Source organism: Rhinoderma darwinii, chromosome 1, assembly GCF_050947455.1.
Source record: "Rhinoderma darwinii isolate aRhiDar2 chromosome 1, aRhiDar2.hap1, whole genome shotgun sequence".
Lineage (NCBI taxonomy): Eukaryota > Metazoa > Chordata > Amphibia > Anura > Rhinodermatidae > Rhinoderma > Rhinoderma darwinii.
In genome coordinates this window covers 319,548,260-319,620,348 of record NC_134687.1, presented here as the reverse complement: position 1 = coordinate 319,620,348, position 72,089 = coordinate 319,548,260, and positions in this window count along the sequence as shown.

Sequence of the window (72,089 nt, the reverse complement as noted above, 5' to 3'; positions counted from 1 at the left end):
TCAGTTTGTTTTTCAATGAAATTGTACAGATTATAGGTGACATTAAAGGCGGAAAAAGTTCTGAAATGGTTCATGTTGTACTGATTTTTTGACATGACAAAAACCATGTGTGATCCTGTCTGCTGGGCCCTCTATCTAAGCCTACCAAATGTATCTAAGCCTATCCTGTCTGCTGGGCCCTGTATCTAAGCTTACCACATGGTTGACTTAGATACAGGGCCCATGTGTGATACTGTCTGTTGGAACTGTATCTAAGTGTACCATAAGGGTATGTTCACACGTAGTCAACCAAAACGTCTGAAAATCCAGAGCTGTTTTCAGGGTATGTTCACACGGCCAAATTTCAGACGTATACGAGGCGTATTATGCCTCGTTTTACGTCTGAAAATAGGGCTACAATACGTCGGCAAACATCTGCCCATTCATTTGAATGGGTTTGCCGACGTACTGTGCAGACGACCTGTTATTTACGAGTCGTCGTTTGACAGCTGTCAAACGACGACCCGTAAATTTACTGCCTCGGCAAAGAAGTGCAGGGCACTTCTTTGCCACGTAATTTGAGCCGTTCTTCATTGAAATCAATGAAGCACGGCTCAAGGTTTACGAGCGTCTCAGACGCCTCGTAAATTACGAGGAGGAGCTTTTACGTGTGAAACGAGGCAGCTGTTAACAGTCTGTCTTTTCACAGGTAACTGCCTCTCAGCGTGTGAACATACCCTCAAGGGAAAACAGACCCTGCTTTTCAGACGTTTTTTACCAACTCGCATTTTTACCAACTCATTTTTTTACCAACTCGTTTTTGGAGCTGTTTTCATTGGAGTCTATGAGAAAACAGCTCCAAAAACGTCTGAAAGAAGTGTCCTGCACTTCTTTTGACGAGGCTGTATTTTTACGAGTCGTCGTTTGACAGCTGTCAAACGACGACGTGTAAATAACAGGTCGTCTGCACAGTACGTCGGCAAATCCATTCAAATGAATGGGCAGATGTTTGCCGACGTATTGCAGCCCTATTTTCAGACGTAAAACGAGGCATAATACGCCTCGTATACGTCTGAAATTTGGCCGTGTGAACATACCCTTAGGCGTCTCCTGACGCCAATTAGCGTTAAAACGTTGTGCGCGGCGTACATAGCGTCATGACGCCGAAAGACGTCAGGACCTCCGCTGCGCTCGGGAACGAGGAGGGTAACTATTAATAGATGTGGTGTGGGGGGCCGTGGACATTTGCAAATGCTGCGTCCCCTATAGCTACGCCACTGCTATTAACTTTCAAGCATTGCAAAGAGGGACAACTGTTGCAGTGCAATTTGTGTGGCAATTTTTTTCCCTGTTAACCCCTGCAATTCCCTGCCTATACACACCTGGTTCAGCCCACACAGTATCATGCTCCGATAGTGCCTCTGCACAGTATAATGCCCTCATATAACCCCCTACAAAGTATAATGCCAAATAGGTTCCCCCAAACAGTATAATGCCCCCATAGCTTCCCCGATACAGTATAATGCCCCATAAATGCACCAATACAGTATAAAGCCAACACAGATGCCCCCTTACAGTATCATGCCCCCATAGCTGCCCCATGTAGAATAATGCCCACACAGATGCCCCCATAGAGTATAATGCCCACACACATGCTTCCATACAGTACAATGCCCCCATAACTGCCCCCATATAGTATAATGCCGCATAGCTGCCCCATACAGCATAATGCCCCTATAGCTGCCCCCACACAGTATACATCATAGTGCCTCCCACACAGTATAGTGTCAAATAGCTGCCCACACACAGTATAATGCCCACACAGATGCCCCATACAGTATAATGCACACAAATTCCCCCATACAGCATAATGCCCCATAGCTGCCTCAATACAGCATAATGGCCCCATAGCTGCCCCCATAGCTGCCCTCATACAGTATAATGCCCACACAGATGCCCCCATAGAGTACAATGCCCACACATATTCCCCCATACAGTAAAATGCCCCCATAGCTGCCACCATATAGTATAATGCCCCATAGCTGACCCCATACAGTGTATTGCCCCATAGCATCCCCATATGGTATAATGCCCCATACAGCATAATTCCGCATAGCTGCCCCCATACAATATAATGCCCCTATAGCTGCCCCCATACTGTATAATTTCCCATAGCTGCCGCCATACAGTATAATTACCTATAGCTGCCCGATACAGTATAATGCCGCCTTAGCTGCCCCATCCAGTATAATTCCCCATAGCTGCCCCATACAGTAAAATGCCCCCTTAGCTGCTCCTATAAAGTATAATGTCCCATTAGCTGCCACCATACAGTATAATGCCCCATAGCGCCTAATAAAAATAATAATAAAATACTTACCTAGCCCCATTACCATGTAGAGTGGATGAGATCCCTCTGCCCCTCTGCTCCTCTGCTTTCTACTACGAGTGGCTTGGCGCAGACTGGCGCGATGACGTCACTGCATTACGCCTGTCTGCGCTGAGCGGCTCACGGCCACTTCACACAGCGAATGCTGGAGCAGGGAGCTGACAGTTCCCGGAATCCGGGACTGTCCCGCTGAATCTGGGACGGTTGGGATGTATGTCAAATTCATAATGGGGCAGGCAACCATAGGCAGAAGAGTCCTCAATGTAATTCAGGTCAGTAGCGTCAATTTCAGCATTACAGGAATAAGAAAATAAAGGAGTCATCAATAGACAAGCCTGATATCAATCACCTCTATAATGTCATGCAATAACTAGAGATATCGTTAATGGGAAGAAAGGGGTATTACTACTTTTATACATGTTGAATGAACTGGCCATCAATACTTACCAATGTAAAAAGATACGTACCCCTAATGGAAACCATTTGTGAGTGAGATCTTTCCTGATGTCTAAAACTAGTACTATGTTTACTGTATTTTTTTTCATTGTAAGAAATTAGCTGGAATTGCCTTGGCTGTTGCCAGGGTCGGCCTTAGGATAGATGGCACCCTGTACGAAATGATCTTTCGGCGCCCCATCCCATCATCAAAAAAAAAACCGCCCCATAAAAAAATTATAATGCCCCTTTAGTGCCCCAATAAAGTATAATAATAATATTTAATAATATAATATTTTACAACCCCTTCAAGTACACAGTGTTTTGTCCTCTAATTGTGCGCACAGTATTATGCCACCTGTAGAACCCCTATACAGTATAATGTCCGCTTAGTGGCCCCCACACAGTATAGTGCCCCCTGTAGATTTTGCCATACAGCCTCCCTGTAGACAGTGCCATAATCCCCCACCTCCTCCTTGTAGATTGTGACATACAGCCCCCCCACCTCCCCCTTGTAGACAGTGCCATACAGTCCCCCATCTCCCCCTTGAGGACAGTGCCCCCAAACAAAAACAAAAATTGTAATCACCTAAGCCCGTTCCCATGACGAACTGAGCTGCTCCACGACGGGATCTTGTAGCCTGGTACAGAGTTTCCCAACCTTTTCGGACTCGAGGCAGCACTGGAAAAATAAAATTTCCTCACGGCATCCCTACCAAAAGTTGTTTCAAGAAAGACAGAAAACAGCTACAAATAAAGTACTACACTCGTAGGGTATCTTTACACAGCGTTTTTTGTAAGCCAAAAAAAATTTGCCTCAAAATTCCTTCAGGAAGTGACAGCGTTGTTTGACCTTTTTTTGTGTTTTTTTCTTAAGCCGTTGAAGCTAATGCAAAAGACGGCAGCAAAAAATCACCAAACGAGCGTCGCAGGTATTTTCTGCCTCCTACTAATTTCAATTGGAGGTCAGAACCGGAAACCACTTGAAGACCATCAGCCCCCCACTCACAGTAAAATGACCATCAGCCCGCCACTCACAGTAAAATGAGCATCAGCCCCCAACTCACAGTAAAATGACCATCAGCCCACCACTCACAGATTCCCCCTGTAGGTAGCGCCACACAGCCCCTTGTAGGTAGCACCACACAGCCCCCTTGAAGGTAGCGCCACACAGCACCCTTGTAGAGAGCGCCACATAGCCCCCTGTAGAGAGCGCCACACAGCCCCCTGTAGGGAGCGCCACACAGCCCCCTGGTAGGGAGCGCAACACAGCCCCCATATAGGGAGCACCACACAACCCCCATATAGGGAGCACCACACAGCCCCCTGGTAGGGAGCGCCACACAGCCCCCTGGTAGGGAGCGCCACACAGCCCACAGGCCCCTGATTGGTAGAGCCACACAGCCCCCTGGTTGGTAGTGCCACACAGCCCACTGATTGGTAGTGCTACACAGCCCCCTGGTTGGTAGTGCCACACAGCCCCCTAGTTGGTAGTGCCACACAGCCCACAGTCCCCTGGTTGGTAGTGCCACACAGCCCACAGCCACCTGATTGGTAGTGCCACACAGCCCACAGCCACCTAGTTGGTAGTGCCACACAGCCCACAGCCCCCTGGTAGGTAGTGCCACACAGCCCACAGCCCCTTTGTAGGTAGTGCCACACAGCCCCCTTGTAGGTAGAGCCACAGAGCCCACAGCCCCCTTGTAGATAGCAACCCCCCTTCCTGTAGATAGTGCCACTGTAGCTCCCTGAGAGAAGCTTCTGTCGTCTGTGTCCATTTATGGACAATGACGCCATTGGCTTCTCCTGGAGTGGAATCCCCGCTGCAGCTGCAGGAGTTTCCCCTGATGTCACTATCCATATATGGACAGAGACATCAAGGAGCGCTCCAGGAGCAGAATCCCCGGCCACACGGGGATTCCGCTTCTTGAGGGAGCTACAGTGGCGCTAGTAGATAGCAGAGCAGGGAGATACCTCCCTGCTCCGCTATAGTGCCGTCGCTACCGCTGTAGCAGCCGCAGCGGCTCCTAGCGGTGCCACCGCCCTCATGGCCGATATCGTTGCTAGCAGCCGCTGTGGCTGCTACAGCGGTAGCGACGGCACTTAGGGCCTGTTCACATCAGCATTGGCTTTCCGTTCCGGGGTTCCGTCGGAGGTTTCCGTCGGGTAAACCCCGGGACGGAAAGTCAAACTGAAACCACAGCTTCCGTTTCCGTCACCATTGATATCAATGGTGACGGAAACATTGCTAATGGTTTCCGTTTATCACCATTCCGGCAGGTTGTGTCACCAACGCTAATGTGAGCAGACCCTAAGTGAAGAAGCGCCCGAGCGGAAAGGCGACTGCTGAGTCAATCAGCGCCCTTCCACCTGCTGGAGTGATGTGCCCTGTGCGAAGGCACAGCACGCACACCCATAAGGCCGGCCCTGGTTGTTGCTTACATCCATTGGATGACAAGAGTAAATCTCCATAATCAAGTGTGACCTGCTGTTGTCACAGAGAGATCCTCCAGGCTGCTTCCTGTACCTTGTACATGGTTTATGTAATGTGGGCATAGGTGGTGTTCGACCCTATGTAAGGTTGTTCAAAAACATGCAAAAAACGCACGCAAAACATGTTAAAAGCGCCTGTGTTAAAAAGCGCTTCAAAAGAAACGCTGGTGTATTTGACACGTTTAGGGTATGTTCACATGCAAACTCAAAAACCTCTGAAATTACGGAGCTGTTTTCAAGGGAAAACAGCTCCTGATTTTCAGAAGTTTTTTAAGCCACTTGCGATTTTCGCTGCCTTGTTCCCTACATTTTTTACGGCCGTTTTTGGAGCTGTTTTCTATAGAGTCAATGAAAAACGGCTCCAAAAACGTACAAAGAAGTGACCTGCACTTCTTCTTCACGGCCGTTTTTTTACGCAGCCACTTTGGAAAAAAAATCAATGAAATCAATGGGCACATGTTTGGAGGCGTTCTGCTTCCGATTTTTCGTCCGTTTTTCAGGCGTTTACGGCCAGAAAAATGGCAGAAAATAGGCCGTGTGAACATACCCTTACATGTAGTTTTTTTAGCGCTGTGTGAACATGCCCTAAGGAAATTATTTTTTATTGCCCTCTAGTTTCTATTGCGGCGCAGGAGGAAAACAGAAGACTGCTGTAGGTCAGTATAAGGCCTTATTTACACGAGCGTGTTAAACATCCGTGTGAAGGCTGTTGAAACAACGGCCGTCCCACGGACCTTTGTAATTCAATGTGGCCGTTCACACGGCCGTTGTTTCAACGGACCGTGTGAAGGGTCCAGGAGAAAATAGGACATGTCCTATTTTTTCACGCTTCACACATCCCTCCATAGACTCTAATCTATGGGGAATGCGTGACAATTTCCGGCTGCGGCTTCCGGGAATGCAGAGCAGAAGAGAAGCGGAGGCGGCAGTAACGCAGCAGGTAAAATTATTGTGGTGTCTGGTGTGGTATGTTTTGGGGGATGAGTTGGTTTGTGTAGCGCATGCATGTCTGGGGGGGTTTGTTTGTGGAGAGTTTGTGTGTTGGGGGTTGTGGGTAGCAGATGCATGTCTGGGGGGGTTTGTGTGTGTGTGTGTGGGGGGTCTGCTGAGCGACTGCATGTTTTTTTTTTGTGTGGGGGATTTGTGTAGCGGCTGCATGTTTGGGGTGGTTGTTAGGATCTGCAGCATGTGGGGGGTTTGGTGAGAAGTGGCATCATGTGGGGAGGGGGGTTTGATGACTAGCAGCAGCATTCGTTTTTAATTTTTCAAATTACTAACTTAATTTATTTTGTTTTGCAGGTACCGCTGGACCGTTCAGACTACGTCGTAGATTCATTGGACTACTTTGATGATCTACTATTTTTTATTTTATTTTAAATAAAATGATTAATGAGGGTTGTGTGGGGGAGTTTTTATTTCAATAAAAAAATATTTTCTTCGGGTGTATTCACACTGCGGTTTTGGTGCGTTTTCACCATGCGGCCAAAAAACGCATGCGTTTTTACCACGATTTGCAAAATTGTGGCAAATCGCGTTAAAAACACATGCGTTTTTCAATGCCGTTTTGAGCCACGCGAAAAAAACTCGGCAAAACCGCACTGTGTGAATACACCCTTAGGCTATGTTCACACGGGGTCTTTTGCCGAGTTTTTTGACGCGGAAACCGCGTCGCAAAACTCGGCAGAAACGGCCCGAGAACGCCTCCCATTGATTTCAATGGGAGGCGTCGGCGTCTTTTTCCCGCGAGCAGTAAAACTGCCTCGCGGGAAAAAGAAGCGACATGCCCTATCTTCGGGCGCTTCCGCCTCCGACCTCCCATTGACTTCAATGGGAGGCAGGAGAAAGCGTGTTTTCTGCCCGCGGCGCTCAATGGCGCTCACGGCGCTATCATTGCTATTCACACGGAGTATTTTGGGGGAGGAATATCTGCCTCAAAATTCCGTTTGGAGCTTTGAGGCAGATATTCCTCCCCCAAAATACTCCGTGTGAACATAGCCTTAGGCCTTGTTCACACAGTTTTTTGCAGGCAGAAAAAATCTGCCTCAGAATTCATGCAGGAATTTTGAGGCAGACTTTGAACTGCTTGCAGTTTTTTCCACTGCGTTTTGTGCCCACGGCTATTGAAGCTAATGCAAGGACCGCAATCAAAAAACGTAGCAAAAAAACTCTGGGAAACGAGCGCCACAGGTTTTTCCCCCTCCCATTGATTTCAATTTGAGGTCAGAGGCGGAAACAGAGGAAAGAAAGGCCAAAAGCCGCCCAGAAAATAAAACACCTCTGCCTCCCATTGAAATCAATGGGGGCATTTTCAGTCTTTTTTTTGGTGCTGATTCTGACGTGGTTTCTGCGTCAAAATCAGCGCCAAAAAACTCTGTGTGAACAGGGAGTTATGTCTCTGTTGTTTAATACTTTATTAGCGCCTTAGTAATGGCGGTTGTCTGTTTGACTACGTCCATTACTAAGGCGGGGCTTAGTGTCAGCCAGTAAAAAAGATAATACTAACCCCCATTATTACCCCAGTACCCACCACCACCAGAGGTTTTGGGAAGAGCCAGGTACGATCCAGTACCCGGCCATCTGTAGTGCTGGTCAGGCACTGGAGCGGCTGCAGGCTGGTACTATTAGGCTGGGAAGGGCCAAAAACCCACCCTGGTAATGCTAGGCTGCTGCCGCTATGTTGTATCTGGCTGGTTATGAAAAAGGCGGGGGGGGGGGGGAGACGGACGAGCCCGCGTAGTTTTCTTCAGTTATTTATTGATTTCTTTAAAAGAAAAAAAAAAAACAACATGGGGCCTCCACCATTTTCATAATCAGCTTCATCAGCTCAATCTTCAGCATTCGCCACACCAGGTTCTTAGGCTTTTTGCTTGCACACTGAACACTGACTGTGGGGAACACCGCTTTTTTATACAGTTAGGCTGGGTTCACACACCCTATTTACGGACGTAATTTGGGCGTTTTAGCCCCGAATTACGTCCGAAAATACGGCTCCAAAGCGTCGGCAAACATCTGCCCATTCATTTGAATGGGTTTTACGATGTTCTTGGCCGACGGTCATTTTTTTACGCGCTTCTGTCAAAAGACGGCGCGTAAAAAAGACGCCCGCGTCAAAGAAGTGCATGTCACTTCTTGAGACGTAATTGGAGCCGTTTTCCATTGACTCCATGGAAAAACAGCTCCAATTACGTCCGTAATGGACGCAGCGAAAAGGGCCTGCACTTGCCATTACGTCTGAAATTCCGGAGCTGTTTTCTCCTGAAAACAGCTCCGTAATTTCAGCCGTAACGGAGGATGCCGTGTGAACATACCCTAAGCGCCGCCCCATGTCAGGACACGTTATAGCTACGTTGCTGGGTCCTGGCGCTGTCATGGGTGTTATGGCTTCCGGGCTGTTCATCCGAGCGCCAAGCAATTTTAGATAAAGCAACATGTCTTCTTCCTTGATTAAGCCTCCTGGGGGAAGAAGTCATAACGTAGCACACTGTAAGATACACTGCACAAATGAAATAAACCACTCTCTATCAAAGTATCAATTAACCCCTTTAAGACATGGAGATCCTCCCACACATGTATATGGAAATATGTTTGATACTGGAGAGACTTTATAATTAGATTTAGTGGCACCGATGAACAGGAACAAATTTTTGGATAACAATATTTATTTATTTATTTCTGTTGCTTAACGCCAACGTGCTTTGTAGCACTGTATAGAAGTTGTCATCACTCGCTGTCCCCAGTGGGGATCACAATCTAAATTCAGTTTCCGTATGTTTTTGGAGTGTGGAAGGAAACCAGAGCACCCGGAAGTAACTCAAACACAGAGAAAATGCCTATTTTCTATGCCCTCAGTAATAAAGTCATCAGGGAACTGTGAACTTGTCTGAGCTGGCTTTAGATTACTTTTAGCCCAAGATATAATTACAGTTTCATGCCCCAGTTCTATCAGTTTACTCATTAGTACTTATAGAGCACCTCTATTAAAAATGAAGAAAAAAATGTCCCTATCGATTAGTTGTTTACCTCCAAACATCTACCCATTGATTTCAATGGGAAATAAGGCGTTCTGTTCCGACGGGGCGTTTTTTTACGCCTCGTTTTCCAAAAACGGCACGTAAAAAGACGACCGCGAAAAAGAAGTGCATGTCACTTCTTGGGACGTTTTTGGAGCCGTTTTTCATTGACTCCAAAAACGGTCTTAAAAAACGCAGCGAAAATCGCGAGTGGCTTCAAAAACATCTGAAAATCAGGAGCTATTTTCCCTTGAAAACAGCTCCGTATTTTCAGACTTTTTTGATTTTGTGTGTGCACATACCCTTACTGCACCATGGCTTAACAAAGGCAAAACCGTCTGTAGGTTTTTACTGCAGTTTTAACTCATGCATTTATATGCAGCTTTAGCAGCAGTTTCACTGTAATGCGTTAAAGCACTGTATGAGTATACCCTTAGGATATGTTCACACGCGAAACAAAAAACGGCCGTAAAATACAAAGCTGTTTTCAAGGGAAAACAGCCCCTGATTTTCTGCGTTTCAGCCGTTTTTTAAGCATCAAGAGTTTTTTGATGCGTTTTTTACGGCTGTATTTGGAGCAGTTTTTTTTCTATTGAGACAATGAAAAATGGCTTCAAAAACGGCTCAAGAATTGACATGCACTTCTTTTCTATGCACCATTTTTACAAACAGCTGCGTAAAAAAACGCCCCGTGGGAACAAAACGCCATTTTTCCCATTGAAATCAATCAGCAGATGTTTGGAGGCGTTCAGCCCCCGTATTTTCAGACATTTTTCTGGGCGTTTACAGCCAAAAAAACGGCTGAAAATAAGCCGTGTGAACATACCCTCAGGGTATTAGAAAAAGTATTCGGCACACAAAATTGTAGGTTTTAAATTCTTTGAATTTATTGCATTAGATGCCAGGGGTTTGATGCGTGCAACGTTTCGGTCAAGGGACCTTCGTCAGGCACTTGTTCCCACTGGTCGCTGGTGTATCTAGATGTTAGGCGCTGTCATCAGTATGGCGGATTTCCGCTTATTTTTGGCACCCTTGACCGAAACGTTGCACGCATCAAACCCCTGGCATCTAATGCAATAAATTCAAAGAATTTAAAACCTACAATTTTGTGTGCCGAATACTTTTTGTAATACAATTGGGTTGGGACCCTATTCGTGCACCTCCTCTGGTCTAGTGCACTCTGAACCAATTTATACCCTCAGGGTATGTTCACACGGCCTATTTTCGGCCGTTTTTCCGGCCATAAAAGCCAAAAAAACGGCCGAAAAATCGGAAGCAGAACGCCTCCATACATCTGCCCATTGATTTCAATGGGAAAAACGGCGTTATGTTCCGACGGGCCGTTGTTTTGAAAAATGGCCGCGAAAAAGAAGTGCAGGTCACTTCTTGGGACGTTTTTGGAGCCATTTTTCATAGACTCTATAGAAAACATCTCCAAAAACGGCTGTGAAAAACGCAGCGAAAATCGCGAGTAGCATAAAAAACTTCTGAAAATCAGGAGCTGTTTTCCCTTGAAAACAGCTCCGTATTTTCAGACGTTTTTGAGTTTGTGTGTGAACATACCCTTAGGTTGTAAAATTATGTTCAGCTATTTCTTAAGCTGACCCACAGCCCAAATTCCCCCAATAGCATGCCAGTTTATAGAAAATCTCCCACTGTTAGGCCCAGTTCACGCAGAGTTTTTTTACTCTGAAACTGCGTCGCAATCAGCGCCTTAAAACGTCTGAAACCACCTTCCATTGATTTCAATGGGGGGTGGAGGCGTTTTTTATCCCCCAAAAAAGTGCATTTTAAAAAAAGCGGCATGCTCTTTCTTGCAGCGGTACTGCCTCTGACCATCCATTGAAATCAATGGGAGGCAGAGAAAGCATTTTTCGCTGTGGTTTTTGCCCACGGTGCTTAATGGCTGCAGGCGAAAAATGCAGCGAAAATCATGGCAAGAAATTGCAGTCAGGTCCTGAAGGAATTTTGAGGCAGATCTTTCTGCCTGCAAAAAAACTTTGTGTGAACTGTACCTAAGATTTAAAGTTCATGCACATGCCCATCCAGATTCAGATAATCCCCTGCTCACCAAGAGCCGGACACATCTTCATTCATACATCTACATTTTGAGTAGATACAGTGAGAAATTAGTGTGTAGGGTGTGCCCCGAACCCACTTATGTATATATGTTAAGCACCAAATGTTATGTTATGTAATGCAACCAGGGCCGGTTCTAGCTTTTCTGCTGCCTGAGGCGAAAATTGAAATGGCGCCCCCCAGATTTTGATTGACATCCCCCTGGCTGTTCTACATCACTATCAGCAACATAGATGCCCCTGTAGATAGTGCCCCACATAGATGCCCCTGTAGATAGTTCCCCAAATACAGCGCCCTGTAGATAGTGTCCCACATACAGCCCCCTGTAGATAGTGCCCCACATACAGCCCCCTGTAGACAGTGCCCCACATACAGCCCCCTGTAGACAGTGCCCCACATACAGCCCCCCATAGATAGTGCCCACATATAGCCCACCCCTGTTGATAGTGCCCACATATAGCTCCCCCTGTATATAGTGCTCCACATATAGCCCACCCCTGTATATAGTGCAACAGTCTGCCCTTCCAATCAGCACCTTTCAAATACACAAGCGGCACGATAAAAGTTATTGCGCCGTTTGCGCCGTTGAAAGGCGATGATTGACAGGGCAAGTCATCGCTTATGCAATTATAGTGCAAGAGGGGGTGGCTGTGGCTGGTTTCAGTGGCGCCGCCTCCCCCTTAGAGAGGCAGCAGGCTGCCGCCTGAGGCGAGATGCTCATCTCATCTCATGGACGGCGGCCCTGAATGCAACTGTATTTGTATTACGAGAAAAGGTTATTTTCCATAGAGATAGGGCTGGGCGATTAATTGAATTAATTCGATTAATTTGCCCTCAAGGGCTCTCACGATTCTGGTTTTTAACAGAATCGTTGAATCGATTCTGTAGTGGCGCCGTCGCGCCATGCTGAAGGAGGAAGCTCCGACCCGCTGCCTTGTCACTGCCTGGTCCACCCCGTTCTGTCTCTGCTTCCACACAGGACTGCTGATCTGTAGTGAACAAAATAATACAGGACAGAACAGCAGTTCTGTGGGGAAGCAGAGACTCCTAGTATATAGCGATACTGCCCTGCTGTAGATAGCACCCCCCTTGCATAATAACAAAAACAGTGGAAATCCCTCAAAAGTGACCTCATTGGGGAAACTACACACCGCAAGGAAATTATTCAGGGGTATAGTGAGCATTTTGACCCCACAGGTTTATTGCAGAAATTATTAGAAGTAGGCCGTAAAAATTAAAATCTAAATTTTTTCAAAGAAAATTTAGGTTTAGATATTTTTTTTTTCATTTCCACAAGGACTAAAGGGGAAAAAGCACCACAAAATTTGTAAAGAAATTTCTCCCGAGTAAAACAATACCCTACATGTGGTCATAAACATCTTTTTGGACACACAGCAGGGCTTAGAAGGGATGCTTAGAATGCTATTAGGCTTTTGGAAATCACATTTAGCAGGAATGGTTTGCGGGGGCTATGTCTCATTTGCAAAGCCCCTGAGGGGACAAAACAATGTAAACGCCCAAAAAGTGACTCCATTTACGAAACTACATTCCTTGAGGAATACATCTAGTGTGTAGTGATCATTTTGACCCCACAGGTATTTCATAGAATTTATTACAATTGGGCATTGAAAATAAAAACAATCCCTTTTCTTCAATAAGACGTAGCTTTAGCTCAAAATTTGTCATTTTCTCAACAAATAAAGGAAAAAAAAGAACACCAACATTTGTAAAGCAATTTCTCCAGAGTACAGCAATACCCCATATGTGGTCATAAACTGCTGTTTGGGCAAACGGCAGGGCTCAGAAGGGAAGAAGCGGCATTTGGCTTTTGGAGTGGAGATTTTGCTGCATTGGTTTCTGGGCGCTATGTCGCATTTGCAAAGCCCCTGTGGGACCAAAACAGTGGAAACGCCTCAGAAGTGACCACATTTTGGTGCACTCGATGTTGCAGAGTGAAAATGTTTTTTTTTTCCCATAGATATGCCAATAAGTGGTGCCCGGCTTGTGCCACCAGAACAAGACAGATCTCTAATTATTATGCTGTGTTTCCCGGTTTTAGAATCACCCTACATGTGGCACTAATCTTTTGCCTGGACATTTGACAAAGCTCAGGAGTGAAAGAGTACCATGTAAAATTGAGGCCTAATTTGGTGATTTACAAAGTATTGGTTCACAATTGCAGAGGCTCTAAAGTAAAATAATAAAAGAAACCCCTGAGAAGTGACCAAATTTTGGAAACTGCACCCCTCAAGTCATTTATTAAGGGTTGTAGTGAGCATTTTCACAGGATTTTTCCATAAATGATTGCGCTGCGGATGGTGCAAAGTAAAAATTAAAATTTTTCCCTAGATATGCTATTTCAGCGGTAAATATGTCGTGCCCAGCTTGTGCCACTGGAGACACACACCCCAAAAATTGTTAAATGGGTTCTCCCGGACATGGCGATGCCATATACGTGGAAGTAAACTGCTGTTTGGGCACGCTGTAAGGTTCAGAGGGGAGGGATCACTATTTGGCTCTTGGAGCGTGGATTTGCTTGGTAGTAGTTTTGTTTGAGTATTGCTGGTATTTCAGTTTATAATGTGTGACATATGTAAGCTGGGCAGAGTACATCAGGGGCATAGTCAGGTGGTATAATAATTGGGTTATTAAAAAACAGTAAAATAATCCATAGATGTGTTTTACGCTGTGAAGCAATCCTTTCTGCACAGGCCAGTGTCGCACTGATAAATGTCCTTCCCTATCCCCCTTTTGGTCCACACTGGGGAATTTTGCTCGGAAGTGATGTCCTGGTATAATACGGGCGCCCTCGCTTCCAGCAGATATGTTTGGGCCATCCCCTTCCTGGTTCCCTAATTTTAGGGCCTTGATCATTCGCCTCTTGAAACAGAAGAAATGTTCCCCTCTGATCTGCACAACTGCATATTTTTTATTTCCTGACTTATGGAAGACTTAACTAATTTTATTTTTTGCTAGACGTAGCGGTATGAGGGCTGTTTTTTTTCTGTGGGGCAAGCTATCGTTTTTATTGGTAACATTTTGGGGTACATGCGACTTTTTGATCACTTTTTATCCTATTTTTTGGGAGTCAAGGTGACCAAAAAACAGCAATTCTGGCATAGTTTCTTAGTTTTTTTTATACAGCGTTATAAACTACATGTTAACTTTATTCTGCGGGTGAGTCCGATTCCGGTGATACCAAATTGATAGCACTTTTTTATGTTTTACAACTTTTGCACAATAAAATTACTTTTGTAAAAAGAATGTTTTTTTCTGTCGCCAAGTTGTGAGAACCATAACGTTTTAACTTTTTCATCGATGGAGCTGTATGAGGGCTTGTTTTTTGCGAGACGAGCTAAAATTTATATAGGTACCATTTTTGGATACATGTGGCTTGTTGTTCACTTTTTATTCCAATATTTGTAGGACAGAGTGACCAAAACACAGAAATTCTGGTATCGTTTTTTACGTGTTTTTTTTTTACACTGTTCACCGCGGGGAATAGATAACATATTTTTTTTTTCAGGCCGTTATGGTTGCGGCAATACCAAATATGCATGGTTTATTATTTTTTTTCAATAATAAAGGACTTGATAAGGGAAAAAGGGCGATTGAGTTTGATTTTATTACTTGAAACTTTTATTATATGTTTTAAAACTTTTTGTTTCACTTTTTTATACTTTTTTTGACACTTTTTTTCAAGTCCCAGTAGGGGATCCGATGGTCCAACTGTCTTTTTTTTTTTTTTTCTAATAAATTGCACTACCTATGTAGTGCAATGTATTAGATCAGTCAGTTATTCACTGACAGCAAGCTGATTAGGCTTCACCTCCCAGCGGAGCTTAATTGGCTTCCGTAATGGCAGAGCAGGAGGCCATTGTTAGGCCTCCTGTTGCCATAGCAGCAGTCGCCAGCCCTGAGTGCATGGCAGGGCTGCCGATCTGCTAGTAAACTCTAGGATGCAGCAATCGCTTCCGATCACTGCATCTAAGGGGTTAATTGCAGGAATCGGAGCTAGCTTGCCATCTTGCCGTCAATGGGCCCTGGAAGGTTTCCGTGCTAGGCAGAACGGGAGGCCAGTATTAGGACTCCGGTTGCCATTGCAGCCACCGGAACCCCTGTAATTTCATTGCTGGGGTGCCGATGAGCTGCAAACAACTTAAATGAAGCGATCACTTTTGACCGCTGCATTTAAGAAGTTAATGGCGGGGATCAAAGCTAATTTCGGTTCCCGCCATTACAGTTGGATGTCAGCTGTAATACACCGCTGACATCTGGCGATGATGGCACCGACTCAGCTTCTGAGCCAGTGCCATGCATTTGTCATATGGATACGGCAAAATGCGGGACGCACTAGCTTTCCATGACGTATCCATACGGCAAATGTCGGGAAGGGGTTAAATAAAAATAAAAAAATCGAGATTCAAATGGAAAAATCGCCCAAAGTGTTGAAAATAATCTAGATTTTTTTTTGTCGCAAAATCGCCCAGCCCTACATAGGGCGCTATATATTTTGTACACCCAGACTCCCATTCAGAGCCAGGTGCTCCTTCAATTATCTAGACACCCAGTGCCAGTCCCTCATTCACTTATCCAGATACCCAGGGCCAGGTATCAAACACCCTGGCACTCTTTCACTTGTAAAGTTATCAAGCACCAGAGACTCAAACCAGGTTGACTTATCAAGCCAGACAACTTCCCATGCACTCACTCATCTTGTAGACACACATCTGGATGCTCACTTACCCATTCAAATATGGAGTCGGATACCTGTGATGTCTGAAGTTCTTGCTGGGCAATTTCCTCTGCGGAACAGTAACCATCCTAAACCCACTCCCACCTGTTACATTTTAAATTCTTCCTCCCTTTCCTACTTATCCCACACGCATCACTCTTTCTGTCTCTCCTCCATCACTCAACAACTGTCACTGTGTCAAAATCGTTATTATTTCTTTTTAAGACTAGGCTCCTCCCATTTATTTTCTCAAAGGGGCCACATGCCACAACTGACCTCTGACGCTAATGTGCCTTCACAGAGTCCCATCTGTACAAAATCTATAGTGCTCTATGGAAAATAACCTTTTCTCCTAATACAAATACAGTTGCATTACATAACATAACATTAGGTGCTTAACATATATACATAAGTGGGTTTGGGGCACACCCTACAATTCCCCCTGATTTTAACAGATTTTAACAGATGTCCTCGGCACCTCCTCAGAAGCATTGCACCACAGCATAGGAAATTGACTTAGGTAATTTGGAGGCAGTCAATTTTTTTCTTCGGTTGCAATATAGAACCTGTGGATGCCTCACTCCTTCTGAAGCAGCAGTGGTGCCCTGCATGGGCAGAATCTCAGCTCTAGCCGCTGGTGACTCTATATAGTCTTGTTCCCAAGTTGGACTCGGTAGTGGAGAAGGCTTCCATTTAGTCCAGTAGCCTGTCTGATCAGAGGGGTTTTCCATCTCATTTAGTCTGGTTACATCAGCCGCCTATTTGCCTCAGCGTATCCTGTCGACTACGCCAAAATGTAACAGGTGGGAGGGGTTTAAGATGTTACTCCAACAGAGGCACAATCTTCATGGTTACAATATTTGGTACATATGCTTGACGGTTTCACTAATAAATAGGCTTATACTTGGCAGTTTCTGATTTAACTGGTGAGAACAGGACATCGTGTTGGCTGTGGTTCAGTCTCAAGTTAAACTTGTGGTGCAGGGGATCTCTGATTCTCACTAATGTGTAATCAGCCCATGAGTGCCCTGGACTATAAGAGGGGACCAGCCCCTTGCTTCGATGCCTGAGCATTGTTTTTCATATCCTAGTTTGTCTAAGCAAATGGTCTCCCAGTGTTTCTCCAGTTCCCAGTGTTTCCTGTTCCTGTATCCTGTATCCCGTGCTATCCTGGTCAAGTGCCGTGTTGTGCTGTAGTCGTGCTGTGCTATATTCCACGCCTGTCCTGCTACTCCACGCCTGACGTCTACCCGCTGCCTAGTCCCTGTCAAGCCTGCCTTGCTACTGTCCGAGCTGCCACAGATACCCTATACGAACTATAGTAGTAAGGTACTTTAAGTAGCTCATTTCGTAGTAGTGGTCATTGAATTAAATTAGTAATTGGTGTATGGGAGATTTGAACTGTCAATGGCAGATATTTCTGTTTGTCTTTATATACATTTTAAATGTCATTTTATTTTTATAAACATGACTGTATTATTCTTTCCCATTCATCTACTGATAACTAAATGAAATCTTAGAAAATAACATGTGGTAAATTTAGATATAATCTGTACCAGGGTCTAAAAGCAAATAAGAAGACAGCTGCAGTGATAGCAGCTGCGGAACATACAGTATGTTTATCTGTATTCATCCAGATCTCTAATTATAGTAATTCATTTGACAGGATGTAACATTACATCAGTGACTTAATAAAGAGGTACTTTGAACAGTAGATTCTTACAGTTTACAGTATCACTACTTAGAGTCTACAGATGGAAAGTGTTCTCATTTAATGTGAAAATTACCAAAGTCATTAAGTAAAATTTTGTATGTTGTGAAAGCTATGCCCTAAAGCATAGTTTTAAAAACTGCTCAGGCAATGTCTCACTGCTGAATATATATTTTAAAAGCCAATGTCTTATCTTTCTTGTTATACAGTTATTTCCCAGGAAGCCAGCCATATTGATTTCTATTAAACAAAGGAGAAGTTAGTTACATACTGTTTCACCAATGTCACCAGGTAAAAAACCAAAACTGTTGTATCTAATACACGATGAATTAAAGAAGCACTTCATCGTTTTATTTATTTAGTCTATATAGTGCAGCCTAGGTCAGTCATCTTTCACACTTTACAGGTATAGATTCTATCAAGTGTTTCTCTGAACAGTGAGAGGGATGATAGGGTTTTTTCTCAGTGATTGACAAACAGAAATACCCGAAAGACACAGGAGGATCTTCTGGATGGCCAGTTGAATGAAAATTTAGCCACATGAGCGCTAATATAGCTACAGAGCTAGTTTTCGGATATTGATCACTTCTCGCACAGTCTGATGGCTAAAACGGAACCTTTCACCAGCATTTCACCTATTGAACTCTACTCACCTCTCGGTGGCCGCTGCTGTCAAAAGTTCATTGGCGTTATCCCCTCTCCTAAACTCCTCCTCTGACTGTAAATAATTGTTTGTAAACATTTTGCGCATTTCACGATAATAATCCGGCAGTCTCGTTCGTTCCTCTTCCAAAAACGGGCCCACCCTGAATGCGGTCAATCAAAATTAAGCTGTCACTCAAAAGTAAGGAGACAGGGTTAACTCGGAAATGCTTGATGAATGAAGATATGACTCTTTTATGCTCATTAGCATACGGTGTGGGAACACTAAAAAGCTGAATACTAAAAGTACAGAGCTACTTAGAAAATAATTATAGGTTACATAAACATGATTTTTCACCCACTTCCACCAGGTTCTGCTGGTTTAATAGGTGAAATGCTGGTGACAGGTTCCCTTTAAGAATCTGATATAATTGAATTGATTACAAACTAATTGTCGACTTACAAAAAAAAACAAATATAGGCCCATATACAGCAAAATAGACAATGAGCTAACTGCTAACTACACAGAGAAAGAAAAGCAAGTTGCTAAATGAGTTGCATTTGCATGATATGATGTGTCTATAGTTTTTACTTCCTGTGTTTTCTTAAATTAGTGAATTATCATGGTGATCAAAAGAAAAAGTTACATGAAAAATTCACCTTTTCCCTCTTTATACAGTAGCAGCATCATGTCCAAGATGTAATACCGGGAGTTACATGAGCCAAGGCTGAAACTAGGAGCAGGTTGCAAACTGCATATTAGGGGTCTGAAAATGAATGAAGGAATGTAGATTGCAGCCCAAAACTTAGTGCAACTCTTTAAACAATTTTTTTCCCATGTCAAAAGCATCCATAGCTTTTAAATAAGTGATATCTGCAGTTTTCCTGTGATGACTGTGAAGTAGCAGACATTCTCTTGACTTCTCTGTGTACAATAAAAATTGAATCTTTAGCATGTTTAGCAATCTTTTCCTAAACTAAAGTTTGTTTTCCGTATAAGCTTCTATAAGATGAGAACCTTTTTAGTTTCTCACTTCTCCATGTTTGATTCCCAGAAGGTAGAAAAATGTCACCAACACCAGATAACATAATTTGGTATAAAAAAGATATATTGCACAAAAATTCTGTTTATTATCTTTGTGGAAGGCTGAGCAGAGAAGTCAGTACACCAATGGTTATTCAGTAAGGTTTTAGTCAGAAACTAATATGCCTTATGCCCACTTCAGTTATTTTCTTCAGGGTGCTATCCATTTTTTTCATAGATAACACCGTGACACATTAATTTCAATGGAGCCATGCACACTTCTGTTGTTTTGACGGTTCCGTACGTCCGTTCCATCAAAAGTAGATCATGTACTACTTTTGTCCGTCGTTCAGTGACCGTGGGTCTATGGGTCCGTCAAAATAACGGACGGCACATGGAAGGCATCCGTGTACCGTCCGTTTTTGACGGATCCGTTGCCAAGCAACGGCAGTGCGTGCCAAAGTTTACAGAATTCAACGCACACGATGGATGTGAAGAGACTGATCACAATGGTGCATGACCACCCAGAACTGTGGGATACGCGGTCAGAATCCTACCACGACTGCTACAAAAAGGGAGGAACTTTCAAAGGAGCTGTTGCAGCGTTGTTGGGAGCAGGGAACTCGTGCACAGCGTCAGAAAATAAGTAAGTAAATACACCCATTGCACTTTGCTGTAATTGATTATTTATGACCTATTTTGAAATTATGCCATTAATATATGCTTGTTTGTGGTGAAACTCTACGCATCCACGCAAATGTTTTTTTCAAATGAGTCGCTGTGCATGTGCGAGCGCTGCGGCCATTTCAATGATTACCGACTCATTACTGTGCTTTGCCAACACAAGTGCGTCAGAGGGTAAACGGAATACTCGCACAATCGCCACGGCCCCTTCAGCTGATCCGCATGGGTGCATCTAGTTTGACCACTATCGATCATATATGGCCTGTAAATTTTTCCTAATATTTCTTTATTTTTATTTTTTATGTTTCAATAATTTTTTATTGAAGTTTTACAAGGAAAGGTAAACGGTACACCAAACAATACAAAAGAAAAACCTAGTCGGGGGCAGTCCCCGTTGATCAAATCGTAACATACAGTTATAATTCAAGACTTGCCATATATCACATAAAAGGGTAAGAATGGAATTAAAGGGGATGGAGGGAAGTAGGGAAAAGAGGGGGGAAAGACAGGAAAATGAGGGTCAAGTGTCTTTTAGGCAAAATGAACCTAAGAGATCGTCCCAAGGTTTACGAGGCAAGGCTGCCTAACTTGAAGAAAGAGTTCTTCTTTATCCGAGACCATACAATGCAACCGATCATTAATCATAATCCAATTAAATTTAGTCTTAACTAGATGAATAGGAATCACTGGGCTTTTCCAGGATGTAGCTATAGTAATTTTGGCTGCCAGGAAAAGAAAGGATACAAATTTATGAGCGGCTTTAGACGGTCTCATTAAGTAATGCCTGTGACGGGGACAGTTTCAAGTTAATCTGAGTTATAGAAAATAACATATTAAGGATTCGTCGCCAGAATTGGCGTACCCTCGGGCAACTCCACCATATACACAGAGGGTCTCCCACACATCCACAGTTTCTAAAGCAAGAGATGAGGCACAAAGGAACATTTTGGCCATTTAAGAGGGAACTAAGTACCATTGTAAAAATACTTTATAATTGGCTTTGACCAGCGAAGCATTAACAGAAATTTCCGCAGTACGTTCCGCCATATCTTACCTTTCTCTAACAGTAAAGGATGTGTGTAAATCCCTCTCTCACATAGACATATATGACAAGTTGTCAGACAGAGCAACCAAAAAGGAATGTGGCTAATGGGAAACCTTCGCGTCAGAGGTTCTGCAGAGGACGCACAATAATCTTCCTCCTCAAACATGTCAGAGGCAGGGCTGGGGCTCTGAAAACAAGGGGTACCTCCATCCATGTTGAGTATCGGTTCCAGAGAGGGTGCCTGCAGCTGAGGAGAGTGAGGTGGGTCCTGCGGCCATTTCAATGATTACCGGCTCATTACTGCTCATTACTCTGCAGCCGTTGATCTGGTCATGATCCCGGACTTCTTGGCGTTCCCTTTTGCCATCAGAAGACCCCTAAGAGGAAGCAGGAGGGATTCCGATGGAAGGCAGTCGGGATGAGTGGCTAAAAATAGCTAATAAAAGCTGTAGTCTCCCGTTGAGGTGCTGAGCTCTAGTGAAACACGTCCACCATCAGTCCCACGCGCATGCGCCTCCATCTTATTTTTAGTTCTTAAAGTACACATAGTTAAAACATGGTGGAACTCTTGTCGGGACCAATTTTGCCGTGAGCAGAACCAAGTTAGGAAAAGCAGAGAGGCTCCATCTAAAAAAGGAGCCTATATTTTCACCCAGCAGCTGATGTTCCTGAAGGATGTCATAGAACTTCGACTGTAAGTTTTCTTTTTCTGATTTTGGCGCATTTTTTTAACTTTACTGTAATTTGTTAAAAAAAAAAATAAGGCAATGCTCGTCATGCCGTATTACAGGCGTAGTAGTTTTGTGAAAAAATATTGCATGCATATTTCCTATTTTTTGTGGCAGTGGCACTTGTACAAGGCCTGCTTCCCCTTCATTCTTTTTACCTGCTTGTAATGTCAATCACACACACTCCAACTACAAGTGTGTCAGGAATTGACAGTAGTAACTGGTTAAAAGCTATGTCGCTATGCCACGTTCAATACAGCTGATAGTCCTGGGTGCATGTAGTCGCGCCCCCAACAATATACAGTAGATGGCCTATTATGAGGAAAGGACATCCCTTATTAATTATGCAAAAATTATTATGTTCAACAAATTTTACTTGTAATTAAATAGGATTTTATTAACATTTTTATTTTCTTAAACAGAACAAGTGACAATCTGTAAGATGCGCACCAAATGGACTCTGATGCGACTTGAGGAGCCAGTACCACAGTCTACTCCAAGTAGCATATCTCCTCATGTCACAACAGAGAACACGTTCCAGCCATCCCCAACAACCAGGGTTGCTTCGAACACAGCTCTGAGGAGCGCTTCTCGTCGCGTGTCTGCTGCAAGTGCTGCGGTACAGGACAACAGGGCTCTTATTGATTCAAGGGTCCTGGAGTACCTGAACAGAAGCAGCACAGAAAATCCAGAGGAGACATTCCTTCGGAGCCTTACCCCTCATCTTAGTCGGCTACTTCCGGAACGTTGGCTTAGAGTCCAGGGAGCAATGATTGTGATGCTCTAGGCAGCAATGCCACTCAACGATCCCAGAGCCATCTTCTGGGCAATCGACTTGTGGCGTCTCCACAAGAAGAGCCCATCGATAGTGGAGCGCCATTACCAAACCCGGTCACTCCTGGACCGCCGCCTACACTGACTCTGCAATATAGGCCTACATACAAGTCCTCATCTAGCCTGTTCAGCCAGAATAGAGGCCTGAATGTGTGTCCCGATTACTATGGCCTCTCATCAAGTGGGTCAAGTTACACGGGGAACGTGGCATACCCCTACCAAGGCCATCATCATGGCCACGATATGTCTGACAGACATTCCAAAGGTCGCCCTTGTTTGTTGTCACCATGTTGGTACATATGCTACCCCTGTTGGTTATTTTTTATTTTCTGCTAAATTCTTGGTTGAGTTTTAAAAAAAATACTGAAAAAAGAACAACTTGTGTCTTTATTGATTGTGTAGCGTACTTGGGTGTAACTTTACAGGTCAGATGTTACTGTTCACAAACTATGACCTATTGAGCATGGTGCGATTACCGTCATAATCAGGCCGATCATCCGTTTTTTAGCCCCGTTATCCACTGAACAGTGGACGTAAGTATCAGAAAACACAGCTATTAAAACAAGACCAGCATATTCTTGACGATACTCAGGTCCCCCAACAGTGTGTGATTGAGAAATAAATATATTTTTCATTTTTCATCAAAGCTTGGAGCGTTGGTCATGCCCAATGATGCAGGGTGGTCATTCAACACATAATGAGGTACTACCGTGTACTACAATTTTTTTTTGTAATAGGATTTTTTTATGATTAAATAAAACAATTTGGTTGCAAAAATATATAAGCTCCCAAGCCCACTTCAGGGGTCCTCATTCTCTTGCGAGTCCCTATACTAACTAAACAAACAGGTATAACTAATTCAACTGAATCAAATAACAACTAGAACCATTCTTGAAAAATAAATATTTAACGAGCAGCACATATAAAGTCCTGCTGCCAGTTGACTGCTCCCTCAGGGGTCAGGAAATAGTCTGCAAAAATTTCACGGATAGCCAGCCCAGACGATACAGGTTTTCTATGTGTTGTCTGATCTAGAGGGACCTCGGCAGAAACAGCATATTGTTCGACATCTGTGTCCAAACAAGTATCGTGAATCCTGGTGAAGTGTAATATCACGGACACTTGTGTCACCAGGGTCACATTGTCCGGATCCATCTGTATGGCAGACATCAGCACTCTCCATTTATGGATTAAAATCCCAAAGGCGTACTCCACATACCGACGTGCACGTGTCAGCCGATTAAAAGTGCGCCTCCTGTTGTCCAAACATCGGCGACGGAATGGACGCATGACGTGGAGAGACAGTGCAAAGCCTTCATCAGGCACAATTACAAATGGGGCTGGCGGTCCAGATGGTCCTGGTAGTGGTCTGGATTTCTGGATTCAGGGAGGGAGAGCTGATTTGATTGAAGCCGTTCACCCATTCTGGAAGCCCTGAAGATGCGAGCATCCGCAGTGCTCCCATAGGCCCCAATATCCACAATTATAAACCTGTGGTTGCTGTCAGCCAAGGCCAACAGCACTACAGAGAAAAACGGCTTATAATTTCAGTATTGGGACCTTGAGTGAGGAGGCTTCCGCACACGAATGTGCTTTCTATGAAGCGCCCCAATGCAGTTTGGAAATTGGGTGGATTCCAGATAGCCATCTGCAATTCTTATCCAGTCTTCTGCCGTTGGCTGTGGCATCAACGTCTCTCTGAGTAGATGCCAGATTGCCTCGCACATCACCCGGATAATCCAAGAGATGGTGGTTTTCCACAGCAGAAACTCAAAGTGTAGAGAGGCATAGGAGTTCCGTGTTGCCAGAAATCTCAAAAGTAAAAAAACAAAACAAAAAAAACCATGGGTATTTTTAAAAAGAGGTCATTTACGTTAATGCTAGCTGTATCAGGGTGAAATGGTGGGTTTTTGGAAAAGGGGCATTTACGTTAATGCTAGCTGTATCAGGGTGACATGGGTTTTTTTTTGGAAAGGGGGCATTTAAGTTACCTTAAGGTGACGATCAGTCATACTTAAAGAGGCTCTGTCACCAGATTTTGCAACCCCTATCTGCTATTGCAGCAGATAGGCGCTGCAATGTTGATTACAGTAACGTTTTTATTTTTAAAAAACGAGCATTTTTGGCCAAGTTATGACCATTTTTGTAGTTATGCAAATGAGGCTTGCAAAAGTCCAAGTGGGTGTGTTGAAAAGTAAAAGTCCAAGTGGGCGTGTATTAGGTGCGTACATCGGGGCGTTTTTAATACTTTTACTAGCTGGGCGCTCTGATGAGAAGTATCATCCACTTCTCTTCAGAACGCCCAGCTTCTGGCAGTGCAGACACAGCGTGTTCTCGAGAGATCACGCTGTGACGTCACTCACAGGTCCTGCATCGTGTCAGACGAGCGAGGACACCGGCACCAGAGGCTACAGTTGATTCTGCAGCAGCATCAGCGTTTGCAGGTAAGTAGCTACATCGACTTACCTGCTAACGCCGATGCTGCTGCAGAATCAACTGTAGCCTCTGGTGCCGGTGTCCTCGCTCGTCTGACACGATGCAGGACCTGTGAGTGACGTCACAGCGCGATCTGGCAGAAGCTGGGCGTTCTGAAGAGAAGTGGATGATACTTCTCATCAGAGCGCCCAGCTAGTAAAAGTATTAAAAACGCCCCGATGTACGCACATAATACACGCCCAGTTGGACTTTTACTTTTCAACACACCCACTTGGACTTTTGCAAGCCTCATTTGCATAACTACAAAAATGGTCATAACTTGGCCAAAAATGCTCGTTTTTTAAAAATAAAAACGTTACTGTAATCTACATTGCAGCGCCTATCTGCTGCAATAGCAGATAGGGGCTGCAAAATCTGGTGACAGAGCCTCTTTAAAGAGGCTCTGTCACCAGATTATAACTGTCCTATCTCCTACATAATCTGATCGGTGCTGTAATGTAGATAACAACAGTGTTTTTTATTTTGAAAAAAACACTGTTGTTATCTACATTACAGCGCCGATCAGATTATGTAGGAGGTAGGGAATTTATAATCTGGTGACAGAGCCCCTTTAAGGAGAAATGCAGCGCCTCATATATGTGTCCTGGAGAGCGATTCCAGGACACACGGCCTCCAGCAGACAATCAAAGGTGCTGATTGACATACGGCAGAAATGTTGGCATTTTTCTGGGTGCTGCCGCAGGTCACGGTAGAGGGTATGGAAGTGCCCTTTAGAAGCCCGTTGGCAGACTATAGGATGAACCCAATACCTCCTACTCCTCCTCAGTTCTTCAAGCATAGCAGATTGCTGTCCAAAGCACTGAGAAACAAGCCAGGCTAAAAGAACACGATCAACTGGTTTGGAGCACATCTTTTCTGTCAAAAAATCGCAAGAAACCAAAGCAAGACAAGCAGAGTAATCTCAAACTGTTCTCTATGCTACGAAAGCTACAGAAAACAGTGCCAAATTGATCATGTGATGTTCCTATGGGTGTTCCCTGTGTCATGTGACAAGTTCAAGTTAATTTTAATACGGACCGTTTAAAACGGAAGACAAATGGAAGCACAGCTGAGTGACAACGGAAAGCATACGGAAGTCATAACGGACACACGGATCCGTTTTAAATGGATGTAAAAACGATGAAGGATGTGTGCATGAGGCCATAGTCTTTAGAATTTGAGACAGCAGGGTAATAACTTGCATTCACTCAGGCCCCTGGTTTGGAGATGCACCATGTGATTTTATCCAATTCCATTACATCAATATTTGTATCTAAAATAGATATTTAGGTTTCATGTCAGGTGAAAATATCTTGCATATGTAAAAGTACATCCTGTGGCTGCGACTGATGCTGAATTTTCATCCATTCTGCACTCAGGAAAAACTTAGGACAGGGGCGTAACTAGGATTCATAGGGCCCTATAGAAGGACATTCTGATAAAGGCTAATTACTGGTGCTTGGAACATTATATATATTTTTCAGTGCCTTGCAAAAGAGTTTTTCCTATTTTGTTGCATTACAATCTGGAATTAAAATAGATTTTACATTTGATTTTATGTAATAGACTTAACAACATAATCCTAATAGTTGTTTTGGAATGAAAAAAAAAAATGTAAGAAAATTTCAAATGCCTATTTTTTTAGGGACCAGTTCAGTTCTGAAGTGGGTTTGAGGGCCTTATATATTAGGAACCCCCACAAATCACCCCATTTTAAAAACTGCACACCTTAAAGTATTCAAAATAGCATTTAGAAAGTTTCTTAACCCTTTATGCGTTTCACCGGAATTAAAGCAAAGTGGAAGGGAAATGTGCAAATTTCATTTTTTTTTTTCAGAAATTCCATTTTAATCCATTTTTCCTGTAATAATGAAGTTTTTTTTTACCAGAGACACACAACTGAATATTTATTGCCCTAATTCTGACGTTTTTACAAATATCCCACATGTGGCCCTACTGCGCTACTGGACTGAAACAAAAGCCCCAGAAGCAAAGGAGCACCTAGAGGATTTTTGGGCCTTCCTTTTCTTAAATTATATTTCAGGCACCATGTCAGGTTAGAAGAGGTCTTGTGGTGCAAAAATAAAGGAAACATCCCAAAAAAGACCCCATTTTGGAAACTACACCGCTTGAGGAATTCATTGAGCATTTTGACCACACAGGTGTTTCATAGATTTCATTAGAATTGGAATTGGGAAGTGAAAATGAATTTTTCCAATAAGATGTAGCTTTACTTCAAAATTTTTATTTTTTTCAACAAATAAATGATGAAAAGCACCCCAACATTTGTAAAGCAACTTCTCCAGAGTACGGAAATACCCAACATGTGGTCATAAACTGCTGTTTGGGGAAGCGGCAGGACTCAGAAGGGAAGGCACGCCATTTAGCTTTTGGAGTACAGATTTTGCTGGTTTGATTTCTCGGCACCATGTTGCATTTGTAAAGCTCCTAAGGTACCAGTACAGTGGAAAAAAAGTGACTCCATTTGGCAAACTACACCCATTGAGGAATTCATCTAGGGGTGTAGTGAGCATTTTGACCCCACAGGTGTCTCATATATTTTATTAGAAATGGGCAGTGAAAATAAGACGTAGCATTAGTTCAAAATTGTTCATTTTCTCAACAAATAAAGGAGAAAAAGCACCGTAACATTTGTAAAGCAACTTCTTCAGAGTAGGGAAATACCCCACACGTGGTCATAAACTGCTATTTGGACACACAGCAAGGCTCTAAAGGGAAGGAGCGCCATTTAGTATTTGGAGTGGAGATTTTATAAGATTCGTTTTTTGACACCATGTTGCATTGAGCTATAGTATCAGTACAGTGGTACCCCCAATAAATTACCCCGTTTTGGAAACTAGATCCCTCAAAGAATTGATCTAGGGGTGTAGTGAGCATTTTGACCGCACAAGTGTTTTGCAAAAATGAGTAAACCTTAGGGTATGTTCACATGGCCTATTTACGGACGTAATTCGGGCGTTTTTGCCCCGAATTACGTCCAAAAATAGCGCCTCAATAGCGCTGACAAACATCTGCCCATTGAAAGCAATGGGCAGACGTTTGTCTGTTCACACGAGGCGTAATTTACGCGCCGCTGTCAAAAGACGGCGCGTAAATTGACGCCCGCGTCAAAGAAGTGACCTGTCACTTCTTTGGCCGTAATTAGAGCCGTTATTCATTGACTCCAATGAATAGCAGCTCTAATTACGCCCGTAATTGACGCGGCGTTCAAGCGCCTGCACATACCGTTACGGCTGAAATTACGGGGATGTTTTCAGGCTGAAACTTCCCTGTAATTTCAGCCGTTACGGACGCCCTCGTGTGAACATACCCTTAGATGTTGCAGATTGAAAATTGCTGTTTTCCACAGATATGCCAATTCAGTGCCCAATGTGTTGTGCCCAGCTTGTACCACCGTAGACACACATCCCATAAATTGTTAAGCGGGTTCTCCAAAATAAAGTAATACCCCATATGTGGTTAGAAATTGCCGTTTGGGCACACTGCCAGGCTTAGTTGGACCACCATTTGGCTTTTGAAGCGCAGATTTTGCTTGGTGTTTTAGTGGTATTTTATCTTATAATGTGGAGGCATATGTAAACTGGGCGGAGTACATCAAAGTATATGTAAGCTAGGCAGAGTACATCAGGATATATGTAAGCTGTGCAGAGTACATCAGGATATATGTAATATGCGCGCAGTACATCAGGATATATGTAAACTGTGAGGAGTACATCAGGGTATATGTAATATGTGCGGGCAGGGCCGCCATCAGGGGGGTATTAGGGGTACTGGTGTGAGGGGCCCGGCCAAACCTGATTGAAAGGGGGGCCCGGCAACTGCCGCAACATTCTTTTGGTAGGAAAAAACGGGCTCCTGCAATGGGGCCCGTTTTTTTCACCAAAAGAATGTCGTGAGCTGCTGCGGGCCCCCTCCCCTCGTCATGGGGGGCCGTCAAACCGTCCGCGCGACCGACCAATCGCGCGCACAAGGAAACTCCCGCGCGTGCGCACTCGCGAGCGCGCACCCACGAACGCCCGCACTCGAGACCGCCCGCGCACCCGCGAAAGACTGGAAGCGCGCACCCGCGATCGCCCGTACGCGCACCCGCGATTGCCTGCGCGCTCACCCGCGGACACACATGGACAAAACTTACCTGGAGTCTGGCTGGAGGTGAAGGACTGGACGTCTGGACCGAAGACCTCGTCTGGAAGACATCGCCGGAAGAGGACTGGAGTGGGAGCCAGCAGCTCTTCTGACACAGTGAGTAAATTATCTCAAAGTGCTGTTTAAGTATGGCCCTGTTCACACAGTATTTTGCAGGCAAAAAAAAATCTGCCTCAAAATTCCTTAAAGAATTTTGAGGCAGATTTTGACCTGCCCACACTATCTTGCCGCGTTTTTTTGCCGCGTTTTTTGCCCGCGGCGATTGAGGACAGCAGACAAAAAACGCAGCGAAAAATGCATTTTCTGCCTCCCATTGATTTCGATGGGAGGTCAGAGGCGGAACCGCGGCAAGAAAGGACGTGCTGCTTTTTCTTTTTTCCGCGACTGGCTCTCATTGATTTCAGATTAAATCAATGGGAGGCGGTTTTGGAAGTTGTTTGGTGCTGATTCTGACGCAGTGTCCAAGTCAATATCAAGGCCCAAAAACTCTGTGAACTGGGCCTTATTGTTAGGGCTTAGTCAGACAAACGTGTAATACGTCCGTGCAACGCGCGTGATTTTCACACGCCTCGCACGGACCTATGTTACTCTATGGGGCCGTGCAGACTGTCAGTGATTTTCACGCAGCGTGTGTCCGCTGCGTAAAACTCACGACATGTCCTATATTTGTGCGTGGTTGGCGCATCACGCACCCATTGAAGTCAATGGGTGGGTGAAAGTCACGCCCAGCACTTCCGCAGCAGTATAAACTATGAATGAAAACAGAAAAGCACCATGTGCTACAAACATACAAACAGAGCGTCATAATGATGGCGGCTGCGCGAAAATCACGCAGCCACGCATCATACGCTGCTGCCACACGGAGCTGTTATGGACCTTTCGCATGCGCAAAATGCCACGTTTTTTGCGCGTGCAAAAAGCACACGCTTGTGTGAATCCGGCCTTAGGGTAGGAACACACTAGACATGAACACTGCAACACATTTTAGGGTATGTTCACACGCACTAATTACGGACGTAATTCGGGCGTTTTTGCCCTGAATTACGTCCGAAAATAGCGCCTCAATAGCGCTGACAAACATCTGCCCATTGAAAGCAATGGACTGACGTTTGTCTGTGCACACGAGGCGTATATTTACGCGCCGCTGTCAAATGACGGCACGTAAATAGACGCCCGCGTCAAAGAAGTGACCTGTCACTCCTTTGGCCGTAATTGGAGCCATTATTAATTTACTCCAATGAATAGCAGCGCCAATTACGTCCGTAATGGACGCGGCGTTCAAGCGCCTGCACATGCCGTTACGGCTGAAATTACGGGGATGTTTTCAGGCTGAAACATCCCCGTAATTTCAGCCGTTACGGACGCCCTCGTGTGAACATACCCTCATTGTGGAAAATCCGCAGCGTATTACAGTCGCAGCAGAAGGGATGAGATTTGAACAAATCTCATCCACACGCTGCAAAAATAATGGACCTGCAGTGTGGCTTTTTAAGCCGCAGCATGTCAATGTATTCTGTGGAATCGCTGCTCCTCTGTTGCGGAAATGCTGCGGTTCTACCGCAAAAATCACAAAATGAGAAAAAAAAAAAAGGTACTTTTTTAAATTTATAAAAAAGTTTAGACTTGCCCCGGCCGTAGTCCTGGTGACGCGATCCTCTATTCTTAGTGCAGCCCGGCCTCCTGTCATGACGTTTCATCCCATGTGACTGCTGCAGCAGTCACATGGTCTACAGCGTCATCCCAGGAGGCGGGGCTACGTTCAGAAGAGAGAGATGCATCACAAGGACTACGTCCGGGGCAAGTCTAAACTTTGTTTTCCCTGCAGGATTCCCGCAGCGGACATGCCTCACGAAATCTGCGCCACTATTTGGAGCGGTTTTGCGGGCAGAATTCCCTGCGGCTACCGGGCGGATAAGCTGTGTAGTTTTACTCAGCATATCCGCCTAGTGTGTCCCTTATGATGTCGCTCCTGGAGCTGCTGCCGGTCTCTAAATAGGCAGTTGGTCCAGTAGAATTTGGATTTTTTTTTTTTTGTGAACCAGCTTAAAAAAATACAAAACTTTTGTGTTAGGGCCTGTTCACATCACCATTCGCTTCCGCTCCGGGGTTCCGTCTGAGGTTTCTGTCGGGTGAACCCCGCAACGGAAAGTGAAAGTGACAGCACAGCTTCGGTTTCCGTCACCATTAGCGCAGTCGACTACGCTATTGATTCCGTCCGAAAACCAGCCGGAATGGTGACGAACGGAAACCATTAGCGATGTTTCCGTCACCATTGAGATGAATGGTGACTGAAACGGAAGCTGTGCTGTCACTTTCACTTTCCGTTGCGGGGTTCACCCGACAGAAACCTCAGACGGAACCCTGGAGCGGAAGCGAACGGTGATGTGAACAGGCCCTAACACAAAAGTTTTGTATTTTTTTAAGCTGGTTCACAAAAAAAAATAATTCCAAATTCTACTGGACCAACTGCCTATTTAAAGACCGGCAGCAGCTCCAGGAGCGACATCATAAGGGACACACTAGGCGGATACGCTGAGTAAAACTACACAGCTTATCCGCCCCGGTAGCCACAGGGAATTCCGACAGCAAAACCGCACCAAATAGTGGCGCAGGTTTCGTAAGGCATGTCCGCTGCGGGAATTCTGCAGGGAAAAAAAAGTTTAGACTTGCCCCGGCCGTATTTTAGGTGACGCGTCTCTCTCTTCTGAACGTAGCCCCGCCTCCTGGGATGACGCTGTAAAACATGTGACCGCTGCAGCAGTCACATGGGATGAAACGTCATGACAGGAGGCGGGGCTGTGCTAAGAATAGAGGATCGCGTCACCTAAACTACGGCCGGGGTAAGTCTAAACTTTATCAATTTTAAAAAGTACCTTTTTTTTTTTCTCATTTATGATTTTTGCGGCAGAACCGCAGCATTTCCGCAACAGAGGAGCAGCGATTCCACAGAATAAATGGACATGCTGCGGCTTAAAAAGCCACACTGCAGGTCCATTTTTTTTGCAGCGTGCGGATGACATTTGTTCAAATCTCATCCACTCGGCTGCGACTGTAATACGCTGCGGATTTTCCACAATAAAATGTGTTGCATAAAATCTGCAGTGTTCATGCCTAGTGTGTTCCTACCCTAAGGCCGGATTTACACGAGCGTGTGCTTTTTGCTCGCGCAAAAACGTGGCGTTTAGCGCATGCAAAAGGTCCATAACAGCTCCGTGTGTCAGCAGCGTATGATGCGCGGCTGCGTGATTTTCGCGCAGCCGCCATCATTATGACACTCTGTTTGTATGTTTGTAGCACGTGGTGCTTTTCTGTTTTCATTCATAGTTTATACTGCTGCGGAAGTGCTGGGCGTGATTTTCACCCACCCATTGACTTCAATGGGTGCGTGATGTGCCAATCACGCACAAATATAGGACATGTCGTGAGTTTTACACAGCGGACACACGGACTCACGCTGCGTGAAAATCACTGACAGTGTGCACGGCCCCATAGAGTAACATAGGTCCGTGCGAGGCGCGTGAAAATCACGCACGTTGCACGGACGTATTACACGTTCGTCTGAATAAACCCTAACAATAAGGCCCAGTTCACAGAGTTTTTGGGCCTTGATATTGACTCGGACACTGCGTCAGAATCAGCACCAAACAACTTCCAAAACCGCCTCCCATTGATTTAATCTGAAATCAATGGGAGCCAGTCGCGGAAAAAAGAAAAAGCAGCACGTCCTTTCTTGCCGCGGTTCTGCCTCTGACCTCCCATCGAAATCAATGGGAGGCAGAAAATGCATTTTTCGCTGCATTTTTTTGTCTGCTGTCCTCAATCGCCGCGGGCAAAAAACGCGGCAAGATAGTGTGGGCAGGTCAAAATCTGCCTCAAAATTCGGTGCGCGGTTCCAGGCGGTCGCGGGTGCGCGGGCGGCCGGTCACGGGTACGTGCGGTCGCTGGTGCGCGCTGGTGGACGCATGCGTGGGCGGTCGCGGGTGCGCGCTTGCGGACGCGCGGGAGTTTGCGGATGCGCTCGATAGGTCACGCGGGCGGTGTTTGACGGCCCCCATGACAAGAGGGGGGGCCCCGCAGCTCACGACATTCCTTTGGTGAAAAAAACGAGCCCCATTGCAGGGGCCTGTTTTTTTTCTACCAAAGGCAAGTCGCGGCAGTTGCCGGGCCCCTCACATCAGTACCCCTAATACCCCCTGATGGCGGCCCTGGGTAGCATGATATAGTGCTGGACGGAGTACCGTTAACAGGCGGCACCACGGTAGGGGGGCCCAGAAAATGTAGTTGTATGAGGCCCTGAAATTCCTGATGGCGGCCCTGTGTGCGGGTACATCAGGCTATATGTAAGCTGTGAGGAGTACATCAGGGTATATGTAAGCTGTGCGGAGTACATCAGGGTATATGCAAGCTGGGCGGGGTACATCAGGGTATATGTAAGCTGGGCGGAGTACATCAGGGTATATGTAAGCTGGGCGGAGTACATCAGGGTATATGTAAGCCGTGCGGAGTACATCAGGGTATATGTAAGCTGTGCGGAGTACATCAGGGTATATGTAAGCTGGGCGGAGTACATCAGGGTATATGTAAGCTGGGCGGAGTACATCAGGGTATATGTAAGCTGGGCGGAGTACATCAGGGCATAATAGGATGATGTAATAATGGGGAGAATGAATAATCCATGGATTGGTGTGGTACGCTTTGAACTAATCCTTCATGAACAGGCCGGGTTTTTGGGGTATTATATAATATATCTGCGCATCCGTTATTGCCTAATCTTTGACTTCTTCACTAGCCCTATAAGCCGCACAAGGCCCTAAAGTTTCCTCATCTCCACTGCATCTACAAGGTCCACCTGTGGGGTCCAGCAAATGACGATGTGGGGTATTTCGTGACATTCTAATGGACCTAAAAAATTAGTCTGGGCCGTCATTTTGCATCATTGCGTTTTGAGAGTCATAACGTGTTATTTTTCCGTTGACGGAGCTGTGTGAGGGTGCATTTTTTGTGGAACGAGCTGTAATTTTTATTGGTTCCATTTTGGGGTACATGCGATTTTTTTTTTTTATCACTATTTATTCCATTTTTTGGGAGATGAGGAAACCAAAAAACAGCCATTCTAGCACGTTTTTTTTTTTTACAGTGTTCACCGTGTAGTATAAACAACATGTTCACTTTATTCTGCGGGGCGATACGATTACAGCGACACCAAATTTATATCGTTTTTTTACGTTTCACTACGTTCCCACAATAAAAATACTCTTTTCTAAAGAAATCATGTTTTAGTGTCGCCATTTTCTGACAGCCATAACTTTTTTATTTTTTCGTTGATATCGCTGCGGGGGGGGGGGCTTGTTTTATGCGTGACGAACTGTAGTTTCTATTGGTACCATTTTGTGTTACTTGCAACTTTTTGATCACATTTTATTAAAAAAAATTTGAGACAAGATGACCAACAAAAAAAAATGCTGTCATTGTTTTTTATTTAAAATTTTTACGGTGTTCACCGTGCGGTAAAAATAATGTGACATTTTTATAGATCAGGCCGTTCCGAATGCGGCGATACCTATTATGTATAGTTTTTTTTCATGTTTTAATTTTTTTTCTAATAATAAAGGAGTTGATCAGAGAAACAGGGCAAGTGTTGTTTTTATTATTTATTTATTATTTCTTTATTTATTTATTTATTTTTCTTTCACATTTTTCTTTCAATTTTTTACTTTTTCTTTTACACTGACCTGGGGAGTTGAAGATCTGGTCTTCTGACCCCCGGTACAATACACTGCACTACTTATGTAGTGCAGTGTATTGTAACTGTCATTCATCAACTGATAGTTAGCGTATTAGGTCCTGCCTCGGGCAGGACCTAATAGGCTTCCGTACCTGGGCAACCAGGAAGCCTAGCAACGGCTTCCTGGTTGCCACAGCAACCATCGCCACCCGCGATGCATCGTGGGGGGGGCCCGGGGGTACAGAGGGAGCTCCCTCCCTCTGTAAACCACTTCAATGCGGCGGACGTCATTGACAGCCGCATTGAAGGGGTTAAATGGCTGCGATCGGCGGTAACAGCCATCGCAGCCATTGCAGCGGCATGTCAGCTGTGTATAGCAGCTGACAGCCGCTGAAGATAAAGCGCGCACAGCTCCTGTGCACACTTTATCTACAGGGCGTAACTGTACGCCCGTCTGCGGGAACTCACTTGGTTTCCGGACGTACAGTCACGCCCAATAGCGGGAAGGGGTTAAAGTCCTGTATTTTTTCTTAATTATAGTTTATGTAACAGTAAAAAACTATTTTGCACCTTCAGGGTATGTTCACACGGCGGGGGTCCGTAACGGCTGAAATTACGGGGATGTTTCAGCCTGAAAACATCCCCGTAATTTCAGCCGTACCGGCATGTGCAGGCGCTTGAACGCCGCGTCAATTACGGCCGTAATTAGCGCTGCTATTCATTGGAGTCAATGAATAGCGGCTCCAATTATGGCCAAAGAAGTGACAGGTCACTTCTTCTACGCGGGCGTCTATTTACGCGCCGTCATTTGACAGCGGCGCGTAAATATACGCCTCGTATGAACAGACAAACGTCTGCCCATTGCTTTCAATGGGCAGATGTTTGTCAGCGCTATTGAGGCGCTATTTTCGAGCGTAATTCGGGGCAAAAACGCCCGATTTACGTCCGTAAATAGGCCGTGTGAACATACCCTCAAAGTGATAGGCATGTTGTGTAAATCAAATGGTACAAACCCCACAAAAATCCTTTTTAATTCAAAGTTATAATGCAATAAAAACACGAAAAACACCAAAGGGAGTTTATACTTTGCAAAGCACTGTATATATATATATATATATATATATATATATATATATATATATATATACACACACACACACACACACACACACACACACACACACACCGATCAGCCATAACATTAAAACCACTGATAGGTGAAGTGAAAGACATTAATTATCTCATTACGATGACAGGGTGGGATATAATGGGCCCTCACCACGTAGATAATAGTAAATTGTACTGCAGACAACAGCACAGGGCATAGATAGTAATGTCATATATCAGAGAAGAAGAACACACATGAAAGAGAAAACAGAAGGGCACTTGTTTTTCCCCACGAAAATTAATTATTTTCTTGCACTTGACTGAGCCCCCTCAGCCTCTGGGCTCCATAATAGCTGCTATGGCTGCTACGGCTATAGTTACACCCATGACTTAGGAAGTGTTTTGGCAGTCCGAGAAGGGGCAATTGTGCCACATTTGCCCAGCCCAATCACTCCATTCATAGCTCGAATAGTTATCCTCTTGACACAGATGTATTTTGCATGAAGCACTCCTGCTACAGTGGAGCACATTTCTAAATATTGTAATTATTGTTGACAGTTATTTGTTTTACGCACCTCACTGGCTCCTGTGGCGAGTCCAGACGGATGGTCGATTTAGACACCACCTCCTTTCCAGTGATGGCCTCTGTCTTCTGCCTTAGCACTGCTGGATTAGGCCCAGGCTCTCCTTCTCTGCTCGGACACTGGCATCAGGTTGACAAGGTGACTGGTACTCGAAGCTCATGTCAGACCCGGCAGCGTCTTAAAAAGGAACTTCAACTTCTCCACCTTGCCTACATCTTTGCTTTAGTTACAACTAGTGGGTTTGCGGACCCATTGTGCTACTGTACCAGTGTGAGTAGTGGCTGGCCAGGAGACCAGCATGGAATGGTGTAGCAGACCGATTGTACAGTCACTGGCAAATGATACATTGGCAGATGGGTGTAAATCAGAAGACACGGTTTGTAACAGGTAGGAAACCTCAGGCTCATCCCAGGTAGTTGGATACAGACTGGCAGTAGACAGCAGGATTCAAACTGATAGCGGGTAGCAAGATGCAGACTGGCAGCGGGTAGCTGGATATAGGCCAATAGCAGATAGCTGGATAAAAGGCTGGTAGCGGATAGCTGGATACAGGCTGATAACAGATAACAGGTGTGGACTGGAATCAGGATGCAAACAGGAACCTTGGCAGGACATAACTAGGTTGCACCAAAGTTGCTCGGCTCAGTGTGCAGTGAAGCAGACTAATATACTTGCTGATTGACAGGGATTGGCTGGGGAAGAATTTGGGTGCGAGCTGGCCCTTTAGGATACAGGCCCACTAAGACAGGTAGACTCAGCAACATCAGCAGCACAAGGAAGTGCACATGCATGGCAGCGTGTAGCAAAGGTAACCTGGCAGCTGTGCCTGCTGGGAGAGGTAGTATGCCGGCGAACGCAGAGCACCGGACTTACGGCTTGGCTGCTGTTACTGCCAATTGGTAACTATGATGGTGACTGCGACATATGAATCCGACCGGGGAAGTCCAAACCTCCTTGCGACAGGAGATTCCTTAGACTCCGCACCCCAGTCTAGCCAGCGCCAAACCAATTGCAGAAGCGTAACACTTTTTTGTCAAAAATAGTTCACAATGTAGCAAATCAGTGCCAAATGCAAATAATCAATGCAACGATGTATGAGAATTTGAGTTCTTTATGTAGAGCATACTTTTGAAACCTGAAATATTGTACCATGTAGATGTGGTCAGACTAGGCATAGACTGACCAACAGAAAAAGTTGCACAAGAATACACTTTGGTGCCCTATTGGGATGATTAAAACCACCTCTATAAACTGAAAATTGTTGAACATAAGGGAAAATTGCAAAAAACGGTGAACGGTTACTTTATGAATGTGGCGTACGAAAAGCTGTATTGTTCTGTAGAACTTATGGCTCGGCTGCATTGCAGCTCCGGACTCACCCAGCATAAAATCGCCCGACAGGGCTTACTTACCGGTCCTCAGCGCAGGATGACGAAGGGGAGAAGCCGCAAGAACCTCCCGGCCACTTCTGGCACCTCATCCATCAGCAGGTACCTTCGGTCCAGGCTGGACAGAACCTCGCCGAGGTGCTCTTCCACTCCTCCTGCAGGCCGCACCCAGACTCCGCCGCCTTGGTGGATACTTGCCGCCTCATTCCTCCTCTGGTCAGGCACAGACCGGCAGCGGCTCTCGGGTTCCTGGAGCCGTCATGGCATCATCAGAGAGAGGTCAGTGCTCTGCAGACTTCCCAGGGCCGGCTCCTCCGGTCCTGGTAGAGGACTTTCCCTCTATACAGCCCCAGTCTGTACCCGGGCAGGGGGTGGATCATATGGCATCGCCAGGCAGGGCGGTTGAGGCACCATCTTTTCTTGCCGTACAGCGGCAGTCTCCCCCACAGGACTGGCTGCAGAGTCGGGGAACACCGGCCATTTTTAGGGGGTCACTCGCCTCGTCAGTGGGACCAGGGGAACACCAGACAGACCCGTCTCCGGGCCCCCCGCTATCTATGGAACGGACCCTGGCGGAACTCTGGGAAATGGTGAAGGTGTTGCCCACCAAATTCGATTTGGATCTACGCCTCTGCCGGCTGGAGGAGAAACATGACGGGGCCATTGGCGCTGTTTCACAGGAGGTGCGTGCTCTGACCGTGAGGGTGGAAACATTGGAGCGCCAGAACTCCATATCCTCTTTGGACATCTCGGTCCTTTCACAGTCCTTGGTCACTCAAGCTTCGCAACTGCGGGACTTTTCTCTACATTTGGATGATGTCGAAAACAGGGGGAGACGTAACAACCTGAAGCTGAGAGGTTTGTCGGAAGCTGTACCCCCGGATGGCCTTTATGATGCAGTGATGCATATATTTAATAAACTCCTGGATCGACCACGTGATATGGCCATTGAGATGGATAGAGTTCATAGGCTGGCAGGTCCCCGGGCTAGAGATGGCAACCGTCCGCGGGACGTTATATGTAGAGTACATTTCTACAAACAGAAAGAGGAGATTGCCCGGAGAGCCTGGGAGAAGGGGGCCGTTCCCTTCAATGGATCCAAGATTACAGTCCTACCGGATGTCTCAAGACTGACACTTTCCATGCACAGAATTGTCCGCCCATTACTGGAGGTGACCAAGGCGGCGGGAGCTACTTACAGATGGGGCCACCCCTTCCACATCATCCTTCGCAGACAGGGGCAATCGTTTGCGGTTCGGTCTCCGGATGACCTAGAGGAAGCCTTCCGGTTTTTGGAGATCTCACCGGTGCAGTTACCGGATTGGACTGAACCCCCGGCACCGTTCGTTATTAGAGGAGGACCATATCATCATATCCCGCCTCATCCCGGAGTTGAGATGCCCGAGCCCCGGCCTCAGGGCGGCGATCCCCACACAGAGACTGTGGAGTCGGGCCAGTCGAGCTTCGGCCCCCAGGGCGGCGATCCCCACAAAGAGATTCTTCCTTCTTGTGTAACCTAGTGCCCTTCACTGGGACACGGGTTATAGTTGAACGTTATTTGCACTTACCCCCTTTTTTCGCAGGGTTCTTCGAGTGCAGTGGAAGACGGCGTTGATTGTGTTGTTATAGGGGTCGTTTGTACAAGATGCGGGTCAGGGGATTTTTCTCCAGTGGGGGATGTTTCAACTGTTTAGTCACGCGGGGGAGGGTAGGTTCATGTGGTAGTTAACCAGGTGAGTCCGGGGGTTTCAATGCAATCAATTTGTGATTTCTAGTTAATTACTGTATTCCTGAGACATTGTTTTTCGCATCGCTGCCTTTCTTCGTTCCCCATTAGGGTTCCGTGTCGTGGTCGGAGGTATTTCCTTCTGAGGACGACATAGCTCACGTCGAGTAGTGGAGGGACTCTGTACTCCGATATTAGAGGGATTGTGTGTTCTTGTAGCTCCGGTACTTCTTTTTCGGTGTCGGGGCTTTTCTTTTTCTTTCTTTCTCCCCCTTCCCACCTCCACCTACTCTTCCGTTCACTATCATGACTGACGTTACCATTGTCTCCCTGAATGCACAGGGTCTGAATATCCCGGAAAAGAGGTCCTCCATTCTCCGTCTTCTGTGGAAGAGAAAAGCGCACGTGGCATTCCTGCAGGAGACCCACTTTCGGGCTGACTACATACCGAAGCTCACAGATTCTCATTATACGGAGGGGTATCATAGTGTGTCCCCTGATTCCAAGACTAAGAGGGTCTCCATCCTGATTTCACGCTCTCTCCATTGGGAGCATGTGGAGACTCGCATAGATGGAGCGGGACGGTGCCTCTTCGTGAACGGTAAGTTGGATAATACTCTGTACACACTGGCATCATACTATTTCCCAAACACTGGTCAAGTTGCCTTCTTGGAAAGGGTACTTGTGGCGTTGGATGACTTTCTGGAAGGCACTCTAATACTGGGGGGGGATTTGAATGCCACCTTAGATCCCGCATTAGATTCCTCCTGAGGGCATTCCTCTTTATCCAGGTCAGCTCACCGTCGTATACGTCGGCTGTTGCACGAGCATCAACTCATTGATACGTGGCGGCTTCTGCATCCCTCGACCAAAGACTACACGTTTTTTTCGGCTCCCCACAACTCATACTCTTGACTAGAGTATTTTTTTCTACGTCATTCACACCTCTCCAGCCTCACATCTGCCTCCATTGACGACATTACATTTTCTGACCATGTTCTTATTACTCTTACTCTGTCTCTCCCAACGTCCAGCCCTCGTTCCTGGCAGTGGCGCTTGAATGACTCGCTCTTACAGGATCCGACGGTGGTATCGGACATTCGCAGGGATCTAGTGGAGTACTTTGACACAAATGCTTCGCCGGGGGTTGACCATTTTTGCATTTGGGAGGCACATAAATGTGTAGTGCGCGGTTCCTTTATACATATTGGTTCCAAACTTAAGAAGGAGCAGACGGCACACCTCCTGGACTTATTGACCCGGATACACCGATTGGAACAGTCCCATAAGGTTTCTCAGGACCGGGTTGTGGGGGCGGAGTTGGGGCAGTTGACGTTGCAGATACGTTCACTCTCTCAGTCTTTCTAAGGCGAGGGCCTCCTTAGTTAAATGCAGGCGGCACTTTTACGAATTTAGTAACAAGCCTGGTAGGACTCTGGAGCGGGCACTTAGGAAAACATGTTCTCGCACCTATGTCCCCCATGCTTTAGGCTCACACAATAGGCGACTGCAGCTCCCACAAGACATTTCAGAGGCCTTCCATGCCTATTACCACTCTCTGTATAATCTCCCTCAGGCACCTTCTTCTCCGGTTGGCAGTAGTCAATTGGACAAAATTGAGCAGTATCTCCAGTCCTCAGGGATGAAATGTATCCCTCCAGAGGCTATTGCTGCCCTTGAGGCCCCTATTTCCTTGGAAGAGTTGTCATGGGCACTGAAGGACTCACCTGCGGGGAAGGCACCGGGTCCGGATGGACTACCCTTACAATATTATAAGGCCTGCTCAGATTTGCTCTTGCCCCACTTCCTACATGCCTTCAATTCACTTACAGAGGGGGGTTCCATTCCTCGAGACACGTTGAGGGCCCATATCACGGTGATACCCAAAGAAGGGAAGGACCCATCCATGTATCAGAATTATCGACCCATTTCTCTGTTAAACGTTGATCTAAAACTTTTTGCTAAGATCCTGGCCCATAGGATGTCCCCACTACTACATACTGTGATACATAAATGACCAGGTGGGCTTTATGCCCTTACGGGAAGCACGAGATAATACCACTCGGGCAATTAACCTAATGTATCAAGCGGCTGTCTCGGCCCTTCCCACTTGTTTTCTGTCGACGGATGCAGAGAAGGCGTTCGACAGAGTCAATTGGGATTTTATGCTGGCTACCTTGCGTTATGTGGGATTGGGTGCACATATGATGAATTGGATTTTGGGTCTCTACTCCTCCCCATCGGCCCAGGTTAAGGTTAATGGGCACTTTTCCTCCTCACTCGCAATCACTAATTGTACGAGGCAAGGCTGTCCTTTGTCCCCATTAATTTTCATTTGATGCTTGGAGCCCTTTTTGTACCATATTCGCTCCAATCCAGATATTGCGGGTGTAGTTTTGGGAGGTAGGTCCCATAAGGTCGCTGCCTATGTGGATGACCTGCTCTTTTTTATCACTGCTCCCAGGATTTCCTTGCCCAACCTGATGGTGGAGTTGAGTGGGTACTCGAAATTGTCCAACTTCAAGATCAACTACCAGAAGTCTGAGGCTCTTAATATCTCGTTGCCGCAGACCCTGGTGGCTGACCTGTCTGAGTCCTTCTCCTTTAAGTGGGCTAGAGATTTGCTTAAATATCTGGGGGTCCGGCTTCCCGGTGATCTGTCTCGCCTTTACGCGGTGAACTACCCTTCGCTTCTTCAACGTGTGAAGAGCGATTTGGATTCTTGGACGTCGGGCACCTTTACCTGGTTTGGTAGGTGTGCCATATTTAAAATTAATATTTTACCACGGATCCTGTATCTCTTTCAGGCGCTACCGATACATATCCCACGCCCGTTCTTTCAATTTCTGTTGTCCTTACTCCACAAGTTCATATGCTGTAGCGTCCATGGCCGCGGGCCGTCGGGTTCACTCACCTCCCGACGCCCGCAGCCATGGTTCTGTGAGCGCTGGTCCCCGTCTCCCTGCCACGTCCAGAGGAATCTGCCACGTCCTGTGTCATCTGCCACGTCCAGAGGAATCTGCCACGTCCAGAGGAATCTGCCACGTCCTGTGTCATCTGCCACGACCGGAGGAATCCGCCACGTCTGGCGCAACTTGCGACTCCTGTGTCATCCGCCACGTTTGGCGCCATCCGCTGCACCCATTTCATCTGTACCAGAGCTGCGGCCACCATCTGGACTATTCAGGTACCCTTGTGCGGGACATTGTAATTCTGGGGTTTCCTGCGGTTTTTCCAGCAGCCTTCCCGCTACGGCGGTACAGCCTAGTGGGTCCACTAACCCGCTTCGTGACAGTGCGCTCAGGCCATGGACCCTGCTGGCCAACCTGAGACTTTGATGACACAAGCCATGCTGGCTGAGATGGAGGATCTCCAGTCACGACAAGACCAGCTCCTCCTGTCGGTGAACGCCACAGCCCATCAGTTGCTCGCTCCAACCACAGTCGTCACCGCACCCGTTCCTGCGGTTCTGCCTGCTACCCTTCCTGTCTGTACCGGTACCAACCCCCTGTGTTTTTTGCCGCTACCTCCACGCTATAACGGAGATCCGAGGTCCTGCAGGGGATTTTTGAATCAGTGCCTGATCCATTTCAGACTTCATGCCAGGTCCTTCTGTTCGGATGACATCAGGATCGCCTTCATCATCTCTCTCCTTACTGGCAAAGCCCTGGCATGGGCCAATCCTCTGTAGGAACATCAGGGACCAGAGACCCGGGACTTGCAGTGCTTCTTACGGACCTTCCGCTCGATCTTTGAGGAACCTGGAAGAGTTTCTTCAGCTGCTTCATCCCTGCTAACCCTACACCAGGGAGACCTCTCCGTAGGCGAGTATGCCATCCAGTTCCGTATCCTGGCTGCTGAATTGTCCTGGAACAACGAGGCTTTGGTGGCTACATTCTGGCAGGGACTGTCTTCAGGGATCAAGGACGAGCTGGCTGCTCGTGATCTGCCATCCACCCTGGACGATCTCATCCTACTCGCCTCCCGTGTCGACATGAGGATCCAGGAACATTCCCAAGAGGTTCTCCGGGGAAGAGAACTCCCCAGGCTGGATTCTGCTGTCCCACAATTCCCCTCAGTCATCCCACCAGTGGATGCGATGCAGGGCAATTATGTCAAATTGTCCACCCAGGAGAAACAACGCAGACGCACTTCTGGACTTTGTCTCTATTGCGGCCATGGAGGCCATATTGTGCGTCTGTGTCCCCAGAAGCCAGAGAGACCCCCTTGCCTAGGATTGGTTGGAGAGACGACCCTAGGTGGAACGGAGCCTAACAGAGCATTCGCTTCCAAATTGACTATTCCTGTGACCCTGGTATCCGGCGAGAGGACGCATCAAGTTTCTGCCTATCTTGACTCTGGCTCTGCTGCTAACTTCATCCAGAAAGAGCTGGTGGATCATCTTCAGTTGCCAACAGTTCCCCTGGAGAAATCTCTGGCTGTTGCCTCAGTTAATGGACTGCCTCTGCCTGATCCCATTATCTCTAAAACCAAGCCGTTGAAGCTCCAGGTTGGAGTACTTCATTCTGAATATATTTATTTCCTTGTTTTGCCCAAGGCCATCAATCCTGTTCTGCTGGGCCTGCCTTGGCTTCAACTACATGCCCCAGTCCTGGACTGGAATTCTGGAGAGGTTCTCCAATGGGGCCCCAAGTGCCATGGTCGTTGTCTGTTGCAAATCCATCCTGTCAAGCCTCCTCTGCATCAGTCGTTGGCGGGATTGCCTTCCCAATTTGCTCAGTATGCAGATGTTTTCAGCAAAAGGGAGGCTGAGACGCTGCCTCCACATCGGACCTATGACTGCCCCATTGAACTGGTTCCTAATGCCTCTCTCCCCCGTGGATGGGTATATCCTCTCTCCTTGCCTGAGTCTCTATCCATGTCGGCCTATATCAAGGAGAATCTGGAGAGGGGTTTTATACGAAAATATTCCTCCCCGGCCGGGGCTGGATTCTTCTTCGTTAAAAATAAGGATGGATCCCTTCGTCCCTGCATTGACTACAGGGGCCTCAACCTGATCACAGTCAAAAACAAATACCCACTGCCTCTCATCTCTGAGCTGTTTGATCGCATACGAGGGGCCAAAATTTTTTCTATGCTAGACCTGCGTGGGGCTTACAATCTAGTCCGGATTCGCCGGGGTGATCAATGGAAGACGGCATTTAACACCCGGGACGGGCACTACGAATACTTGGTGATGCTCTTCGGACTGTGTAACGCTCCCGCAGTGTTTCAGGAGTTCGTTAACGATATCTTCCGGGATCTACTCTATGTCTGTGTTGTTGTTTATCTCGATTAAATTTTGATTTTCTCCTCAGATCCGACAACTCATCGGAGGCATGTCCGTCAGGTTCTACTATGATTGAGGGAGAATCATTTATACGCCAAGCTGGAGAAGTGCGTCTTTGAGAAGAGTTCTCTGCCCTTCCTGGGCTACATCATCTCGGATCAAGGCCTCAAAATGGATCCTGAGAAAGTGAAGGCTGTCCTGGAGTGGCCACGTCCCCAAGGCTTAAGGGCCATACAGCGGTTCCTGGGATTCGCCAATTTCTACCGGCAGTTTATTCCTAACTTCTCTTCTCTGACGGCTCCCATCTCAACCCTTACCAAGAAGGGTGTGGACGCCAAGGTGTGGACTCCAGAGGCAGAGTCCGCATTTATTAGCCTCAAGAAATCCTTCACTTCAGCCTCGATCCTCCATCATCCTGACGTATCTCGGCAGTTCTCACTGGAAGTGGACGCTTCCTCTGTTGGTGCAGGTGCAGTTCTGTTCCAGAGGAGCTCCAAAGGAAAGGCAGTAGTGGCTACTACTCAAGACTGTTTTCCTCTGCTGAGCGCAATTACTCCATTGGAGATCGGGAGCTGCTGGCCGTCAAGTTGGCTCTGGAGGAGTGGAGACATCTTCTGGAAGGCGCTGCTCACCCCATCCTGATCTTCACCGACCACAAGAATCTTACTTACCTTCAGTCCGCTCAAAGACTGAATGCTCGTCAAGCCAGGTGGTCGCTGTTCTTCACCCGTTTTCAGTTTCTGCTCCACTACCGTCCCATGGACAAGAATGTGAGGGCCGATGCCCTGTCCAGATCGTTTGAGACGGAAGACTCGGTGGAGTCCCTTCAGACCATCATAGACCCGTCCTGCATTGTCACTGCTAATCCTCTGCAGGTTAGAGACATCCCTCCTGGGAGGACTTTTGTTCGGTTGGCAGACAGAAAAAGAATTCTCCGCTGGGGACACAGTTCTAAACTGGCTGGGCACGCCGGTGTCCGTAAAACCCAAGACCTGATTGCTCATCACTTCTGGTGGCCTACCCTACCTAAGGATGTTCTGGACTTTGTCTCTGCTTGCACGGTGTGTGCCTCTAACAAAGTGACTCACAGCAAGCCTGCCGGCCTGCTTCAACCTCTGCCTGTACCCAGTGCCCCCTGGCAGCACATTGCGATGGACTTCGTCACAGACCTTCCCCCCTCAGCAGGATGTAACACTGTCTGGGTGGTGGTGGACCGGATCTCTAAGATGGCTCATTTTATCCCGCTGACCGGCCTACCTTCTGCTCCTCGTCTGGCGAGTCTCTTCATTCAGCACATCTTCCGCTTGCATGGCTTACCTCTTCACATCGTGTCTGATCGGGGTGTTCAGTTTACCTCTAAGTTCTGGAGAGCCCTCTGTAAACTCCTGGATGTGAGTTTGGACTTTTCCTCTGCCTATCACCCCCAGTCCAATGGGCAAGTGGAGAGGATCAACCAGATCATGGAAAATTATCTCCGCCACTTCATCTCTTCACAGCACGATAACTGGGTACAGCTTCTTGCATGGGCCGAGTTTTCTTACAACAACCACACAAGCGAGTCCACCACTTCCACTCCGTTTCACATCGTGTACAGTCAACATCCCAGAGTCCCTCTCCCTGTATCAACTTCATCTCAGGTACCCGCTGCTGACTCTGCATATGGGGACTTCCTGCAAATCTGGCAACAGACCCGGTCCTCTATTTTGCTGGCGGTAGATCGCATGAAGCGTAAGTCGGATACTAGGAGAAGAGTGCCGCCTCAGTATCTTCCTGGGACTAAAGTCTGGCTGTCTTCTCGGAACATTCGCTTAAGGGTGCCTTCATACAAGTTCGCTCCCAGGTTCCTTGGTCCTTTCGAGATCCTGCAACAAATCAACCCTGTCTCCTATAAGCTGCGGCTGCCTCCTACCCTCAGAATCCCTAACTCCTTCCATGTGTCCCTCCTGAAACCAGTGGTCCTGAACCGCTACAGCAAGACTCCTAGTTCCACAGTTGCTTCCTGCGGTCCCTCTGATATATTCGAGGTAAAGGAGATCCTGGACTGCAAAAGAGTAGGAGGAAGGACTTTCTATTTGGTGGACTGGAGAGGGTTTGGTCCTGAGGAGAGGTCCTGGGAGACAGAAGAGAACCTCAGCGCCCCTGCTCTTATTAAAAAGTTCCTCTCTCACTCTGGCCCCAAGAAGAGGGCGCGTAAGAGGGGGGATACTGTAGCATCCATGGCCGCGGGCCGTCAGGTTCACTCACCTCCCGACGCCCGCAGCCATGGATCTGTGAGCGCTAGTCCCCGTCTCCCTCCTAGGAGATGCCAGCCCTCACTTCCGCTCCGTTCAGCTGTATCCCGTAGGGTGCGCGCGCACGCTCGCGCCCGGCCTTAAAGGGCCAGTACGCGCAATAAGGAAATCGTCATCACCATCAACTGCCACGATTTCCTGGTCTATAAGAAGGCCCCTGGCCTTCTAATCCTTGCCTGAGCGTTCTTAGTTTTCCCAGTCTGTCTTGCAAATGGTCCATTAGTGTTTCCCGTTCCTGTTGTTACCCGTGCCTTGTTCCCCGTTCCTGTTTCCGTGATTTGCCTTAGTATCAAGTTGTGCCACGTCCTGTGTCATCTGCCACGTCCAGAGGAATCTGCCACGTCCTGTATCATCTGCCACGTCCAGAGGAATCTGCCACGTCCTGAGGAATCTGCCACGTCCTGTGTCATCTGCCACGTCCGGAGGAATCCGCCACGTCTGGCGCAACTTGCGGCTCCTGTGTCATCCGCCACGTTTGGCGCCATCCGCTGCACCCATCTCATCTGTGCCAGAGCTGCGGCCACCATCTGGACTATTCAGGTACCCTTGTGTGGGACATTGTATTTCTGGGGTTTCCTGCGGTTTGTCCAGCAGCCTTCCCGCTATGGCGGTACGGCCTAGTGGGTCCACTAACCCGCTTCGTGACACCTGCGCGTATTGCCCGATCCATTCTTTTTCGTGCAAAGTGTGAGGGGGGCGTTGGTCTCCCGGATTTTGTTTCCTACCATCAGGACTCCCACTTGACACGAATTTTGGACTGGTTTAGGCACACCAAGATTAAAGAGTGGGTGTCCATGGAACAGGTTTTTCTGGAAGTCCCTTTGCAGGCCTTACCTTGGTTGGGCAACCACGTTCCCGCACCCGATGATCGGGCCCACCCTGGTGGTTGCGTCACAGACCTTTCCTCGGAAAGAGATTTCTCCGTCTCCTTCCCCTCTGTTTCCGATTTTGGGGAATCCTGCATTCCCACCGGGGCGGGAAGGGGGCCCCTTCCAGCTCTGGTTGAGGGCTGGTAAGGGACGTGCTGCATACTTTTTGCAGGATGAGATGTGGATGACTAGTGCTCAGTTGGAGTCTTTGTCTGACCCTGTCTCATTTTCTACATGGCAGGCCACCCAGTTGAGACACTTCCTTGCGTCCTTACCTAATCCATCGGCGTACTCACGAGATAGCTCCCCTTTCGAACTCCTATGCACGGGCACGGTGCGTCACTCGTTGTCCAGACTTTATACTCTCCTGATCTCTCCCTCCAATCTGTCCACGCCTTATTACCTGCTTAGTTGGGAGAGGGACTTGGGTCTAACATTCCCTTTGCAACATAAGGATCGCTTGTTCACTATGACGCATAAATCCTCTAGGGCTAACATATTCCAGGTGGCGGAGTTTAAGATTCTGTCACGATGGTATAGGGTGCCTTCCAGATTGCATGCGATGATACCGGTGGTCTCGCCGTTGTGTTGGAGATGTGACCATGTGGGTACAATCTTGCACATTTTTTGGGACTGCCTGCTGTTGACTGATTTCTGGTCTAAGGTGTGGTGCATTTCCTCGAAATTTACGGATTTCCCCCTTCCGCGATCTCCGGGCCTCTACCTCCTCCATCTGTGTGATGTGCCTCTATCTACGTATAGACGCTCGGTTGTTCGCCATCTGGTGAATGCAGCTAGAGCGTGTGTCCCCGTGCTGTCGAGACAATCTTGTCCTCCGTCGGTGGGCATGTGGTTCGGTAAGATTCAGGGGATCATGAGAATGGAGGACCTCACAGCATCAATGAGAGGATCCCACGCCACCTTCCTCAAAACATGGCGTGAATGGATTTCAATCCTCTGTGGAATACAGGACCATCATGGCTTCTTGAGCTTACTCACTAGGCCCAGTGTGTCAGGTCAGTTCTTTCTCCTTCCTCTCTCCTTTCTGTCCCTTCTTCTCTTTCATTTCTCTTTACTGCTTTCCTGTTCTCTTAGACTGGATTCACACGAGCACATTACGTCCGTAATGGACGGAACGTATTTCGGCCGCAAGTCCCGGACTGAACACAGTGCAGGGAGCCGGGCTCCTAGCATCATAGTTATGTACCATGCTAGGAGTCCCTGCCTCACTGCAGGACAACTGTCCTGTACTGTAAACATGATTACAGTACGGAACAGTTGTCCGGCAGCGAGGCAGGGACTCCTAGCATCGTACATAACTATGATGCTAGGAGCCCGGCTGCCTGCAGTGTGTTCGGTCCAGGACTTGCGGCCGAAATACGTTCCGTCCATTACGGACGCAACATGGTCGTGTGAACCCAGCCTCACGGGTTATTATACATGGCTGGCAGGGTGCATACCAGAGTTTCTTTATCCTTATTGATTTAAGCGGTATGTTGTTTTTTCTTTGTGTTTTTTGCACTCTTGTAATTCCAGTTGCTGGCCTGTGGGCCGATGTCAGTGCTGCATTGGTCTGCACCATTACACCGTGTTCCAAATTATTATGCACATTGGATTTAAGTGTCATAAACATTGAATTATTAGTTTTTCAATTAAACTTATGGATGGTATTGTGTCTTAGGGCTCTTTGGATCATTGTAATCAATCTCAGACACCTGTGATAATTAGTTTGCCAGGTGTGCCCAATCAAAGGAAAACTACTTAAGAAGGACGTTCCACATTATTAGGCAGGCCACAGGTTTCAAGCAATATGGGAAAGAAAAAGGATCTCTCTGCTGCCGAAAAGCGTGAAATAGTGCAATACCTTGGACAAGGTATGAAAACATTGGATATTTCAAGAAAACTTAAGCGTGATCATCGTACTTTGAAAAGATTTGTGGCTGATTCAGAGCACAGCCGGGTTCGTTCAGATAAAGGCATAATGAGGAAGGTTTCTGCCAGACAAATGAATAGGATTAGGAGAGCAGCTGCTAAAATGCCATTGCAATGCAGCAAACAGGTATTTGAAGCCGCTGGTGCCTCTGGAGTCCCGCGAACAACAAGGTGTAGGATCCTCCAGAGGTTTGAAAGTTAGCATAAAGCTATTATTCAGCCACCCCTAACCAATGCTCACAAGCAGAAACGGTTGCAGTGGACTCAGAAATACATTAAGACTAATTTTCAAGCCGTGTTGTTTACTGATGAGTGCCGTGCAACCCTGGATGGTCCAGATGGATGGAGTAGTGGATGGTTGGTGAATGGCCACCATGTCCCAACAAGGCTGCGACGTCAGCAAGGAGGTGGCGGAGTCATGTTTTGGGCTGGAATCATGGGGAAAGAGCTGGTAGGCCCCTTTAGGGTCACTGATGGTGTGAAAATGACCTCTGCAAAGTACGTAGAGTTTATAACTACCACTTTCTTCCGTGGTACAAAAAGAAGAACCGTGCCTTCCGTAGCAAAATTATCCTCATGCATGACAATGCACCATCTCATGCTGCAAAGAATACCTCTGTATCATTGGCTGCTATGGGCATAAAAGGAGAGAAACTCATGGTGTGGCCTCCATGTTCCCCTGACCTCAACCCTATTGAGAACCTTTGGAGCACCCTCAAGCAAAATATCTATGAGGGTGGGAGGCAGTTCACATCAAAACAGAAGCTCTGGGAGGCTATTCTGACATCCTGCAAAGATATTCAAGCAGAAACTGTCCAAATACTCACAAATTCAATGGATGCAAGAATTGTGAAGGTGATATCAAAGAAGGGGTCCTATGTAACTTGGCCTGTTAAGTTTTTTTTGATTGAAAGAGCTTTTGATTTCTGTAAATATGACCTCCTGATGCTGCAAATTCAACAAATTACCATTTTAGTTCTCTTTACAACCTTTAAAATGTTTTGATCTCTGTTGTGCATAATAATTTGAAACAGTGCATTTTGAGTTTTTTACTTCTAAAAAAAAATCTGTTATCATTAGGAGATTTGTTCAATAAAATTTGCATTATACTCCAACGGTTGATGGCTTGAAGATTATACTGACTGTCATTTGCATCGACTATTTAGGAAAATCAGCAAAAAATAACATTTGCATAATAATTTGGAATGCGGTGTATATTTTGTGTTTTGAAAACGGAAAATAAAAGAATTTATAAAAAAAGAACCTACGGCTCGGCTGAGAGCGGGTTTTTCACGTCTCACACACAGGATCCAGCAAATAACGATCACATCTATGTTATGAACTCAGGTGTGATCGTTATCAGCTGTATTCTGTATGTCAGAGAAACGCAGGACATCAGCCGAGACATCAGTTCAGCTGAACTGACGAACTCGGCTAAGACATAATGATACAATTTCTTTATATACAGGATACATAGAAGCTGTATCTTAAAAAGTAAAAATAAAAGTTATTGCTTAAAAACACTAAATACGGTTATTTAATAAAAAAAAAAAAAGACTTACAAAAGTGTATATAGCCTTTAACCCCTTAAGGACATGGCATGTACATGTACATGGCAGGCGTTAAGGGGAAGTATGGAGCTCGCTCCATACTTAGAAGGTGTCGGCTTAGAAGGTAATACAGCCGACACCTCACTGCAAGGGCAGATTTAAAGGTCACTTTGATTTTGCCCGTTTAACCCCTGTAGATGCCGCGGTCAATCGCAACCTCGGCATCTAAAGCATTAGAATAAGGAAGTGGCCCCCTCTAATGTGTCATCGACCAGCCTGAGATGCGATCGCGGGTTGCCGATGGTCGTCATGGCAGCCTAGGGGCCTAATGAAGGCCCTCAGGTCTGCCGTCTTTTTACATCTATTAAGCCCTGCCTCTAGCAGGGCTTAAAGAGGCTCTGTCACCAGATTTTGCAACCCCTATCTGCTATTGCAGCAGATAGGCGCTGCAATGTAGATTACAGTAACGTTTTTATTTAAAAAAAACGAGTATTTTTGGCCAAGTTATGACCATTTTTGTAGTTATGCAAATGAGGCTTGCAAAAGTACAACTGGGCGTGTTTAAAAGTAAAAGTCCAACTGGGTGTGTATTATGTGCGTACATCGGGGCGTTTTTAATACTTTTACTAGCTGGGCGCTGTGAAGAGAAGTAACATCCTCTTCTCTTCAGAACGCCCAGCTTGTGACAGTGCAGATCTGTGACGTCACTCACAGGTCCTGCATCGTGACGGCCACATCGGCAGCAGAGGCTACAGTTGATTCTGCAGCAGCATCAGCGTTTGCAGGTAAGATCGATGTGGCCGTCACGATGCAGGACCTGTGAGTGACGTCACAGATCTGCACTGTCACAAGCTGGGCGTTCTGAAGAGAAGAGGATGTTACTTCTCATCAGAGCGCCCAGCTAGTAAAAGTAGTAAACACGCCCCGATGTACGCACCTAATACACACCCACTTGGACTTTTACTTTTAAACACACCCACTTGGACTTTTGCAAGCCTCATTTGCATAACTACAAAAATGGTCATAACTTGGCCAAAAATGCTCGTTTTTTTAAAATAAAAACGTTACTGTAATCTACATTGCAGCGCCTATCTGCTGCAATAGCAGATAGGGGTTGCAAAATCTGGTGACAGAGCCTCTTTAATAGGAGCCTGTCAAAATCGCTCCTATATAGCGATTTTGACAGGCTGCTATTAAGTACAAGTTATCCAATGATCACTGGTTCAAGTCCCCTAGGGGGACTTCTAAAAAAAATTGAACATTTAGGCCTTATTCACATGAACGTGTTATACGTCCGTGATATGCGCGTGATTTTCACGCGCGTCGCACGGACCCATGTTAGTGAATGGGGCCGTTCAGACTGTCAGTGATTTTCACGCAGCGTATGTGCGCGGCGTAAAACTCACGACATGTCCAAAAAATTCCCGTGTTTCGCGCAGCACGCACCCATTGAAGTCAATGGGTGCGTGCAAATCGCGCACGGCACATGGAAGCACTTCCGGATGACGCGTGTGATTCACGCTACAGCTGGTAAAGAAGTGAAGGGAAACATAAAATCCCCTCCTTCTTTACCTTGTCGTCACATAAAAAGGGAGTGTCATAATGATGCCGGCTGCGTGAAAATCACGCAGCCACGCTCCATATACACATCACACTGAACTTTTGCGCGCGCAAAACGCAGCATTTTTTGCGTGCGCAAAACTGACACGTTCATGTGAATAAGGCCTTAAAGGAACAGTGTCATCACAAATTATTTTTTTATATGTTAAAGATGTTAGTGCTTTATTAAAAACGTTTATATTCATTTGTGTGTTTGTGTTTTACTTTTTCTTATTTTTACACTTTTTCTTCCCTATGGGGGCTGCCATTTTTTGTTCCATTTCTGTCTGTGTCGATTAACGACACATACAGACATGGAATACGGCAGCCACAGTCCCATAGGGACTGCGAACGGCTCCCGTCCCATTGACTTCAGTGTACGGCGTCTGTGTGGGAACTGCGCATGCGCCGCTCCCACACAGTCCAATTCGAAATTGGCGCCGTCCGGCGCCATTTTCCTGTGGACCGGAAGTCGCGGCCGGACAGTAATATTACTACTTCCGGTCGCGGCTTCCGGATTTGTGCACTTGGACCAGCGGCAGCAAACGGAGCGGACGGGCCGGAGGGAGCCGCGGCGGCAGGAGCAGGTAAGAGATTTCAATGTATGTTCGTGTTTGTGTGTGTTTACTACTGTATGTAAACCTACTACACTGTGTGTTAGCTCAAAAAATGGCGACACACAGTGTAGGAGGTTACACCGTTCAAACCCCTCGTTTATCCCGGCACTAGCCAGGATAAAGGAGGGGGGGGATGCTGAGAGCTCACTAGAGCGAGGGCTTTTAACCCAATGTTGCAATGCTGCAATTTTGGGAATAGCTCCATCTAGTGACCAAAAATGGGTAGTATTATAAATTAGAATTAATTTATAATATTTGAACAATGTTTAATCACCCACACACTAAATGTTTAATTTTTTTTAAAAAAAACATGTTTTTCTGGCAACACATTCCCTTTAAATAAAGTTTTTTTTTAATGTACCCAAAAAAATATATTAAAAGTAAAAAAAAAAAACCTTTTCCCCTTTTTTTCCCTAAAGTATTGTTAAAGAATATAAAAGTTAACAAAACTGGTATCGCCGCATCCGTAAAAGTCGCTGTTTTTTTCCCATTTCACCCAACAAATAATTTTTTTCAGTTTCCCAGTACATTATATGGTATATCAAATGGTACCATGATAAACTACAACTTGTCCCACAAAAAACAAGCTCCCATACGGCTATGTCGAACAAGAAAAAAAAAGGTATGGCTTTTGGAAGGTGGGGAAGATCAAACAAAAATGAAAAAACTTAAATTGTCTGTGTCATTAAGGGGTTAAGCTCACCATGCGCAATGCCAAGTGTTGGCTGGAGTGGTATAATGCACGGCACCACTCTCCAACATCAGTGTCTGACCTCATAAATGCTTTTTTGGCTGAATCGCACAAATTCTCACAGACACTCCAAAATCTTGTGGAAAACCTTCTCAGAAGAACGGAGACTGTTATAGCTGCAAAAGGAGGTGCATCAACTGCATATTAACACCCATGGTTTTGGAATGGGATATCAAACAAGTTTATATAAACTACCATTCAAAAGTTTGGGGTCACCCAGACAATTTTGTGTTTTCCATGAAAACTCACACTTATATTTATCAAATGAGTTGCAAAATGACTAGAAAATATAGTCAAGACATTGACAAGGTTAGAAATAATGTTTTTTATTTCAAATAAAAATTTTCTCCTTCAAACTTTGCTTTCGTCAAAGAATGCTCCATTTGCAGCAATTACAGCATTGATGTGGAAGGAATGTTTCTCACAGTTGCCCACTAAAGAGGACTTTAAGAGTATGATACAAGAAGTGAAGGCAGCTTTTCGCTCAGAATTGGCGGGGGTTTCCCAGCATATACAGCAAATAGCTACTAGGGTAGAGGCGCTGGAAGAAGACCACGATGCCACTAGGCGTCATGTTTCGGTGTTACAATCCACGGTGTCCTCCCAATTGGCGTCCATTAGAGATATGCAACTGCACCTGGAAGATTTGGATAACAGGGGTCGCCGGCACAATATACGGATTAGGGGTATACCGGAGCCATCGGGGTCTGAAGACCTTCCCATCGTGTTAGAGACTATCTTTAACGACCTTTTGGGTGCACCCCCGTCTAATCGGATACCACTTGACAGAGCGCATTGAGCACTGAAGCCAAAGTCTATTACATCTCAACCCAGAGATATCATCTGCTGTGTCCAGGATTTCCGCACTAAGGAGGACATTATGCTTAAGGCCCGACAGCGTAAATATCTGGAGTATGACGGTGCTCCGATTCAGCTATTCCCGGATCTCTCCTGGATTACGCTACAGAAAAGGCGTCTGCTTCGTCCGCTACTCGCTACCTTGCGGGATCACAATATTATTTACAGATGGGGGTTCCCGTTCTCCCTCACAGCCCAAAGAGATGGCGTCTCTGCAACCCTGAGGTATCCGGGGGATTTGCCTCATTTCTCCCTTGGTATACCACCGCCCAAGATGCAGAATTGGGAGACTACTTTGCAGCCTTCGTCTCCACCTCCAGTCTGGCAATCGGTCCGAAACAAGCGGAGGACCTCCCCAAGACGACAGTCAAGCCGAAGTTCACCGAGACCTGATTTGAATTGATGGACGCTGCGCTGTTATACGGCACCTCTGTAATATATGTGAAGGAGTCTGGTCACCTATACCAGATGCTCTCTTCACCAGTTGCACTATCCTAGGCTAAAAATGCATATAGGAGTATATTTCTTGTTTTATATTGCTCCTCTTTAATTCATTAACGAAAATTGTGGCAGGGTGCGATTGGCCTGGTTACATTTGGCTAATTCACCCCCTTTTTGTTTTTTGGCCTTTACGTATTTATATGTAATTTTGTACTAGGTTCCTCGACTGTTGAGACCCGACCTCTTCTTTTGATAGGGGTAACTTTTTTGCAGTTCTCCCTCTGTTTTTAGAGAGAGTTGCAAAGGGTAATATTGTATTACCAGTTTTCATTTGCTTTAAATATCACCCGCCCCAGGGTATAGTATTCTCCCTGGTAATAATTTCTGAGTTTGTTTGAAGTACACTGTTCTCATGCATTTCTCTTTGTTCTTACTGCAGATATGTGTATTGTCTCCCTGGTACGTCTTTACCCCAGTGTCTTTCCCTTCCCTCCTACTTTCACACGAGATAACAACCGAGACGACAATGAATTCTCCAAGATCCTTCAAGGTAGAAGGACGCCATAGAACACTGCTTGCTTTGAAACAGGCCTGGGACTGGCCCCGACATAACTGTGAGCTGTACACATCCGCACTTTCCACATCCTTCTTTGCTCTTTCCTACATCTTTGACCATGGTTAAATTTGTCACACTTAATGTCAAGGGCCTCAACTCCAATGTGAAGAGACGCTTACTTCTCAGGGAGCTGAAATCGCTTGGAGCGGAGGTCGCTTTTCTGCAAGAAACACATTTAGATTCCTCCGGAACTTTCCATTTTGCTCGAGGGGCGTATCCTGCTGTGTACTCTGCCTCGTCAGGGCGTAAGAGAGAGGGGGTGGCCATTTTGATAGCGGCAACCTGCCCCATACAAGTTCACACCTCACATTTAGATCCGAAAGGCAGGTATGTTATCGTGGAGGGGACTCTGTTTGGACAGCCTGTGGTTTTATCAGTGGCGGACACAGACTGCAAAAGGCCCCTGTGCAGATAATGTGCCAGGGCCCCCCCGCCCCCCCCCCCCCAATACCGACAAAGTTACCTAAACATATATATGCATATAAAAATAAACCTTACTAATAAAAATTATGAAGGAAGATTTATATTGTACATTTTATTACCAGTTTAGAACACAAGTAACACATTTTTTTCCGGGTTAAATTCTTATCTAAACTAAGTCCCTAAATGTGGGCAAAGAAAATGAAAAACCTATACTCACCTCCTCCGGCGCCTCCGTTCCCCCTCCGCAGCCCCTATCCCTTTCTGTGTTTACAAAGCTGCTGTGGTGACGCGCGGTCGATGGCACATGACCGCTGCAGCCAATCAATGCCCTCAACAGCGATTTGCTGTGGAACTACTGTCCTCAGCAGCACACCAATGAGGAGTTATTGGCAGCAGCGGTCACGTGCCATCGGCAGCGCGTCACCAGTGCAGCCTTGTACACTTGTAACACAGACCGAGACAGGAGGATGGGGGCTGCGGCGGGTGAACGGAGGCGAGGGAGGAGGTGAGTATAGTTTTTTTATTTTCTTTGCCCACATTTAGAGACTTAGGTTAAATTGAATCATTGAATATAACACAAAGCACTCATGCAACTGAGATGCAATAATTTAGATGATCTTATCATGCTTAGCTTACTGCACTGTTACCTATCAAGCAGGACTGAATCTCAAGATATCTACAGAGGGGGCTGTATGGCGTTATCTACAGGGGGGACTGTATGGCGCTATCAACAGAGGGGGCTGTATGGCGTTATCTACAGGGGGGACTGTATGGCGCTATCTACAGAGGGGTCTGTATGGCGCTATCTACAGGGGGGTCTGTATGGCGCTATCTACAGGGGGGACTGTATGGCGCTATCTACAGGGGGGACTGTATGGCGCTATCTACAGGGGGGACTGTATGGCGCTATCTACAGGGGGGACTGTATGGCGCTATCTACAGGGGGGACTGTATGGCGCTATCTACAGAGGGGGCTGTATGGCGTTATCTACAGGGGGGCTGTATGGCGTTATCTACAGGGGGCTGTATGGTGTTATCTACAGGGGGGACTTTATGGCGTTATCTACAGTGGGGTCTGTATGGCGTTATCTACAGGGGTTCTGTATGGCGTTCCCTACAGGGGGGGTCTGTAGGGAAAGTCATACAGCCCCCCCCTGTAGGGAACGCCATACAGACCCCCCTTTAGGGAACGCCATACAGACCCCCCTGTAGGGAACGCTATACAGCCCCCCCTGTAGGGAACGCTATACAGCCCCCCCTGTAGGGAACGCCTTACAGCCCCCCCCTGTAGGGAACGCTATACAGCCCCCCCCCTGTAGGGAACGCCATACACCCCCAATCACTCAAAAAAATGCGACCTACAGTGTGAAAAGACAAAAGACATGTATCCCCTATCCACAGGATAGGGGATACATGTGTGATCGCTGGCATTGATAGGGAGAGCGGGGGACCGAAAGTCCCCCGAAGTTCTCCATCACTCACCTCTGACTTCCGGTGTCTGCGCAGCTCAAGTGTGACCGGCGCTCCATTCATTTCTACGGAGCTGCCGACACAGACCCCGGAAGTCCGAGGTTTGTGATGGAGAACTTCAGGGGACTTTCGGTCCCCCGTTCTCCCTATCAATGCCAGCGATCACACACGTATCCCCTATCCTGTGGATAGGGGATACATGTCTTATGTTTAATGGCAGAGCGGGGAGATACTCCCTGCTCTGCCGTAGTGTTCCGTGGCATCGCGCTGTAGCAGCCATAGCGGCAGCTAGCGGAGATTCCGGCCAAGGTGGGGGCCCGTGCCGGCAGGTGACGCGGGCCCCCTCATGCCGCGGCCCCGTAGCAGCCGCTACGGCTGCTATAGCAGTAGTTACGCCCCTGTGTTAGGGGGAGTTCACACTGAGGTTTTTTTCGCGAAAAACGTCAGAAAGTGCCTCCCATTGAAATCCATGAAATTTTTCCTGCGAGCAGTAAAAACCGCATGCGGGAAAAAGAAGCGCAATGCCCTTTCTTCGGGCGTTTCTGTCTCTGACTTCCCATTGACAACAATGGCAGGCAGAAAATGCGTTTTTTGCTGCGTTTCCCTGCCCACGGCCCGATGGCCGAAAAACGCCACAAAAAAACGCAATGAAAAACGCGGGAAGTGTTCTACCGGCAGGTCAAAATATGCCTCAAAATTCCGGAAGGAATTATGAGGCAGATTTTTCTACATAAAAACTTCTCCCTTCTGACATGAACTTTTTAACTTCATCTACCTGTCCTCTGCAGTCTGCACGTCCTCCACTCGTCCTGTGTCTGTCCTCCGCTCATCCTATGAGTTCTCCGGCAGTCCTGACTGTACTGTCCAGCCGCCCGAAGTCTTACGTCGCACCGCCCCCTGTCCTCTCCCCTGCCTGAGCGCTCCTCCTACCACCAGCATCGCCGTCCTGTCCTATTCATCTGTGCCAGATTGGCAGTGCAGTGTAGCGGCTATCACCGGGCCCGGGCACCCGCCCCCTCCCTCCCGATTGGTAGTGCAGTGTGGCGGCTATCACCGGGCCCCCGCCCCCTCCCTCCCCTCATGCCTAGTGTTGTGATGCTACTAGGCATGAGGGGGCCCGTGCCGCCAGGCCTGGTACATAAAATGTAATGTGCCTGTCAGGGCGACACGGGCCCCCCCATGCCGCGGGCCCCGTAGCAGCTGCTACGGCTGCTACTGTGGTAGTTACGCCACTGAACGGGCCCCCTTCCCACGCGGGGCCCTTGTGCAGCTGCACCGGCTGCACATGCGGTATGTCCGCCCCTGGGTTTTATGTAACGTCTACTCCCCTAATACAGCGCAGATTCCATTCCTACATAGACTCCTCTTCCTAGGGGTGCATGGCTGGTGGGAGGAGATTTTAATGTCCCATTCTCCGCGTCCATGGATAGGGTTTCTCTTACACACGCTACCCCGACACCCTCCCTTGCAGGACTTTCTACATGTTTTAGGCAACTAATTAGGGAGCACCAGCTCTATGACTTGTGGCGAGTGGATCATCCAGGCGATAGGTCCTATACCTTCTTCTCCCATACGCACAACACTCACACGCGCTTAGATTACTTCTTTGGTAATGTCCCTGCCCTCCGTTCGCTCCAGGGGGCGGACATAGACCCCATTTCTTGGTCGGATCATGCGCCAGTCTCTGTGACCTTGCAAATAGGGAAACCAAACACGAGAGTATGTCATTGGCGCTTAAACGAAACTTTGATTAAATCCCCTGCTCTTAGGGATAGCCTGGCCGGACATATGCGGGAATTTTATGCTCTTAATGAGGGATCGGTTCCTTCTATATCCACTCTTTGGGAGGCGCATAAGGCAGTGATGAGGGGGCAATGCATATTAATGGGATCTAGATTGAAAAGAGAGTCTAGGGCCAAGCGGGTGGCTCTACATCGGACAATTGCTAAGCTGGAGAGGGAAATGGGGATTAAACCGGCGGTCCCGACGCTACGGAAACTGATAGAGGCTAGAGCACAACTCAAAGATTTAGCTATGAAGGGGGTAGAAAAGTCACTACTATACACGAAAAGGAAATATTATGACAAAGGTAATAAGGCGCACTCGCTTCTGGCCAGGCTATTGCGGGATCAGGCGACTGCTCGTACTCCACAGGCGGTTCGGGACAACACGGGCATTCTCCAGCATCATCCAGACACAATAGCCACACTCTTCCATGACTATTATAAAGCCTTATACCACTTACCGACTACCTTACCACCTGACCCAGACCGTCGGAGGGAAACGCTACAAGCTTATCTCTCTTCCTGCACTCTCCCTAGATTGAAAGATGAGGAGCTTTCATCCTTGAACGCCCCGATCTCTGCGGAGGAATTATATGATATATTGAAGGACCTCCCTAGTGGTAAGGCTCCTGGACCAGACGGCTTTACATATGGGTATTATAAGACCTTTGCGGAGATCTTGGTTCCGTGGATGGCTTCGTTATTTAATGAATTCCTACAGGGTTCTCCCATTCCTCAAACATTTCTGCATTCTCACATTACGCTGATCCCTAAACCGGGTAAGGACCACGCAGAATGCTCCAATTACAGACCCATAGCTCTTCTGAATTCTGATCTAAAAATCTTCACTCGTCTTTTAGCTAATAGACTCAATGTTTGGCTCCCTTTTCTGATCCACAAGGACCAAGTGGGCTTGTGCCTCTCAGACAAGGAGGAGACAACACGCGAAGGACCCTAGATCTCATTGATGCCCTCCACAAGCAAAAGGAATCGGCGATCCTTCTTAGCCTAGATGCAGAGAAGGCGTTCGATCGCTTGGGATGGCCATTTATGTTTGAAACTCTGAATTCATTTGGGATTTCGGGCCCTTTCTTGACGGCACTGCGTGGTCTCTACTCAAACCCGACAGCGGCAATTAAACTCCCACACTCCACCTCCCCTCCGTTTCAAATCTGGAATGGTACGCGTCAGGGGTGTCCACTGTCCCCTCTTTTATTTGTGCTCTGCATTGAACCCTTAGCAGCTCAAATTCGGAAGTCCATAGATATAGCGGGGGTCCAGATACAAGATAAAGATTTCAAGGTCTCCCTGTTTGCAGATGACGTCCTCCTGACTATCACTAAACCTCATACCTCCCTTCCTAACCTTACTACTGTTCTCCGTAGGTATGGGAGGCTGTCAGGGTATAAAACGAATACATCTAAAACAGAAGCGCTCCCTCTTAATGTCCCACACCAGGAGCTCCTGCTCCTCAAACATAACTACACCTACAACTGGAAGGAAACCTCCCTGACTTACTTAGGAGTTCAACTCACTCCCTCCTATACGTCGGCCTACAAGGCTAATTTCCCCTCTCTGTTTGTGGAGTTACGTCAGCTAATGGCCAGGTGGGATCCTCTTCCCATGTCATTTTTTGGGCGCATAGCGGCGGTCAAAATGACCTTGCTCCCTAAATTACTGTACTACTTTGAGACTTTGCCGGTAGCAGTACCTATGAGGGAATTGCGAGCCATGCAGTCTTCCATCCTCAGGTTCATATGGCACTCCGGCAGACATCGTATTCCGAAATCAGTCTTATTATCTGGTCGATCTGCGGGTGGGCTATCGGTCCCTGATGTGGGTGGTGAAATACTACTGGGCAGCACACCTCTGTCGCATACCCAGTTGGGTGTCTTTAAGGGCTTACAACAAGTGTACCGAAATAGAGAAGCTATGGATGGCCCCGGTTCACGCAAACTCCTTGTTATGGGGCGACCCACTGGTAATGCCGTCTGCATCTCTATTGGGCCCCATGAGATTTCAAAAAGAGGTGTGGGAAACCTGTAAAAAATGCTTTCATTTGGCGTCGGGTTGCCCGCCCTTGACTTCAGTACTCTACACTCCCACTATTCCGGGCGGCACTACCCCCGGAATGGTCCGATTGTGGGCGGGAATTGAGGTATTTCACCTGGCTGATATGGTTGATCCCCACACGCTAGAGCTTCACCCGTTCTCATACTTTCAAAAACATCATAATGTCCCCTTCTCTGCATTTTTTCACTATCTTCAGATCAGACATTACATGCAACAAACTTTCAGATCCACGAGGGTCACTACACCTACAAGTTTCGAAAGGTTATGTCGGTATGCTACCACTACTAGGGGGCTTATTTCCGCCATTTATGCAATATTGCTATCCCCGGAGGGTTCCCCTCCACCTGGGCATAGGTACATGTTGAAGTGGGAGTCCTTGCTGAATAAATCTATCCCTCTCTCATTATGGCAGATTATCTGGTCGCAAGCAGCTAAAACCTCTATCTGCACTGCATATAAGGAAAACCAATATAAAATCCTTATGTTTTGGTACCACACCCCTGCCTTTCTGCATAGCTTCAATCCGGGTATTCCGTCGGATTGCTGGCGATGTAGAAATCAGAGAGGGGACCTGTTCCATATTTTCTGGAGCTGTCCGTTTGTACAACAGTATTGGTTGGAGGTTAGGAATTTGGCATTGGCGGTGTTGCAGCAGGATATTCCTCTAGACCCTCTTCATTACCTCCTGAACGTCCCCCCTAGGTCTTTGGGGAAATCATTAGCCCGACTCTTTCGACACTTTCTCACTGCCGCTAAGACGTTGATAGCCTGGAAATGGAGACAGACAACCCCTCCCTCTCACATCGACTTAGTAACTAGAATCAGGGAAATACGTACAATGGAATATATGACGGCCTCTATTGACAATGAACTGGATAGGTTTAAAGTGGTGTGGGACCCGTGGGATAAGTACTGGATACAGATATCCCAAGATTAGGTTGTTGGTTGAGCTCCGACTATCCCTCCCCCCCTTTTTCCCTGATGTCTTGTTTGTCTATTGAAATTGACTGTTTTGTCATGTAAACTGCATGGCCTTCCATGCATCTATAAGCCATATGTATATTTAGAAAATTTTCAATAAAAACACAGTTGAAACCAATTACAGCATTGCAGACCTTTGGCATTCTAGCTGTTAATTTGCTGAGGTAATCGGGAGAAATTTCACCCCATGCTTCCAGAAGGCCCTCCCACAAGTTGGATTGGCTTGATGGGCACTTCTTGCGTACCATACGGTCAAGCTGCTCCCACAACAACTCTATGGGGTTGAGATCTGGTGACTGCGCTGGCCACTCCATTACAGATAGAATACCAGCTGCCTTCTTCTTCCCTAAATAGTTCTTGCATAATTTGGAGGTGTGCTTTGGGTCATTGTCCTGTTGTAGGATGAAATTGGCTCCAATCAAGCGCTGTCCACAGGGTATGGCATGGCGTTGCAAAATGGAGTGATAGCCTTCCTTATTCAAAATCCCTTTTACCTTGTACAAATCTCCCACTTTACCAGCACCAAAGCAACCCCAGACCATAAAAAAGAAAAGGAGAAAACCTCCAGCTCACCAGTAGTTTCGTCTCCAGACACCTCGCACGGATGCCCGCAACGGCCAGCGGTAGAAGTATCAGGAAAAGGAGAGAAAAATCCAGCGCTGTGTTGATTTTAAAAAGGAAATATATTCCCAGTTTTATTGCAAAAACAATTAAAAAAAACACACGGAGACGCAGTCTCAAAGTGTATGTGGTAGTGGGCTGTATAGCCTTAGCCTACGCGTTTCGAGCAAACATGTTGCTCTTAGTCATGGCAAAAAAATGTGTGACACACACATTTACTACTATGAAGCTGCCAGTTGAGGACCTGTGAGGCGTCTATTTCTCAAACTAGAGACTCTAATGTACTTGTCGTGTTGCTCAGTTGTGCAGCGGGGCTTCCCACTTCTCTTTCTACTCTGGTTAGAGCCTGTTTGTGCTGTCCTCTGAAGGGAGTAGTGCACACCGTTGTAGGAAATCTTCAGTTTCTTGGCAATTTCTCGCATGGAATAGCCTTCATTTCTAAAAACAAAAATAGACTGTCGAGTTTCACATGAAAGCTCTCTTTTTCTAGCCATTTTGAGAGTTTAATCGAACCCACAAATGTAATGCTCCAGATTCTCAACTAGCTCAAAGGAAGGTCAGTTTTATAGCTCCTCTAAACAGCAAAACTGTTTACAGCGGTGCTAACATAATTCAACAAGGGTTTTCAAGTGTTTTCTAATCATCCATTAGCCTTCTAACACAGTTAGCAAATACAATGTACTATTAGAACACTGGAGTGATGGTTGCTGGAAATGGGCCTCTATACACCTATGTAGATATTGCATTAAAAACCAGACGTTTGCAGCTAGAATAGTCATTAACGCACATTTAGGCTGGGTTCACACGACCTATTTTCAGGCGTAAACGAGGTGTATAATGCCTCGATTTACGCCTGAAAATAGGGCTACAATACGTCGGCAAACATCTGCCCATTCATTTGAATGGGTTTGCCGACGTACTGTGCAGACGACCTGTCATTTACGCGTCGTCGTTTGACAGCTGTCAAACGACGACGCGTAAATTGACTGCCTCGGCAAAGAAGTGCAGGGCACTTCTTTGCAAAGTAATTTGAGCCGTTCTTCATTGAACTCAATGAAGAGCCGCTCAAAATTTACGGCTGTCAGAGAAGCCTCGCAAAATGCACAGCTCAAGATTTACGAGCGTTACAGACGCCTCGTATATTACGAGTAGGAGCTTTTACGGCTGAAACGAGGCAGCTGTTTTCTCCTGAAAACAGTCTGTCTTTTCAGCCGTAAAAGCCAGCTAGCGTGTGCACATACCCTAACAATGTATAGAGTGTATTTCTGATTAATTTAATGTTAACTTCATTGAAAAAAACTGTGCTTTTTTTGCAAGAATAAAGACATTTCTAAGTGACCCTAAACTTTTGAACGGTAGTGTAGGTCTGATGGTCAGGTGCAGTGTTCCCTTTAACGTGTGCAGCCGCGCACATTCCACAGTCCGCCCGCTCACTAAAGTTTGAAGCCCGCGCACTTTCACGGGTGGCGGGCGGATAAAGTGGCGTCGCTCTCATCGGAGGGGGCTCTGGTTCCAGTGACAGCCATATTCATTTGTATCTGCAGCTGGGAGTCGGAGAGGCAGTGTAGCACTCCGTCTGTCGCCAAAGCGGGCCAAGGTAAGTACAATCTTTATTTTTTTTAAGGAGCTGTGGGGGAGGGGAGCTGTGTAGCGCTATATACAAGGGGAGGAGTGGGGCTGCGTAGCGCTATATACAGGGGGGCAATGCTGTGTAACACTATATACACAAGGGGAGAAGGGGGGCTTTGCAGCGCTATATACAGGGAGGATTGCTGTGTAACACTATATACACAAGGGGAGGATGGGGGCTATGTAGCACTATATACAAGTGGAGGGGGGGCTGTGTAGCACTATATACACAATTCGGAGGAGGGGGGCTGTGTAGCACTATATACAAGGGGAGAGGGAGGCTGTGTAGCGCTATATACAGGGGGGAATTGCTGTGTAGCGCTTTATACAAGGGGTGGGGGGTTGTGCAGCGCTATATACAAGGGGAGGGGGCTGTGCAGCGCTATATACACAAGGGGAGGAGGGGGCTTGTAGCACTATATACAAGGGTACAGGGAGGCTGAGTAGCACTATATACAAGGGGAGAGGAGGGCCGTGTAGCACAATATACAAGGGGAAGGGGGGCTGTGTAGCACGATATACAAGGTGGGGGGGCTGTGTAGCATGATATACTAGGGGAGAGGGGGCTGTGTAGCACGATATACAAGAGGAGAGAGGGCTGTGTACCACTATATACAAGGGGAGGGGGGCTGTGTAGAACTATAAATAAAGGGAGGGGGGCTGTGTAGCACTATATACAAGGGGAGAGGGGGGCTGTGTAGCCCTATATACAAGGGGAGAGGGGGGCTGTTAGCACTATTTACAAGGGAAGAGGGGGCTGTGTAGCGCTATATACAGGGGAGAATTGCTGTGTAGCACTATATACAAGGGGAGAGGGGGGCTGTTTAGCACTATATACAAGGGGAGAGGGGGCTGTGTAGCGCTATATACAGGCGGGAATTTCTGTGTAACACTATATACACGAGGGGAGGAGGGGGCTGTGTAGCACTATATACAAGGGGAGGGGGCTGTTTAGCGCTATATACAGGGGGGAGTTGCTGTGTAACACTATATACTCAAGAGGAGGAGGGAAGCTGTGTAGAACTATAAATAAAGGGAGGGGGGCTGTGTAGCACTATATACAAGGGGAGAGGGGGGCTGTGTAGCCCTATATACAAGGGGAGAGGGGGGCTGTTTAGCACTATATACAAGGGGAGAGGGGGCTGTGTAGCGCTATATACAGGCGGGAATTTCTGTGTAACACTATATACACGAGGGGAGGAGGGGGCTGTGTAGCACTATATACAAGGGGAGGAGTGGGGCTGCGTAGCGCTATATACAGGGGGGCAATGCTGTGTAACACTATATACACAAGGGGAGAAGGGGGACTTTGCAGCGCTATATACAGGGAGGATTGCTGTGTAACACTATATACACAAGGGGAGGATGGAGGCTATGTAGCACTATATACAAGTGGAGGGGGGGCTGTGTAGCACTATATACACAATTCGGAGGAGGGGGGCTGTGTAGCACTATATACAAGGGGAGAGGGAGGCTGTGTAGCGCTATATACAGGGGGGAATTGCTGTGTAGCGCTTTATACAAGGGGTGGGGGGTTGTGCAGCGCTATATACAAGGGGAGGGGGCTGTGCAGCGCTATATACACAAGGGGAGGAGGGGGCTTGTAGCACTATATACAAGGGTACAGGGAGGCTGAGTAGCACTATATACAAGGGGAGAGGGGGGCCGTGTAGCACAATATACAAGGGGGAGGGGGGCTGTGTAGCACAATATACAAGGGGGGCTGTGTATCACGATATACAAGGGGAGGGGGCTGTGTAGCATGATATACTAGGGGAGAGGGGGCTGTATAGCACGATATACAAGAGGAGAGAGGGCTGTGTACCACTATATACAAGGGGAGGGGGGCTGTGTAGAACTATAAATAAAGGGAGGGGGGCTGTGTAGCACTATATACAAGGGGAGAGGGGGGCTGTGTAGCCCTATATACAAGGGGAGAGGGGGGCTGTTAGCACTATTTACAAGGGGAGAGGGGGCTGTGTAGCGCTATATACAGGGGTGAATTGCTGTGTAGCACTATATACAAGGGGAGAGGGGGGCTGTTTAGCACTATATACAAGGGTAAGGGGGCTGTGTAGCACTATATACAAGGGGAGGGGGGCTGTGTAGCACTATATACACAAGGGGAGGAGGGGGGCTGTGTAGCGCTATATACAGGGGGGAATTGCTGTGTAGCGCTAAATACAAGGGGAGGGGGGTTTGTGCAGTGCTATATACAAGGGGAGGGGGGCTGTGCTTGATATATACACAAGGGGAGGAGGGGGATGTGTAGCACTATATACAAGGGGAGAGGGGGGCTGTGTAGCACGATATACAAGGGGAGAGGGGGGCTGTGCAGCACGATACACAAGGGGAGAGGGGGGCTGTGTGGCACGATATACAAGGGGAGGGGGGCTGTGTAGCACGATATAGAAGGGAAGAGGGGGCTGTGTAGCACTATATACAAGGGGAGGGGGGCTATGTAGCACTATATACAAGGGGAAGGTTGCTATGTAGCATTATATACAAGGAGAGTGAGGGCTGTGTAGCACTATATACAAGGGGAGAGGGGGGCTGTGTAGCACTATATACATGGGGAAATGATGTGTAGCACTATATAAAAGTGGGCAGTGTAGCACTATAAACAAGGGAGCTGTGTGGCACTATATACAATGGGGCTGTGTGGCACTATATATACAAGGGGTCTGTGTGTGGCACTATCTACAGGGGTCTGTGTGTGGCACTAGGTACAGGGGGTCTGTGTGTGGCACTATCTACAGGGGGTCTGTGTGTGGCACTATCTACAGGGGGGGGTCTGTGTGGCACGATCTACAGGGGGTTCTGTGTGGCACAATCTACAGGGGGATCTGTGTGGCACAATCTACAAGGGGTTCTGTGTGGCACGATCTACAGGGGTGGTCTGTGTGGCACGCTCTACAGGGGGTCTGTGTGGCACGATCTACAGGGGGGTCTGTGTGGCAGGATCTACAGGGGGGGTCTGTGTGGCAGGATCTACAGGGGTCTGTGTGGCACTTTCTATAGGGGGTCTGTGTGGTGCTTTCTATAAGGACAGTGGTGTAATGAGGAATTCTTTCAGTGATGCCTATAATTGGTGTTTATAACTGTCTATTTTACTGGTGGACTTGTAATATTATAGTAATTAAAAAAGTAATTAAAACTCATTTAAAATAAGTTTTCTTATTCTCTTATTTAGTCGCTATATTAGCATTTACTGGGGGTATTACTGTTGGTCATCAGATCGCCCACCATTGATGGAGACTTTCCCTGCTCCCTTATTGCCCCGCTCAGGAGCTGTGAAGACTAAGGGTATGTTCACACGCACTAATTACGGACGTAATTCGGGCGTTTTTGCCCCGAATTACGTCCGAAAAAAGCGCCTCAATAGCGTTGACAAACATCTGCCCATTGAAAGCAATAGGCAGACGTTTGTCTGTTCACACAAGGCGTATATTTACGCGCCGCTGTCAAATGACGGCGCGTAAATAGATGCCCGCGTCAAAGAAGTGACCTTTTACTTCTTTGGCCGTAATTGGAGCCGTTATTCATTGACTCCAATGAATAGCAGCGCCAATTACGTCCGTAATGGACGCGGCGTTCAAGCGCCTGCACATGCCGTTACGGCTGAAATTACGGGGATGTTTTCAGGCGGAAACATCCCCGTAATTTCAGCCGTTACGGACGCTGTCGTGTGAACATACCCTAAGGCTGGGTTCACACGACCTATTTTCAGACGTAAACGAGGCGTATTACAGTGAAGGAAATAAGTATTTGATCCCTTGCTGATTTTGTAAGTTTGCCCACTGTCAAAGACATGAACAGTCTAGAATTTTTAGGCTAGGTTAATTTTACCAGTGAGAGATAGATTATATAAAAAAAAAAAAAAGAAAATCACATTCTCAAAATTATATATATTTATTTGCATTGTGCACAGAGAAATAAGTATTTGATTCCCTACCAACCATTAAGAGTTCAGCCTCCTCCAGACCAGTTACACGCTCCAAATCAACTTGGTGCCTGCATTAAAGACAGCTGTCTTAAATGGTCACCTGTATAAAAGACTCCTGTCCACAGACTCAATTAATCAGTCTGACTCTAACCTCTACAACATGGGCAAGACCAAAGAGCTTTCTAAGGGTATGTGCACACGTGAACTGTCTTTTACGTCTGAAAAGACAGACTGTTTTCAGGAGAAAACAGCTGCCTCGTTTCAGACGTAAAAGCTCCTCCTCGTATTATGCGAGGCGTCTTTGAAGCTCGTAATCTTGAGCTGCTCTTCATTGACTTCAATGAAGAACGGCTCAAATTACGTTGCAAAGAAGTGTCCTGCACTTCTTTGCCGAGGCAGTCATTTTACGCGTCGTAGTTTGACAGCTGTCAAACGACGACGCGTAAATTACAGGTCGTCTGCACAGTACGTCGGCAAACCCATTCAAATGAATGGGCAGATGTTTGCCGACGTATTGTAGCCCTATTTTCAGGCGTAAATCGAGGCATAATACGCCTCGTTTACGCCTGAAAATAGGTCGTGTGAACCCAGCCTTAGGATGTCAGGGACAAGATCATAGACCTGCACAAGGCTGGAATGGGCTACAAAACCATAAGTAAGACGCTGGGTGAGAAGGAGACAACTGTTGGTGCAATAGTAAGAAAATGGAAGACATACAAAATGACTGTCAATCGACATCGATCTGGGACTCCATGCAAAATCTCACCTCGTGGGGTATCCTTGATCCTGAGGAAGGTGAGAGCTCTGCCGAAAACTACACGGGGGGAACTTGTTAATGATCTCAAGGCAGCTGGGACCACAGTCACCAAGAAAACCATTGGTAACACATTACGCCGTAATGGATTAAAATCCTGCAGTGCCCGCAAGGTCCCCCTGCTCAAGAAGGCACATGTATAGGCCCGTCTGAAGTTTGCAAATGAACATCTGGATGATTCTGAGAGTGATTGGGAGAAGGTGCTGTGGTCAGATGAGACTAAAATTGAGCTCTTTGGCATTAACTCAACTCGCCGTGTTTGGAGGAAGAGAAATGCTGCCTATGACCCAAAGAACACCGTCCCCACTGTCAAGCATGGAGGTGGAAACATTATGTTTTGGGGGTGTTTCTCTGCTAAGGGCACAGGACTACTTCACCGCATCAATGGGAGAATGGATGGAGCAATGTACCGTCAAATCCTGAGTGACAACCTCCTTCCCTCCACCAGGAAATTAAAAATGGCTCGTGGCTGGGTCTTCCAGCACGACAATGACCCGAAACATACAGCCAAGGCAACAAAGGAGTGGCTCAAAAAGAAGCACATTAAGGTCATGGAGTGGCCTAGCCAGTCTCCAGACCTTAATCCCATCGAAAACTTATGGAGGGAGCTAAAGATCCGAGTTGCCAAGCGACAGCCTCGAAATCTCAATGATTTACAGATGATCTGCAAAGAGGAGTGGGCCAAAATTCCATCTAACATGTGTGCAAACCTCATCATCAACTACAAAAAACGTCTGACTGCTGTGCTTGCCAACAAGGGTTTTGCCACCAAGTATTAAGTCTTGTTTGCCAAAGGGATCAAATACTTATTTTTCTGTGCACAATGCAAATAAATATATATAATTTTGACAATGTGATTTTCTGTTTTTTTTTTTTTTATATAGTCTATCTCTCACTGGTAAAATTAACCTAGCCTAAAAATTCTAGACTGTTCATGTCTTTGACAGTGGGCAAACTTACAAAATCAGCAAGGGATCAAATACTTATTTCCTTCACTGTATGCCTCGTTTTACGTCTGAAAATAGGGCTACAATACGTCGGCAAACATCTGCCCATTCATTTGAATGGGTTTGCCGACGTACTGTGCCGACGACCTGTAATTTACGCGTCGTCATTTGACAGCTGTCAAAAGACGACGCGTAAAATGACAGTCTCCTCAAAAGAAGTGCAGGACACTTCTTGGGCCGTTTTTGGAGCCGTTTTTTTCATAGCCGTTTTTCACGGCGTTTTTTACGGCCGTTTTTGGAGCTGTTTTCAATAGAGTCTATGAAAAACGGCTCCAAAAATGTCCCAAGAAGTGTCCTGCACTTCTTTTGATGAGCTGACATTTTACGCGCCGTATTTTGACAGCGACGCGTAAAATAAAGGCTGGTGGGAACAGAACATCGTAAAACCCATTGCAAGCAATGGGCAGATGTTTGTAGGCGGATTAGAGGAGTTTTTTCAGGCGTAATTCGAGGCGTAAAACGCCCGAATTACATCTGAAAATAGGCCGTGTGAACATACCCTAAGGGTATGTTCACATGGCCTATATTCGGCCGTTTTTCGGGCCGTAAATGCCCGAAAATCGGAAG